Raw genomic sequence first — 72,089 nt, forward strand, 5'->3', positions numbered from 1 at the left:
TGGTGGTCACTGCACAATTGGAGGCCAAGAAATTGAGTTTTCAGCTGCTGATGTGAATACAACCCTGGGATTGCCAACTGAGAACTATGGAGAGATGCCAACTGCAGATGAGCTGAGTGAATTCATGGACTTCATCAACTACAGTGGCTCAATCAACTTGACAAGCCTGAACATGACAAACTTTAGGAAGGAATGATCCTTTGTGTTTGATTCTGTAGTGAGGGCTTTCACCTACAGAATAACTGGCTTTGACAACATCTCAAGTATGGTGCAGAAGTTGGTGTTCTCAATAGCTCACAACAGGCATATGAATGTTGGAGCTCTAATTCTGAGGAGCTGGCTACCAGGCTTACTATGCCTTTGAAGAATATAGGTAAAGAAATCTTTTTGCCAAGGTTTATTATGTCTACTTTAGCTCATAAAGTAAATGACATACATTTGTTAGCTGGTATTGATAGTAGTAGAATTGGCAATTGTAAGCAAGTGTCCAAAATAATATTTGGCTCACTTACTATAAAGAATAAGGTGAGTGTAAGTCTTAGAATCACTCCATTTATGTTGGAGAGATTCAGGACTTATCCTTACCCTATGCCAGACATGAGGGCTCCTCAATTTCCTAGTTCAGCTATGGTTCCTGAGCCTGTGGAAGTAAAAATACAGGCACACCAACAGGGACCTTCCAAAGCTGCAACCCCTTCTTCTAAACCACTAGATGTTAGCAAACCAACCACTTTAGTCTCTCAAAAGACTGAAGTGAGTAAAAAGAAGAGAAAGGAACCAACCCTTGCTGTTGTAAATGAGAGTGAAACAGTTCAAACTGAATCAGAGTCACCCTTGGTTAAGAGACCAAAGAAGAGTAAGATACCTGAGTTGACCACTCAAAACACCTCTGTGTCCTCCCAAAAGGGCACAGTTGAACAAATGGGGAGTAAACAGTTACTAGATGCATCCTCTCAACAGGGTGTATCTATTGAAAGGAGCATTCACCCCAGTGCATCATGTACTGAGTCAGCACAACCTGCACCTAGAGTGTATGGTAGAAGAAATAAGGATGGCACACACATTAAGGGCACATTATTTGAAGCTCCCTCGTCCATTCAAGGGGAGCTGCCAACACTCATAACTGAGCAAACCTCTCTAATCTCTCAAATTTCTTCATCATACAGAGCACTTGAATCTGATTCTCAAGTGCACCAACACTCAAGTGACATGGTTCATGAAACTGTGCTCACCACCCAGAACCAACATCTAGATGGTGAGAGGCTACTAGCTGGGGTAGACCTTGATGACACCATAAAAATATGGGGGTTTCATCAGTTTTTACTAAGACCCCATGGTCACTCTTGCACCTTCATGTGCACAATCATCTTTACAGATGAATAGGTTTGAGGGTAGTATTCTTGAGAGAGAGCTATCTAAATCCTCTCCAATTCAATTGGAGGTTCCTCTAGAAGGAATAACTCCCCTCAAAACCCTAGCTGAAATTGCCTTGGGAGTTGAAGGTAGGAGTACAATTGCCAATAACCTTGTTATGGGAGAGGCAAGTTCATCACATTTATGTAACAGTGCTCTGCAAGGTGCACAAATGTTTGAGGCTGGTGTACATGACAGTAACCCAGTCAAATCCTCTCCAATTCCAGTGGAGGTTCCCATTACATGTGGTGAACAACAAACTTTCAAAACCACAGATTTATCTGTGAGTCAAACTGTGACTTTAGTCACAGGTGGTAATCTGGACATTTCTCAACAGTCATCCACATCTCAATCCAGCCAACCACATGTCATGGCTCAATGGCTACAAGATATAGAAGCTCAGCCTTCTACAGTTGATGACATGTTGGTAGATTAAATCTCAGGCTTGGCCAATCTCTCTCAGCAATTGCTCACTTCAGACATGGGGAACCAGGACTATCAAACTATATTACTATGCTTCAATGAAGAGGTTGAACAATAGAAGGAGAAGATAGTAGATGAGGCTGAAGAGGATGGCAATATAGATGCCTGGTTGTCTGATGACCATGTGGCATAAATGGATGAAGTTTTGGCTAGATTCAGGAGGGAGTACATAACTATCATAGGAAGCAATGTTAAATCTCTCACTCCTCCTGAAGTCTATGATGCCATCATGGATGTGCACAAAGCTCAACTCAAGGCTTTCCATCTCTTTGAAAAGGCCCTTGAAGTAAAATTGACTGGACATGAAGATAAAATCAGGAAGCTGATCAAGGAAAAGATGGATGACATTGCGCCTTCTCAAAAGGACATTAAGGATAAATTCCAGTTTTTCACTGAGCAAATGTCAAGGATGAATCTGGCCTCCATAGAGAAGGAAGTGTCAAATATGAAGAGTTCTTTCAAGGCCCTGTTTGATCAAGTTCAAGCTCATATCATAAATTCAAATGATACCATGGTCAAGCTAAATCAGATGCATACTGCTAGGTATGAGCCTTCATTTCTTCTCATGGAGAATGTCAGAAAAGCTGTTGATGAACACTTTGGGTCCTTCTCAACCAAAACCTCTACTCCTAAAATAAAGGACTTCAAGATCAAATTTCTTCACTTCAAGCTTCCAACTCAGATTTATCTTCACAAGTCAGAGCTCTAACCACATTGGTTGAGAGTCAACAACATGATATTCAGGCCCTAGTGGAGTCCCATAAGCATTTACAAATGCAGAATACAGTTGATGTGGGAGCCATTATGGGAAAACTCAACATACCACTGCCAGCATTGCCTGAAGATGTAAGACCTGAGATTCCTACTCCCTTATTCATGCATGTCACCAAGACTAAGGGGGAGATAGATGCAAGGCTAGCACAATCAAAACTCAAAAGTCAAGTACAAGGTCTAGAATAAGATAGGCTCCTTATGGCTGCCCAAGGTCCAGGAATGACACAAGAGTTTGACAATTTGCTCACTGGACTAAGGAACTCTCTCAACAACAACTTCTTCACTTACAAAAAGACCTTGGAAAAGACTATCAATTACATTAGGGTGCTGCAGATCCCAGTCAAGGACCAGTTTTTGGAGAAAAGGATAGTGATCAATCTTAATGATTCTGGTGTAGACAAATGTATGCTAGTCAATTTCAATTATCTAATTTCTAGAAGAGCATCTGAGGTGGATATTTTGATTAAAAATGTCAGGATAATCACCAATGAAGAGAAAATGCTACAAGCAGAGTTGAAGAAGGCTCAATAAGCTGCATTCCCAGAAGCCTATCTACATCCAAGCAAAGGGGTGCACTATATCTGCTCTACAACCAAGTAACTGAAACATTTCCAAGTACCTAAAAATTGTGTCATGGCTAACAGAAGACTGATAATGGTGCTTGAGTTTGAGCTGAAAAGTAAAAAATGAAGACTAGTGAAGATGAAGCTATGATCAAGATTCATAGGAGATACATTGATAACCCTGAAGCCATTTTGCCTAAAACTCAAATCAACACAGATGACTTGGGTGATGATGCGCAGAAGAAAGATGGTCAAAACCCTTCTTGCTCAAACTCAAGTCAATCTAGCAAGGCAATTGGTGGAAAAAGTGATAGTGAGAAAGAGAAGGAGAAGAAAAGTGGATCAGAGACTCAAATGAGGGGTGGAAGGAGACAAAGACAAAAGAATGATACCTCACAACCCCTCCAAACCCTAAATATCCAAATACCAATTGCTAAACCTTCACATTCAACCTCATCAAAAACTGCTCAACCTCAAACCTCTAAGTCTAAATATTTCTACAAGCTCACTGCAAACTCTCTCATCAAAACTCAAATCACTCACAGCCATACTTCTCTAAAAAGACTCAAAACTGTACCTTCATTCAAGCCACCCCATAAAATACACTTCAAAACAGTTGAAATAGGTCCAAAAGAAGCCAAGGTCAATAGAAGACTCAGAAGATAAAGAAGACAAAGAAGAAGACAACTGATAGCTGAATTTCTCAATGATCATGGATTTGGTGAAAAGGCCATATGGAACAGATATGATCAAGATGATTTCCATCCTCTAAATGTTGTAGATTCAGATGAAGACTACTTTCAACAGCTAGCTGAAAGAATTGTCAGAGTTTGGGTTGTTAACATCAAAGAAGTTAGAATCTACTACAGTGATGGGTCCTTTGAACAACTTGGAAATAGACTAATGGATTCTCTCTCAATTGTTGAACTGAAAAGGGTGATAAGCTTGATGAATGGTAAAGATTCAGCCACTAAGGCATGGAGAACAGTATTGTCAGTGTTTGTGGTTAACAGAGAGGAGATGAGAGATGAGCATAGAGTTTTGCTAGCTGAAAAGAGGAGAAAGTATGAGCATGATATTGATGAGTATATTAGAAGATCAGAAGAGTTGAAGACAACAGGCAAGAACAGAATATCAAAGGATGGAAAATTTCTGAATGTAAAAGCTGGCTCTTTGTCAAGATACACGATACGGATGTTAGCCAGTTATCCTAAGCCAGATTTGCTGAAACTAATAGAGGCTCTAACTGACACCCCCATCCTAGAAGAATTGGAAATACTTGTACAGATTAAGAACATAATTGAGAAAGGATCAGAAAGCTCAGTCTTTACTTAATTATTGTAAACTGTCAAATGTTCAATGTACAAGTGTTGTATCGGCTTTTGTATTGTTTTATTTTCATTCTTTAACTTGGGGTTAGTCTTGTTAACAGGCATGAATTTGTGATAAGCAATCTTCTCACAAATTGGGGGAAATTGTTGTTCAAGACATGCCTGTATCATAACAAGACTAAGTCATATTGACAACCCTAAGATTAGTTGTATTGTAATCTTAATATGTAATTTATACTTATAACACTTAATGTCTGTAAAACGTAAATGGAGTAGACTGGAGCATTTTCCCTAAACAGTGTCAAGCCTAAGAATTCTATCTGGAAGAAGATCAAGAAGGTCATGCCTCAGAAGAATTATAAAGAAGCTTGGAGTTGAATAATTCTGTTTGGTGAAAAACATTCTAAGTCAAGATCTCTACAAGTCACATAATTAGTGTTATAAAGAAGTCATTTGAGAACTCAGAAAGACCTATCGAGAACTCAGGAATTGTCTATCGAGAACTCAGGAAATGCTATTGGAGATATCGATAAGTCAGATACCCATTTGAGAACTCAGAGATATCGACAAGTATACATTTATTAGAGAACTCTGAGTTATCGATAAGCCAAAGTCCATTAGAGAACTCTGAGTTATCGATAAACCAAAATTCACTAGAGAACTCAGAGTTGTTGATAAGTCAAGTCAACAATGAAGTTTCAGAGATATCGACAAGCCAACATGCCTATCGAGATGTCGAGTTCTCTACAGCTTAATTGGAGATCTCGAAGTGAAGAAATTTCTCTAAGTACAGAATTGCATAACAGTTCAATTGTTATTCCCAGTGAACTAACAATGAGATTTACAGAAGGGGGGTTGAATGTAAATCTCAAAACTTTTTCAAGTTTTGAGTAGTTTCTAAGGCTAAGTGTTTTAATGAAAAAATGTGTGTGAATTGCTTTAAGCTAATACAGACAGATATATATTCAAACACAAATGTAAAGAACACAAGGAACTTAAAAACTTTTCTGGTGGATTTGTTGTTCCACCAGAGATGTGTTATTTCAGAAAATCTGTGATTCAAAGAATTAAATCACAGCTGCGTCCTAGTAAAAACTAGATGATTTTCTCTCTGGATTTTTCTAAACAGCTCTGGAAAATTCACCATCTAATTACTAGCTTCTACTTGGTTTATATATCACCAAGTTTACAAGTGAAGACAAAACTGTAAAATACAATTAAAAGATTCTTCACATGTTTCTTCTTCATTTCTCTATCCAATGCAATTTAGGTTTAGCTGTGAATCTTTGAATACTTCCTTGTTTGTACCAGAATGGAAATGCTGTTTTTTCTTGATTCCTCCAAGAGGCTACCACATTCCAGTTTATCTCTGTCAACCCATGTGCCTCTGTCAGCTTATGAATTGTCACTATCAACTGCTATTGAGCTTAGCATCCGTTGAAGCTTTTATCCGTTGATGGCTTTATCCGTTGAAGCTTTATCCGTTGAAGCCTTATCTATTGATGCATTAGCATTTGAAGCTTTATCCGTTGATGCACTCATCCGTTGATGGATGTTATCTGTTGAAGCTTTAAAGACATCCGTTAAAGCTTTATTTCTCATCCGTTGAAGGCCTTTAATATCAGTTGATACTACTTCACTTATACAAAATTACAAGGCATGAAATATTTACAATTAGCCCTCCTATTTGCATATCCACTAGTAGTCAACATGACTTATAATTTCCCACAACATCTAAGAATTACAACTTAAATACAGAGAATGAAATATGCTACAATACTAAACTTATTTCTAAGTAAAGCTACTCCTTCAACGGATAGCCAGACTGGTCTTATCCGTTGAGGCTACAAACACCAGATTTCAACTTAAGTGTTTTGTTGAACTTATCATCAAACTAATACACATATTTCTAACATCAATATCCAAGGTTGCAAATCAACAAACAATTCACACAGCTGAATTGACAAGTCTACAAAAAGCAGCTTGAGAGATGTGCAAGATTAATCATGAAGATTAACTGACAAAGGAGGATCAACCAATACACAGTGGATGAAGATATGCTAATCTAGATATGAAAATCTCACTTTTTCTTTAAATAGAAGTGATTAGTGACATGTTAGAAAACTGATTAGCACTTCTTATTGTTCAATGTGTAAACCAAAGTTAACTATCATATAAAGTTAACTGAGGTCCTTTGTTTGAGATAAGACTAAACAGATTAGAAATTGAATTCTCTCTAAAAAAAAGAAGCTAAGTTCTAAACCAAGAAGTTAGAGATTTTGTAGCAAAACACTGCTTGATTTTTAATATAAAATTAAGTGAGTTTTGAAGATCTTTGTTTTACATATTTGCATTGTTATTTATGTTTAACATCTATTCTACAAAATCATTGATAACAACTAACTGCTAAACCCAAAGTCGATCAAAAAGTAAACATTTAAGCCAAAACACATTCACCCCCCCTGTGTTGTATTCATATATAACATTATATATTTGTCTTGAGAATACAATATCTAAAATTTCATGCACAATAAATATTAATTCTCATTATGAGTGTATTTAATAATATCAATTTCGGGGGACAATAAATTTTGTATATTATTTTCCAATTAAAATACTATTTTACATATCTTATGCTTATACACACATAAAATAAGAGTTTTTTTTGAAATTTTTCTTCATTTGAATGAAGAAAAAGTTGTATTATATCATTTCATATCGTGATCTCCCTCCGGGGCTGAGTCTCGGAGTCTCATACTATGACTTAAGCTGGACATATGCTTGGTTCTATTTAATTTATAGTATTTTACGCGATATAAGAGCAAATTCAACTCAACATTATAACAATGTAAGTTTTGTTGGAAAATTAATTGCAAACTCATACATTATAATATTGTGATACCAAATTTGATGTCAAAAGTATATTTAATGTAATTTTTACACAAATTTGATATAATTCATAATTTCTACTATGAGCTTGCCTTTATTAACAAAATCAAATTTATTCTCACAATATCCCATTTATATCCTGCTATATCTGAACAAATTATTTACTTTTGAAAAAATAGGAATATCATATCCTTATTTGAACATTTAGAGTAAAATATAGTGTAAATGAATTAAAGTTAACTAGTTCTATAGCTCGTGCAATGCACGAACATACTCAAGATTGTACTAATTGAAACGAATTTCGGTGTAATTATTGACGATATATTTATGTTGTTACCTAATGGATGAATAATTTATTTGTTTATGCATATAAGCACGAATGATTGAGGTATGTTTGCAATGGTGCATTCTCCAGAAGTAATAAATTACATTAGTATACATTTTTTGCCATTTAATAATTAAATGGTATTTGTAATGTGTTAATACTTCAAAAGTAAATTAAATACAAGTGATTATGTGTGCTTAATGTATATCAATCACTCTAAATTTAAAATAATTATTAATTTATTTTTTAATTATTTAATGTGTTTATGTGTTATAAATGTGATTGATGAGTTATACTATATAGGCAATTGGCGTCAGTATTATAAGTTTATTCATTGAATGACATATGATACTTTCTGTCTCAATAGCTTTCTATTTTGGGATGTTCCAACAGATTGTTAACATTTCCTAAAATAACATATTATCTTTATAATGACTCCAAAATTTACCCCCGTTTACTTATTATTTCTTCAACATTATTCATTTTTTAATCTATATGCTTAACAATGATGTTAACAACCTATTGGACGATGTGAGTATGTGATATTAGTATGTCATAGAATGATTAATAGTGAAGTATAAATCGTACATATCTGTATAAATAGTTTACTTTAGTTTTTATTTCATTGAAGTTAATATAATATTTTGTCATTTCATTATGTTGGAGTACGAGGTTGGATTGATGACAAGTAAGAATGTACGAGTATGTATGTGTGTGTGTATGTTCATGTATTAATTTATATATATGTATATATTTATTGTATGTATGTATGCACATATTAATTATACAACAACTGATAATTTTTAATAAATGAATGACGAGCTGAATTAAATATTATATATTAATGTAGAGGTATAATTGTCACATGAATTAATTTTCTCCCCAAACCCCCCAAACGATGTTAACAACCTATGAGACAGTGAAAGTATATGATATATGTTATATAATTATTAATAGTGAAGTATAAATCGTACATATGTGTATAAATAGTTGATTTTATTTTTTATCTCATATAATATCTGGCCATTTCATTGTGTTGGAGGACGATGTTAAATTGATGACAAATAAGAATATATGAGTATGTATATATATATGTGTGTATGTGTGCATGTACGTATGTATATATGTATGTGTGTGTATGTATGTATGTATGTATGTAAGCATGCATTTATTATTATTATATATATATGTATATATTTATTATATGTATGTACACATGTATGTATCCACATATTAATTATAAAACAATTAATATTTTTTAATAAATGAATTGATGAGGTAAAATAAATATTATATCGATATTAATATAGGGATATAATTGTCATATTAATTAAATTGCTCATCAAACCTTCCAGTTGTTGTATTATATATTATATACATATAATAGATTTTATGAAATGAAATTTTAACATAAATTTATTTTTGAAAGAGTAATTTTAACACTAAAATAGCCTTATATTATTTACTAGACACCCCATCTAGCAAAAAACCGAATTACAACCGAAACCGAACCGAAACCGGAAAAAACCGGTAAAAACCGAAACCGGAAAATAAAAAACCGAACCGATTTCAGTGATTTGATTTCGGTTATAGATCCGGAAAAACCGAACCGAACCGATTATTAATGTAAATAAATATATAGTTTATAGTATATAAATTATGTAACTTATATAAATTATAAAATTAATAAATATACTCAAATCTTGCAAGAAAATTGGATCAATTTGATTCTGGACAAGTGAGCCTATTACAGGGAGTTTGTTTCATTCTCCCCTGCCTCACCCAACAAAATCACTACACGCCCTACACAAGCTGTCACTCGAACCGGGTCACCCAAACCGTCCAGCAAAAGTGGGCCTCACGTGTACTTCCCCCCAATCCAATCCAAACTCAAACACCAAAAGCCCAACCATCATTACACCAACTTGTAAAGTCACATGACTCTCTCATCCTACGACACCGTTTAACATCCAAACTAAAAGTACCCAAACACAACACTTTAAACTGAATCCCTCAGACACACAAACACAACATAAGCTCCCTGTCTGAACAAAATTGAGGGTTTGATCAAATGGCGGAGGAACAACAAAAGAACAGATGGAATTGGAATGTCTCGGGATTCGAACCTCGGAGAGCTGTAGACTCCGATGATGATCATCAAAAGCAGGCAGCGTTGGTTAAAAGATACTCGTTTACATCATCTTCTTCACTTCCCCCTAATTCTCATCTCTCTAGTAACGCAATTGTTAAAGCTAAGCTCCATAATTTATCTCGCAAAGTCCAGGTCTGTATTTTTACTTGTTTTACGCAATTATTCCGCATTTCGTTTCTCTGCAATGTAATTTTGGCTGTACACTGTTTACTTACATTTTGAAGAATTTTTATTCTTCTATCGAGGTTAAAAATATTGCTTGCCCTATTAGGTCCACTTCTTCATGGTTTTGAAGTGGAAGAGTGAAACAAATTCGCCTTAACAACACTTACACAATAATGTTAAGAAGTGGTCCTTAAAAAGCCCGGTTTGACTTGTGCTCTTTTAATACTTTCAGCACCAATGGATTACATGTAATATATTAAAAAAGATGTTTCAGGGCCATGTAACACATTTTTATTTATAAATAAATAGCCCGTTTTGTCGAAGTCAGAAGTTATGCTATGATTAATTTATGAGAGTTATTAACTTTTATCTCCATTGTGGAAAATGCAGTGTTTTTTCATAGAGAATCTAATAGAAATAAAATGTACTTCATATCAAATTATATTGTACAATATTAAGTAGTTTTTATGTTTATTGTTACCCACGAAATTAATTATTATTTAGGTTTATGCCATAAAACAAATTAGGTTAATGTATTATTGGCCAGGTGAGAGATCGTTATATCAATTAATGCTATTACCTTAGAGGCCTAATTTAATAAAAATGAGAGAGCCGTTGCAGTTAATCAAAAGAATAAATATTACAAATTTCAATTTTTATAGCTGTTTATATGTCCAATGTCCATCCTTCAAATAAAATATCTACAGTGATTAATAATACTTTATCGTCTGTATTTTAAATGTTTAATGGTAAAGTTTTTAATTTTATATAATCAAAACTAATTATCATTTTTGGGTCTTTTGATTTTTAATCTGTTATTTAGTCCACTTTATCCTCAGAAGTTAGAACAGTGCCTCTACCTTAATTCTTTCAGCACCGTAGAAGTAAACTTTTATGGTACATATTCAAAGCAACTACATTATATCATCATTCTAATAACGTGTAAGAAGTTATAGTAAGTTAAGATATCCTATCCTCAGAAGTCAGAACAGTGCCTCCCCCTTAAATCTTTCCATTTATAAAATATAAACAATCTATTCGTACCATGAACCTTAATTCATTAAAAGGGTAGAAAGGACCTATAGAGTTCATGTGGTGCTTTTGCATTTGCTTGGTAGACTGAGAATGTAAACTATGAAGAACAGTTGATTAAGGATTGTTTCTGCACACGTGCTGTCTAATAGTCTATTCCTCTATTCTTATTTTTTACTGGTATATATATTATGTAGTCTGCGTATTATTTATTTCACCTGTTAAGGCCGACTGAATGACTAGTGACGTATTTTGGGCAGCATGCAAGGGAAGATTACTTTGAGTTGAGACAAGAAGCTTGTGATTTTCAAGAATATTCTAATGCAAAACTTGATAGAGTGACACGGTACCTTCATGTTCTTGCTGCGAAGGCCCGTAAGCTAGGTACGAAATAAGCTGAATACTTTTTGAGCTGTTATGTTAAAAAAAACGAAGAGAAGGGAGTATAGGTGGTACGCATCTGCAGACTTGATCTCATATTACATAGTAGGCAATACCACAGTATGATCTCAAATAAACGAGTCTTTGTAGATTAAGGGCAATGAAAAATATAACTATGATTTGCTTTAATAAATTTTCCTCAATGTTCACCTGTACTACTTATTTGAAGAGTTCATTTGTTGTGACCATGTATAACATTATTAATTTTTTAGCGATCTTATGGTTTATGTGCCTATTTACTCTCAGTAGTGCGATTCTTTCTTAGACAGGTTACTAAATTTGTTAATACCTATATGTTATATTAATGCTTTTGTATCCAGATCAGGCTGCTCTTGAAAACGAAGCTAAAATCGTGCCACTGATAAATGAGAAGAAAAGATTGTTTAACGAACTATTGACTACCAAAGGTACTCGTCATAATTTCTTACTCTACCCATTTTCTGTCCCTCAAGACACAGAGAGATAATGCTTATTCATGTAGAGACTAAAATAAAAACTACTCATCACGTTGTCCTTTTTTCAACTGAGATTCCAAATCAATACTGATTTTAAGAAAAGTCGTGCTGATTTTCTGACAAATTGTGATTTTTTCAGGAAATATCAAGGTTTTTTGTCGTACAAGGCCATTGTTTGAATACGAAGGTCCATCCTTAGTTGAATTTCCTGATGATTGCACAATCCGCATCAGTGTTGATGATGATAACATCACCAACCCGAAAAAAGATTTTGAATTTGACAGGGTATTTGGACCTCATGTTGGACAAGGTGGATCTTATAATACTCACTTTGAAATGATGACATCATTTACAATTTACATGTGTCTTGTTGATCTTGATTATTTTGTTCATGTAGCTGCTTATTTTCTAAGAGCAAAGTGTGACGTTGTTTGCAGCGGAACTTTTTATTGAGGTTCAGCCATTTGTGCAGTCAGCACTAGATGGGTTTAATGTGTCTATATTTGCATATGGACAAACCCATTCGGGAAAGACACACACCATGGTTTGTCTCTCTCTCTTATTCACCACCTCTATATTCTACATGCGTGTTTGTAGTTTGATTTATTTTTTAGGAGCATGAGATAGGTTGTACGTTTACCCAAGTTTCTTGTAGCTGAATGAGCTCAAATCTGGGAAATATTGATTGTAAATTTATTACTTAAACAAGACCATAGAACATGTTTGATTTTGATTTTTTTATGGATTTGCCTGGAATGTTATGTTATTGTCTGCAGGAAGGATCAAGCCATGAGCGTGGTTTATATGCTCGATGCTTTGAAGAGCTCTTTGATATATCGAACTCAGATACAACTTCAGCTTCTCGATTTGATTTCTTTATCAGTGTCTGTGAGCTTTATAATGAACAGGTTGTCTGTCTTGTACATCTTTCCGGTCCCTCTGAAATTGATTTATTATGAAGGCAACCAATTATCTCTATGTGATTTAATTTATCCTAACTAGTCGTTAATTATTGCAATGTTCATTTTTTTTTGTTGATATATGTCTATGTTTTGCAGATAAGAGATTTGCTCCCAGTATACGAAAATAGTTTGCCAAAGGTTAAATCAAGCTCGCCAGATTCTTTTGAAACTCTTTTGCAGGAAAAGGTAGATAGTCCAATAGGTTTCTCCAAAATTCTCAATTTGGCTTTCAGGAATCGAGGAAGTGATGCTTCAAAGTTCAATGTTTCTCATCTGTATGATTCTGCACATAACAAATTTCTAATTATGCGTCTCTTATTTGTCAGCCCTTCTTTATCTGTTGATTTTCTTTATTTTGTTTTCCATTTTATGTGTTAAAACTTTATGAATCACAATGTGGTAGGACTACAAGAATTTTGATATAAGGATTATTCGTTGGTACACCAAGTTACTGTTAGACATCCTATAAAGCTTCTAAAGGGACCCTTGACAAATCACCCGTTAGTTCTGGCCATCCATTCAACTAACTAATGTTAGCATGTTGTGATTTCTGAGTTTTGACAACTTCAGCTCTATGTTCGATTTCAGTATAAAATATTGTTTTCCCATATCAAGATGCAAATGGTTGCACTATATTAGTATATCTATCTATTAATAAATTCTTCACAAGGTTTTGTCAAATTTGGAAGAAATCTGTATTGATAAATCATATATCATTCCTGGTACATACAGATATTGTAGCTTTATTCTTGTGATTAGCTCCATGTATAATCAAGAACAAGTACGTCATAAAGAATTCTACTATTATTAAACCATTGACTAAAACTCCGGAATATTTGCAAAAGAGAATATGTTTTAACATTCACCTAGCATGCTTTACAAATGAATCATAGGCACTCTTGACGTGGAACAAGAAGCGAAATATTTAAATGCTAAGGGAAGATAAAATTTTAGGTTTGGGTGATTAAACTGCAGAAGATTCCCTATCGAAAGTGATGCAGGACAAGGTCTAGGTTAAAAATTTGGGAAGGCTTCCTGGCTTGACAACATTTTCAAATAGATACCACAAAGAATTTATTAATCAATTGTTCAAGTTTGATTAAAATGATCATTACAAGAGTTTCTATAGAAACCTTAACTTGGCGGATGTAGTAAAGCCTAAAGGCTAGATAATAGGAAACAAATCCTTTTATGACAATTCTAATATGATCTAGAATCTTCTTAATAGTCTATTGGACATATGTAATTAAACTTTATAATGAATTACAATTAATTTTAGCCGTACACAATACAAATTATGACTGCCTTGTCCCGCACCACAAGTTTTAAAACCAAGAGAAAATGTATCGATACCTGACAGAGAAGTTGAAATCTGAATTACCAGTCATCTGTAATTATCAAGTGTATAAGCTGTCCTCATACGTGAGTAATTACCTGACTTATGGAGGACCTAAAGCCTAGTAGAATTAGCCATAGATTAAGACTCACAAACTCTTGGATGTATTCCAAATAATTTTAAAGAACGTATGATAAATATCTAAATCGAAACTAGTAACCTACTTTAATGATAAATTTTATGTAGACAGCTAGAACACTCGTAGAAAGTGAATATGTTAACAATTTAACATTGTATTTCTCTATACCAAACTTACCTTTTTTTGGTCAGGTATACCGAACGTACTTTAATTTTTTCATAAATAGCACTTTTTATCTATCTTTAGTTGCGTTCCTTATCAACTGCCCAGTCATCTAATAATCAAGGTTATCAAGGGCTATGGCATTAATACATGTCTCTGGTGTTAAGCTGATGAAGTGCGAGTTACTATACAAAAGACTGAACCTTTGGAGGAACATTTGCCTTCTGAAAATGTAACGCTAGTGGGAAAGTGTAAAGTAGAAGATTTCCATTTTCTATAAACTAAAAAGTGTGTGTGTGTGTGTATATATATAGGAGCATAAAATTCCACTTTCTTGCTATTAAATAAGTTCCGGAAATGAGGAAATTTACAAATATTGTTGTATCACATGATCGTACCAGATATAATAGCTACAAAAGAGGAATTTTTCTCTAATAAGAAACAATAAGACACACAAAACTTTGAAGAGAGAGAATCCATATCATTATATTCTCCCCAAAAGTATAGCATAATTTGATACATGCCTTATAGTGCTTGTATTGATATATTCGTTTCATTTTCTTTCTTGGATGAGGTAGATGGCGACAAATTTGTTTAAAGCGGATAGATTTGTTATGGGTTGGGCCTAAATTCTTTAACTTGGTGGCTGAAATGGATCAAGGGGTTAACTGATTCTTATATTGATGAACAAAAATGACTTAATTACTTAAACCAGAATGCTTTAAGTGTATCTGTCTATATTTTATTACCAAATTAATTGCTACAAGCAAACTGATTCCACTGATATGTATTTATCCCTACTTACTTTTATGCGATTATAATGTAGATAAACACGTGTTCGTATATCAACTACGTATGTTAGCTGTGCAGGATTTCCAGAGTTTTGGCTGACAAAGGCTTTTTCCTTGCTCTTTGCAGGATAGTCACTATACATATTTATAATCACAATCTTATAACCGAAGAAAATAGCAATAGCAAACTATCTCTTATCGACTTAGCAGGAGAGGTAAGTCCAAACCTTCAAGAGGATGGCGGAGAGCATGCGACAGAAGTGCTACATGTTATGAAATCACTTTCGGCGTAAGTGCTAGACCTAATAACTAATTCTATCATCGTGCGTATTACATTATTAGCTGCATGTGTATTAATTAATTGACTGCATTTCCTGTCTCCACATTATCCTGTTATCATTCTTCAACCTAGCTTATCTTCCCATGTAATAGTAGTGTCTGTCACTGACATACTCTATCTAATAACCAATTCTATCATCGCGCGTATTATTATTAGCTGCATGTGTTAATTAATTGACTGCATTTCCTGCCTCCACATTATCCTGTTATCATTCTTCAACCTAGCTTATCTTCCCATGTAATAGTAGTGCCTGTCACTGACATACTCTATTATGGAATGAGATCTACTATGGATGTTTTAATAGTTTGTTACTTACTATTGATATATAATATCAAATTTTGTGTACTTGACATAGGTTAGTATGTGTCAGCTGTCATTTTACTTAGAATAAGTTTTAAGTTTCAAATCGTTCTAAATAGGCTTCAGTTTGTTAGTGCAAGCTGCAAGGTGTGCTGATGGCTTTCTGAGTTGCATCTGCTAGAAATTACTCCATCCAGAAATACACATTTAAGACTTGCAGTAGAACTTTGACTCATTTCAAGACTCAACATTATATAGATAACAAATATCCCAGTCTTAATTCATCTTAATTTATATTGTACATTTTATTTTGGCCAATATTAGAAGTACATATAATGTCTGGCCATCTGGGTGGATAAAATCGAGTTATATTGACTCATTATAGATAATTTATGTTAAAACTTTCTTCTGGTTCTTGGATGAAGATTCTGTAAGTCGTGTGCGTATATATAAACACAAGGAGCGTTGTCTCAATGACAAATATTCCTTTGCTTCCATTAGGTTTTTGATTCTTTGTAATTCAAAATGACACATTTAAATTACTGAAGGTGACCAAGCATATTTTTGCCATACTTTATGCAGGCTAGGGGATGTTTTAAATTGCTTGACCTCAAATAAGGATGAAGTTCCCTACGAGAACTCAATACTCACAAAAATTCTTGCAGATTCCCTAGGTACTCAGCTTCACTTTTTGTATATATGTACTTAAGTTACATTTTATTACGGGGCTGAGTGAAATAAAAAAGACATTGTTCACATCTTAAGTTAAAACTAATGTGTTGTGTCCACTATCTGGCTTATACGACCCAAGTGTAACAATTTCAGTAGTAATTTAATAAATAAGAGGACTGTGTGCTAGGGATGTATAGTTTTGGACCTTATTAACTTGCCAAAAGTTCGTTTTGTTTGGCCGAAGTGAGTTTTTTTTAGTAAAATAGTTTTTCTAATCAATGAGGGCAATTCTTACAGCGTGACGCTACATCTATAAGGGTCTGAGGTTTAATCATATCAACTAGAGCTTTAATATTCGTATTTTTTTCTTTTGTATTAGTTGAATTGCAGTGTAAAAATAATCTTCTACTCTTCCTCATACTTGCGCCAGGTGGAAGCTCAAAATCCCTGATGATTGTTAATGTTTATCCAAACAAGTCAAATTTGGCTGAGACTGTATCATCCCTCAACTTTTCTGCTAGAGCTCGAAATTCTACACTAAGCTTGGGAAGCAGAGATACAATAAAGAAATGGAGAGATGTTGTATGTTCCTCCAAATCTCTTTTTCCGTCACTGAATGTATTGTGAATAAATCCTGTCTCACTTAGAAACTACAGTCATATATTTATCAAAACTATGATTGAAACTTGACCTCACTGCTTGTGTTCTGCTTCATTACTGTGCCTTCAAGGAATGATTTGATACTCACTGTACCTGCAAACTATATAATCCTTATATTTAAGAATCCTATTTTAAAATCACACAAATCATCACATTAAGGAAACTATATATTATGCTGCACTCATTTCTCATGCTAGATTGGTGTTAATATGTTTTGTTCTAGGCAAATGACTCGCGAAAAGAACTGTATGAGAAAGACAGGGAAATTGATGATCTGAAGCAAGAAGTTATGGTACTCAAACAAGCACTTAAACACGCAAATGATCAATGTGTTTTACTTTTTAATGAAGTTCAGAAGGCCTGGAAAGTTTCTTTCACCATACAGTCAGATTTAAAGGTATTATATTAACGTCACTTGCTTTCTTTCCTTAAGTATAAAACCGCCCTTTAAAAATTTCTTGGTGCTTTCTTTGAACACCAACCGTCTTTGTTAAGTCATCTTTTGTGTTCCTGATAAGCTTGGACAAATTGCAGAGGTCAGCCTTACTGATGTTCACAGTGTGATGATGTGACTCAACTTAAACCCTTTTTATGTCATTTGTAATGTAGAGTAAATAGGGTATTTTTTGCGCCGAGGATCAAGGACTCAATTCTTTTTTATTCTGCTAATTATGTCAAAGATGGATTTGGTTATTTTTAATCTAACAACTAAACTAACAAATTAAACAAGAAAAGTGTTTGTTTGTAAACAATTAAATAAATGTTGGAAATCATGTAAATCCAATGTAAATCCACAATGACACAATTCTAAAATTCTTCCGATACGTTCCGAAAGATACCTATAGAGAACCTTCCATGACAACTTAGAAACAAGTTTTGTTACCCATATAATCCCATGACCACATAGGAAGGTTAAAACGAATTACACACTTATACAACTAATCCCATGACCATATAGAAAGATTAATTGCTTTTAAAGAGATAAAAATCACAAAATATATTTGGATGACCATATACCATAGTTAATTCATGCATCTTTATAAGCATTGGCGTATATATAGACACAATCAAGAACACATCTCAGAAAATCAAAACTGTAAAATTGTCATAAATTTCAGGGCTTCAAAACAGCCATCCAACAATAAAAATCTAGCCAACCATAATCATAGTAAAGTGATAAGGTTTATGAGAAGATTAGAATACAATACAAAGTGTAGAGAATGAAAAATTATCCCTATGTTGTCGACGTTGAAATCTCCAAGCATAAAGTCCTTCTTCTCCTCTTCTTGGCTTCTCCTCGTGGTAGCTATGAATACATATATTCTATCTCTAATAATATAAACCTATTAATTATAAGTTTTTTTAATGTTTCTAGGGTAACACAAGAATTTCCAAAATTGAATGAGATTCTAAAGTCAGAATTAGTAGTTGACTTTTCTCATCTGATCCTGGGCTTATTAAAGTGGATTTCGATATCTGGGCTTGTCTAGAACGAAAGAAAATCTCGTTATCTTCGCGTGGGCTGTTGAATCTCCCAAATCTGATATACAGAACTCAAGATACGGCCCAGACAATAAGTCTTGCGCGTTTAGCCCAATAAATCCGATTTTTCTTCTAATTTAGCTCCAATCCTTTACAATTTAGAATTCCTTACTTCCTACAATAAATATCAAAGTCTAATTAATAAAGATCCAATTAAATGTAAAATATAGCTAATACGGGAACAAAAATCATCTAAAATACACATAAATATATATTCTATCATGTGCACATATATTTAATGTGATAAAATTGTTTATATATTACTTTTTCGAAGTGGAGTCTGTCCACAAGCTTCCTCTTGAAATGTGATCAATATTATTCTTATATTTGTCATTAAACCATTTGTGAAGAACTATGTTACCTGAACTCAGGTATGGGTGTCGGACACGGGTTCGTATCCAAGTGTCGGATTCGGCAATATTCTGAAAAATTTACATGTTTTTGGCCTAAAATAAGTGTCCAAGTGTCCATACCCATGTCCGAGTGTCGAGTGTCCGACACCGGTACTCGAAGCAAAATGAAGAGTCGGGGTAACTAAGATGAAGAATAAGATAATCTAAGATATGTCTTCAATCGTCACTCTTTCTTATGACTAAAAGTGAGCAGTGGCACATTTCTGCTTATTTCAATTATTTGTTTGTATTTTTGGATGGGAAGTTAGAAACAGCTCTGTGATGATGATTTTACAACTAGCAACCTTCAGTTTCATGTGCATTTGACAAATTTTCAACCTCTTAAAGGTCTGAAAATGTTTGCAACGGATCTGTTTGGCACAATCTTGTGCATGACTGAAATTTATCATGCGCAATAGCCAACAGCATATTAGGACCCTCTTTTTTTTTTCTTCTTTTCTGTGCGTCTTTTGACATTATCCTTATGGGTTTTGCTGCAGTACCCCATATTTCTTTAAATTACTAAATTTGGACCCGAGTATGGGGACTGGGATTTGATATGAAGTTTGTGTATCAACAGTCATGTCAGTCCTCCCTCCTCCGTGAGGTTTTATTAATCTTTCCTTCTTTCCTAATGTGGATATATCTTGCTAAAGGTGCTTAATTTTGTTTATTTTGATAGTCAGACAATATCATGCTGGCCGAGAAGCTCAAGTTGGAGAAGGATCAAAATACACAGCTTAGACATCAACTTGCTCAACTAGTGCAGTTGGAACAAGATCAGAAGTTACAGATGCAACAACGAAATTCAACAATTGAAACCTTGCAGGTTAGTTGGTGCTCCTATGTTGACATTTCATTTACAATCTCCTAGTCAGGACTGTAATGTATGCCAATATATAATTGCAGTAGTTTTTTTTGTTTCACATCTGTATCGTTTGTGCTACAATATAATTGGATGGAGTGAGTTGAAGTTTGTACCATGTTATTATTCCTTTCTCTAACTCATAGTCTTCGCATACCTAGATTTATGCTCATTTGCTTTCCATTTTCCTCTGATTTTCTTCCTACCTGCCAATTTCTTCACATTTTTCATTCCATTCTCTCTTTTTTCTTTCCTTCCAATCAAATAGAGCTTTAGTGTCTTCAGAGCTGTTTTTAGCCTATTATATCGTGCCTAATAAGTTATAGTAAAGAAACCCTGGGTTGTTGTACCATATGCCAGTACATATTTTAAATATGCATTAGTTGCTAGTAAAAAATGTTCCATGTTAAGGAACTTTTTATTACGAAAATTAAACCGGAAAAGCTTGACTATATTTGATTTTCAAAGATATTTATAAACTCACATGGTAATACGTAACAACCCACATCATTAATAAGGGAGTGTGAAGCCTTTATAAGGAAAAGTCAACAACTGATTTATGCCAAAGTTGCTAGCTCTTTTGAACCGACTTGTGGTGGATTGTTGAGTCCAGTATGCATTGGGTTGTGAGCTTGGATGCCATAAATGGTGTCAGAGCCCTCTTTGACTTTGTAAATGATGGACAACCCTACAACTGTTTCTGGTTAATATGGAACTAAAAATGAATTGTTCAAATATTGCAATTTGTAATTTCAATACTTCCTCATTATTCCTTTCATTATTTACCATTATTGTCACTTTCTTATCTAGGCGGAACTGAAGAGCATCGAGTCACGGCTGAGTGAAGCCCTTCATACTAAGGATGCGAGGCCCACGGTTAGCATGGAATCAGGGACTGTGGTTCAATCAACCTCTGATCAGACTGGAGAAGACATGGATTCCGTGTCTGTTACTAAGAAACTGGAGGAAGAACTCTTAAAACGCGATGCTTTGATTGAGGTTTGCCATTTCAATGCATATAGTGGTTAATTTGCTCCTGTTTTACGGAGTCATGGTATATGAAAGGTGAAGCTGTATTCGGTTGATTAGAAAGTCAGAAACTTGCTGTGGTATTAATACAATTAAACTACCTAGAGTCTACACCCTTCAACCTGCTCTTATTCTATGCCTCTTTTAGATCTGTTTTATATCTTATGTAAGGATCAAGTCATTTCTTTTACTCTAAACAGCTTATATGCTTAATGTAGAAGAATGGACATATGGAGGCCTGCAGCGGCGGCATATGTAACCAGTTTAAAGTGACTATATATTTAAAATAGTTTTGATATTAGCTTTATGATCCCAAGTATTGCTTGGAAGGTATGCTAGATGAATAATTCATCAAGTTTTTTCAAAATAGATGAAAATCATCTTACCTTAATAAAAAGTTAAGAATGTTTGTATTTATTTACTATCAAAAATGTTTAGAAGGACCTGGTTCTGAATATAATGCATTTATCTATTTGCCTCCTGGAATGTCAATAACCACCGATAAATGAAGAATACATTCTGCTTTTTACAAGATGATTTTATTTTTTGTCATTTGTTTCTTTGATCAACTGGTAACCTGGAGCTTGGTTAACAAAAACTATTGGTTTAAGTGTGGAGATGCTGCAATTAAGTAATTTTTACTTAATTGTATATTGACTTGTTTATTAAAACACACACACAACTGACAACACTGTATCTATTAATTGACTTATCTACTGCATTGTCATGTCTTGCTGCTTTCTTTTGGTAATTTCTTTTACTCTTTGTGTGTTTATGGTATCTGAAATACAAAATAAGTTACACTGGTGATAATTGTTGATTTCCTCCCGGCATTTGGTAAAATGTCGAATATAATAGAAGAGGCTTTCTTTATTTATCTCATATGATGCAAGTGACAATGATCCCCCATTAGACACATTTAAAACATTTTTCTATTTCTACTAGGCAAAGATTTTTTTTCCAGCATATTTTCATGTACAGTAATTATTCACCGTCAATTTGATTTTGATTTTAATTTAAATATGTATGCTTTTCTTTTGCAGAGGTTGCATGAAGAAAATGAGAAGTTGTTTGAAAGACTGACACAGAAAACAACTTTAGCAGGAACAACACAGGTTTATTCTTTTGCCTCTTTCTCAGGAATCTATGAGTCAGAATTTCTTCTTCATTTAAAAGTTCAAGATCAACTAGACACTGTATTGGATCGTTACTGCATTCTAAATTTGTTACTTGATTGCATACTAGATTATGTAGTATCATATATGTTCTATGATTGAATTTGAAGCCATTTTGACTAGGAACACAGAACAAGCTACGATGTTAATAATTATTTCACGTGTCAGTTGCATACGTTTTACAAATATGTATGATTTCAAGTATATGGATATGCTTTCTAACAGTATTAGAGTATCAATCTTCTAAAGTTTTTGGTTTTTTAGAGTATTAATCTTTCATTCTTTTAATATATATCTTTCAGGTCACATCTCCAGCATCCAAACTATTAGCTAATGTTCGGGATGCAAATCAGGGGAGGTATCAGATCAGAGTGCTCTTTTTTTTGGTGTTTCTAGTCCCTTTATCAATTTTACAGTCTATCCCCTTATCTTTATATGTTACCAGGAGTGATGGTAATAGTATGGGGCGTTCTGTGGATGTCAGCTCCCTGCCCCTAGCCAATGAGAAAAGTGAGGGTACTATTGCTTTGATAAAGTCAGGCGGTGAGAAGGTCAAGACAACCCCTGCTGGAGAGTATCTTACTGCTGCTCTGAATAACTTTGATCCTGAAAAATATGACAGTCTTGCAACCATGTCAGATGGCGCAAACAAGCTTTTAATGCTGGTATGGTATATGATCAGTTTCTACTTGCATATATATTTTTTAATTTTGGTAAATTTCTACATGCATTCATGAATGATATGTTTTTATGTGTACCTTATTGAGGATCAAGTTCTTGCATTCTCTACTACAGTGACATACATATGTTAGTATATTTTTATCTATAAGTAATCTAATTCTAATAGCAGATGAATAACTCTTTAAGGGAGACATCTCCAAGAATATATTTGTAGTGTTTTATGTGCTTATGTCTATCCACTGAAGAGATTATTGTTTCTGATTCTTCAATCTAAGAGGTGGTTCCTGATTACAGGTTTTAGCTGCCGTAATTAAAGCAGGCGCTTCTAGAGAACATGAGATACTTTCTGAAATAAGAGATGCCGTCATCCCATTTATTCGAAAGATGGAGCCAAAGAGGGTAATGGATACTGTGCTTGTTTCCCGTGTACGGATTTTGTATCTAAGATCTTTGCTTTCTAGGTCGCCAGAGCTCCAATCTATCAAGGTGATGAGCTATTTATGTACCTCTTGTGTCTTTAGTAACAATTTGTTTGAGGTTAAGATGTATAACATATCCCTTAGCCAAAAAAAGATGTATAACACATCTTGAATTTTTAGGTTCCCCCTGCTGAGTATTTTCTAGAGAAGGTCAACGTTGGACATAGTAGGAGCTCTAGCAGGGGTAGCAGTCCTAGAAGATCTCCTTCACATCATGATTCCAGCATGAGAAATGCACTGATTGATCAACATACTCAACGCTTTAAAATAAATATAAAGCCGGAGAAAAAGTCAAAATTATCAGCAGTGGTCCTTAAGATACGTGGTATTGATCAGGTGGGTTTTATATGCAAGAGTTACACATTTCTTGTGAAGTTCCCCCTTTCATTATACCGTGTCCCTTCCTAATCCTGAAGCTAACATCAGATGTCAACTATAAAGGTTCTCAACTTTTTTTTTTGTCAAGTAAGGTTCTCAACTTTTACAGTGTGAAGATGCCAATATGAGAAGATGAGGATGAACTATTCACTATAGCTCTAATTAATAATTGCACTGACATTTTCCATTATAGCTGTAACACTCCTTTGAGGTTGAAACATATATATACCAATAGCTTGCAGCTTTTTACATGATCTCAAAACTCTGAAGATAAATAAAACTTACAACTCCCATCACTAGGACTGAACAATCAACATTGTTCTAGACTGTTAATCGTGAAAAAAGCTGCAACTATCTTTTACTGTGGAGGTTACTGATAATATTTAGTAGGTGAGCAGCCCTTTGGTTAGTCACAGTGCTATATGACTACACCTCTCAGTTATAATTAGTTGATATAGTTAAAATGCGATATGAAATTTCTTTCCTGCTTGTAGTACTATGTATCATTAACTCATCAAAGACCATGAAATCAAATTCACAGGAAACATGGAGACATCATATGACTGGTGGAAAGCTTAGGGAAATCACTGAAGAAGGCAAAAATTACGCAATTGGAAACAGAGATCTTGCTGCATTGGTTGTTCATACTCCTACCGGCGAGTTGCTACGTCAAATCAGATCTTGGCTTGCAGAAAGTTTTGACTTTCTCACAGTCGCTGCTGATGATACTTTAGGGGGATCAACCAGTCAATTAGAGCTCCTGTCTACTGCAATTATGGATGGTTGGATGGCTGGGCTTGGTGCTGCTATACCTCCCAGTACTGATGCACTTGGCCAGCTACTTGGAGAGTATGCTAAGCGTGTCTATAGTTCTCAATTGCAGCATTTAAAGGTATTTGATACAAACCTTAACAATAAAGTGTTCATGGGGCCTGCCTTTTTATTTCGTCGTTGTCACTGATTTAGTTCAAAATTCCTATCTATCTTAATAAACTAGCAAATCTATGTCAAGTTTTGTTCAGATGAGTTACTTTTTAACATCTTAACACCAGTGGGGAAGAGTACTGGCCTTTACTCTCTGCTGTTATGTAGCCCAGACAGGAGTTCGTACGAGTTCTAGCCTTGTGTTGCAGTATATTTTCAGTTTTTCTCAAGTAGATAGCCTTTTTTTAATAGTGGTGAATGATTTAAGCCGCTGGTCTTTGTTGCACGTTTTAGTTTCATCCAATTCTTTTGTTAAATGTCGAACTTTTGATTTGGTATTATAGATGAAGGTTTAGCGTTATGTCACAAGCTAGAAGAAACTTAGAAACTAAAGGAACAAAAGAGAATGAGCATCACAATGCTGTGCCGCTAATCAGAATTTGGCACATAATATATGTAAGGGTCTGTTCAATTAATGCAGGATGGGGTTTACGAAGGTTGGAAAATGTGCGCAGAATGGAAAATGTAAGAGGATATGACCTGTTTCTTCAGAGAACTAGAGAATTGTTAAAACTCAAATAAATCCTCAAATATTACTTCAAATTACTGAACTCCGCAGATAGTGAAAATTACAGCTCTTAACCATCAAAGTATCCTCCCAAAATAAAAAATAGTACTAGTTGCTATCTACTTCCTGGTTATGAAACACTTACTAAATAAGACAAACATCAAACCCTAATATAATTAAACTACTAAACTAAAATAAATAATTTTTTTATACAATTGTTCAAATAATTGGCGATTTCTATACAACAATTTATAGTTCTTTTAAGAGGTATAGTATCGATTTGTGTCGCCCAAAAGAATTGCATTACGCAGGAAAACAGGCTGGCCTTTGATACCCACTTACTCTATCGTGAAAGAAAACCTTCAGGACTTGGCCAATCATAGAGTGGAAACATAGTGACAGATTAAAATATATGTGTACACATATATTGCAACAACATATATCATATTTACTTGTTCATTGAAGTAATTTAATAGTATATCTAATTGGGAGTTCTTGTCATTATCTGTTCTGCATGAGTTACACGGGAAGAAAATAGAACTCCCCTCTTTGAAAAAGGAATCCGTCTCCTCTCTAGACCTTAATATGTGCGTCTCCTGGTGTCTTATAAGTGGTAAATTGAGTCTAATATATGAATTGGCATATAACAGGACATTGCTGGGACATTGGCAACAGAGATACCCGAGGACTCTTCACATGTAGCAAAATTACGTTCAGCTTTGGAATCTGTCGATCATAAGAGAAGAAAGGTTATCATTTAGCTTAGCAGCTTCTTTATTTTGTTGTGTTTGATTTCAGAACATGGTCATTTCCAACCTTCTCTTTAATAAAAACTGAAGTTTTTAGTTTCTATATAGTGTCTGTTACAAATAATAGATACACATACACCTTCAACCTTGATAAAGGCAGGCAACACATCTATGACCTCTCACCCCCTAGCCCCCCCCCCCTCTATCTCTCTCCATGTGGTAGGTCAAAAACTGTAAGAACTAGTTTCATGGAGAAGTGTTCTTGTAGTTTCTGGGGAATTTATTGTATACCCCGCTGCAGTATTAATCCGCTTACTCCTGAGTAGAAGGACCTGCCAATGGTTTAATATTAAGAATGGATCAATTTCATTTGTTACACATGTTTTTGAAATTAGAAGATAGCCGTTCTCGCTTTATTTCAGTCCAATGATTTTGTATGTTTAGCTTTCAATGTGTTGCACTGTTGTCAGTTTGTTTTATTTTTTGTATGTCTTTCCCAATTGGGTGTTGCTACAGCCTTTAATTTCCCATTTCTCCTTTGTTATTGGAGTATAAATCTTTCTGAAAACAGTTTCATGTATTAATATTTAGCTAGTGCAACAAATGAGAAGTGATGGAGCATTTCTGACGTTACAAGATGGTGGTTCACCGATTCGCAACCCATCCACTGCAGCTGAGGATGCACGCCTATCATCTTTGATATCCCTTGATGGCATATTGAAGCAAGTCAAGGTTGTTTGCTTTTCTGGTGTTCTGTTTTCTCACTGTTGACATTGGGCTTTGAAGAAAAAGCTTTATTTTGACATGGATGTTTGTAAAATTACAGGATATCTCAAGGCAATCGCGTGTGAGCAAAATAGTTAGAAGTAAGAAAAAAGTAATGCTTGCATCTTTAGATGAGCTTGCGGACAGGATGCCTTCCCTGCTTGACATAGATCACTCATGTGCCCGAAAACACATTGCAGAAGCTCGTCAAACAGTCGAGGTAAATTCATCGTTAATCCACAACCAGATATAGGGAATCTTAGTTTCTCCCTTATTTTTATTCTGACGGAGAGCTAAAGGTGACTTGAAATGAGTAACTTTTACAAATAAAGGAAGGAGTAGTTAAAAATAAAGGAAATGATTCAAGTATTCCCCTCTATGGCTCTACCAATATTTTGGGGGGTTTTGGAAAGTTTGTAGGTTAAAATAGCTTCAGAGTGCATAAAGACTTTCTCATCGTAGGTATAATATTTAGTAAATAATTTAGAATAAATTTTATGAGTTTTAGTGGATATCCCAGTATTTGTTAGTTGTGGAAATAAAATTGAGTGTTTCCAATTGTTATATAGTTGATTCCCGAAGACGATGAAGTTCAAGATACATCAGTTGTTCCCCGAGTGTCCACTGATATGGGTTCTAGTGTGGAAATTGATGTCACCCAGTGGAATGTCCTTCAGTTTAATACAGGATCCACAACTTCATTCATCATCAAGTGTGGTGCCAACTCAAATTCTGAGTTGGTCATTAAAGCGGATGCCCGAGTTCAAGAACCTAAAGGTGGTGAGATTGTTAGGGTTGTTCCCAGACCCAATATTTTAGAAAACATGACTTTAGAAGAATTAAAAGAGATATTTACTCAACTCCCTGAGGCTCTGAGCTTGCTTGCCCTAGCCAGAACAGCTGATGGAACCCGAGCTCGGTATTCAAGATTGTACAGCACTCTAGCCATGAAGGTTCCCGCACTGAGAAACCTTGCTGGCCAATTGGAAAAGGGGGGAGAATTCAAGAATGTTAAGTCATGATCACAAATGTACGTGAGATGAGGTGCTCCGTAGTGTTACAAAGTTTTTGTGTCTGATTGCTGTTAAAAAGTTATCTCGAGATAGCAGTGGTGCTTCCACATTGCTCAACTTGAAATGCTTTTGTTTTGTTGTTAAATATCAAAATGAAGAATTTGAAGTCATGTTCTGAAATGTATATGGTAGTGCTGTCGGAGATCGTTATATTTACAAATGGCTTGTGTTTTGTAAAGAGGAATATCACAATTTTTGTTAGGGTCTGAACTGAAGTTCTGAATATGGGAATTTGTTGAATGGTTATGGTGCTTTGCAGTTTAGGTGAAGAACTGTTGCCCTCTTTTGTAATAGTTTTTCAGATTATAACTTAAACTTTTAAGAAAGTTTAAGATTTTAACTCTTTATAATGACTTTCAAGATTTAAAAATAATTACAGAGTTATGCGTTCAAATTGCTTTAAAATAAGTGCAAAAGTTAAGACAGCTAATTTATCATGTAATTTACATCCTTTATTTCAGACTTCCTCGTGCTTACTGAAGTTGCTGACGCTACACAGGGCATGTGAGGTGTATGAGCTGAAAAGAGATATTTAAAATTTTGTTTATGGTCTGAAATGTGTCACAAAAGTTTGTATTAAAAAGGGTTTTTTTTTTGAAAAATTCCCAATTTCACGTACATTTTTTCGATAAAAATAGGAAAAATACTATATTTCAATTTTTTTATAAAAATACATTTTTTCTGTAATTTGATGGAACCTCGTAGAATTTAAGAAAAATACACCATTACAGTAGAATTATGATAAATAATAATCTCGTCAAACAAATATTCTTTTCGATCCTAAAATAATAAAGATAGTATATTTTTGACATCAATAAATGAATGATCTCAATTAACCGAATAAAATATTTTGATATCAAGAATATTTATTTGTCGAGATTTAACTCTATTACCATTTTTGTAATACAGTATCTCAAAAGAAAATTAATTCATTTATCGATTCATCTTTCGAGTATTAAATAACTGCCGTACTGCACACCATATATATCATTTAAATCTGTGACACACCCACAAACAAAAACACCCACACAACCCGAAAATGAACGGACCTGCACCCGACCCATTACTCGAAGCGGCCGTACACTACCTCTCTCACCGGAACTTCCAACGTTGCCGGAGCTACGCCGTAAAAGCGCAATCAGTCCCCCCTCTAAACACCGACGCCACCAAGATTCTGGCAATCTCCGACGTTCTCGCCGCCGGCGAGACCCGCATTTCAGAAACCCTAATTGACTGGTACGCAATTTTACATGTTTATAAGTATTCCCAAGATACCCATTTGATTAATGAGCAATTCAAGAAGCTTAGTTTACTATTATACCCTCAAGAAAATAAATACCCTTTTGCTAAAGAAGCTTTTAAGCTTGTTTGTGAAGCTGGTTCTGTGCTTACTAATGAGGCTAAAAAGAGTGAATTTGATAAAGATTTGCAAGCTTATGAGATGAGATTGGATGAGAGTTTTTGGACTATTTGTCCGTATTGTTATGTTATGTATGAGTATGTTAGGGTTTATCAGGATTGTTGTTTGCGCTGTCAGAACGTAAAGTGTGGTAGAGGGTTTCATGGGTTTGAAGTAGAGGCACCTCCGTTGGATGTTGTGGAAAATGGGGTTTATAAGTGCATGGGGTTTTTTCCGTTAGGGTTTGATGGGGGGAAGAGTGGGGGGAAGTGGAATCCTTTTTCGCCGTTGGTTGGGGTTAAGAAGGAGGATAATGGGGAGGATAACGGTGATGGGAGTGGTGGAGGGAATGCAAATGCGGGTGATTGTATTGACATATCGGATGAGAGTGATGGGTTGGAGGACGGGGACGGGGACGGGAACGGGGGTGGGGGGAAGGATGGGGATGGGGATGATCGAGTGGGGAAAAGAAGGGAGGTTGGGGGAGATGATGGTTTTGGTGGGAGTGTGATGAAGAGGAGGAAGAAGTCAGTGCCTATAAATGCGAAGAAGTTGATGGGGAAAGGACCGAGAGCTAGGAGAATGGAGAATGTTGGTCAGGAAGGATTGGATTTGAATGCAAGAGCTGGGGAAGATAATGCTGGTGGGAATAGTAATGGTAATGAGGTTCCGGGTGTTGGTGGAGTGGAGATGGGGAATGGTGCTGATTTCGATGCTGGAGTTGAACTTCTTGCTGGGGATGATGATATCTTCGTGAGTTTTCCGGATTGCTTCTGATGTCATAAGTTAAAAAATATTAAGGCTTTTGAGGTATGTAGCTGGTAGTTTTTTGTGCATAATTCGAAGAATGAATGGTACTTTAGACGGCAACTTCACTTTTGTAGTTCTGTTTCAGAAGTTGTTTTGTTATGTTAGAACTTAAATGCACATGCAGATACTGTAGGCTGTTGACTTTGCCCCAAAACTGGGGCTGTGCCTAAATTTAATCTTGTTCCACATTATGAGTTTCATCTTCTTGAAGTTTAGAGTCTATACTTTTCAGTGCTTATCTTCTTAAATTTTCCCCTTTGGTATGTCTTATTGTTGAGAAATTTCATATCATCTGTGCCCTTTTTGAATTTTGGAGGGAAGCAGAAGCATTTTCGTAAATTGATATTGTTACGTATGTTGTTTTATAATACTTACGTAGAGCTATGCCACACCTACGATCAGCTTTCTTTCCGACCAGGTTGTGTTTAAGTATGTCAAACTTGGTGACCCTAGCAAAACAGCTAGGCTTGTTTCCTTCAGATATCCATTTTTTATGCCATACAGACTAAATATAACTGTTTATTGTAGTCTAATTTGAATATATGTGCTGGTTTAATACGTTGTTCTTTATTAGTACACATGATATACATCAGTATCAGAAATGCCATATGTTATGAAGCATTCACCCATCATTTTAAGTTAATTTTTATACAGAGACAAATGTGAGTACCATATGGACATTACTGTTCACCTCATGCAGCATTGTCTTTAATTTGTATCTTTAGCAATCCAACATTTATATAATATCTGCAAAACCTATTGAATTTCAGTGTGATCTCTGTACTTTATTGTGACCTTATATCAATCTGCTATAATTCTACCAGACCAGTGGTCCGATTAACGCTTCAACTCTATTAAGTGTTATTGCATGCTGCTAGGTAGTTTAGTAAAATAATTGATGTCATGTATGTGTTGCCTTCACTTTGCTGCTTAAAGGTTTCTAAGCCTTTATTCGAAAGATTTTAGCTGCCGATCTAATCGTGTTTTTAGAAAGGAGTGGTAGACATTTTCGTTGTTACTCTATTCACTTCGGCAAGATATATCAGGCCACCTGTACTCCAACCCCCAAGCAGTTACAATGAGTCGACCATGTTGCCAGGTATCTAAAGTTTGCCCTGCTGGAGAGTCAGAATTGAGATGAAGATAGAAGTTCACATATTTATATTGTGTAATATTAGGCTGATATTAATCTTGCTGAACAAACAATTTGGAACACTTTGGTATTTTGACCAAGTGGTAGTAGAAATGAGAGGACAGAGTACATACTTGATGCTTGAAATGGCTAGTTGGTCTAGAAAACAGTGAGAACCAGCAAAAGTATCACTTCATGTTAGTTTTCTGGGGTCATGATCTGTGTTCTTTTTACTGTTTTAGCTGGGTGCTTGGGCGAACTTTCAGAGGAGATGTGTTGTGTTGCATATACGGCCACTCTGTTGACACCGGCCTTTTTCCTATTTTCTAAAATAATATAAACATAGAAAGGCTGTACGCTAAGTCGCTAACTGATCTTCTGCCGGATATCCATTTGTTGGCTAACTGATCTTCTGCCAATATCCATTTGTTCGAACAGAAGACCACGTAAAAGAACTAGACAAACTCGCTAACCATTCTGTAGTAGCCCTAAAATTTGCAATTGACGGAATAGAAGTATTCTCGGCTTAGGCTCCGGAGAAGCTGAGAGAATCCATCTCCACCACCGACCTTTTAAGGCCTTCTTCAATAGCTGACTCAGTCGCAAACAAAACACATTGTGCCTCTGCTAAAAAGATTGAAGCAACCATTGACAGGTTTTACAGCTGCCAATAAACTTTTCTTTTCGAATCCTGACAAGGCAAAGCCCCTCTTCAGAATTTTGACTTATCATCATCTGTGATGCATGTTCGAAGGCGGTTTCCAGGACGATACAGAAGATGAAAAAACGTAACTCATGTTTCCCATCGAATTTGGCTGTACTCAAGCTTAGGGCTGTAAACGAACCGAGTCGAGTCAAGTTTTTCCTTAACGAGTTTGAGTTTGAGTTTTTTTAACGAGTCGAGTTGAGTTCGAAAAATTTAACGATTAGATTTTAATGTTCGAACTCGAGTTCGTTAACAACCGAGTCTTCAAGTTGTTCACGAAATTTTCGAGTCGAGTTCGAGTTGGTCATTAATTTGGTCATTAATTTTTTAATTTTTTTGGTCTTTTTTCACAGTTAGAGTTCGAGTTTGAGTTTTTTCTTAGTTAGAGTTCGAGTTTTTTTCTTACTTCTTGCTTTCAAAATTGAGTTATGCAGATTTATGATTTCATTTTAGTTTATAAATTGACACTTTGTTGTGTTGATTGAATCTACCTATCAAACATTTCAGATTTAGAATAGAACATGCTCATATATATATTTAGAATTTTTTATACGTATCGCTTATCGAGTCGAGTTTAACGAGTTAAGTCAATCTTGACTCGAGCCGAGTTTGAGTCGACCACTTATAAAATTTGGATAGACTCGATAAACTTAACGAGCATATTTTCTTGTTCGAATTCGAGCTCGATTACTTAACGAGTCGAGTCGAATTAAACGTGTCGAGTCAAGTCACACTTATCTGCATAACCGTAAATTGTTAAAATTGTGTTCCATAACTATAACATGAAATTCATGTCCAATGGATTATGTATGGGAACATGAAGTTATTAATCGTGCTTGTCATTCAAATTTCCATATTTACCCGTTATTCAATTTCCAACTTTTTTTGTTAAGACATATTTATTCGATCAACTCCAAAATTTCAAATAAATTTTGAATTCTGAAACAGACCGTAAAATAATTTAACTACATGATTTAAACTATTGTAACATTTATAGATCAGCCCCCCGTGATTTACATTTCAGTTATTTATTATTTTAGTCATAATTCTTTAAGCTTGGTAATTAATATTTCGCTCTTGATAGAGCATTTTGAACAGGCAGCATAAAAAAAATTCAGTGAAACGGAGTATAGACTACTGTATTTATAGATACGAAGGTCAATTTCGGGTTACTCGATACTTACCGGACCGAGTTCGTATCATAATTTTTGAATCTGTTTCGGGGATCGGGTCAAACTAAAAAAATTCATGTACATCCAACTCGACATAAACTCGACCCAAAATCCGAAATTACCATCCCGGTCACAATGAACAGGAGAAACAAAATTTTCATTTTATGAAAAGTCAGATGAAATTCAATCTCAATTCTTTTGTGAAGAAAAAAAATTATACATTAATTGTCTTTTTTAAAAAATGATTTGCGGCATAAATGTTTTCTATTAATTGCTAATATAAAAAAACTTATGAAAAATGATGAGAAACTGTTTATTTTGAAAAGGATCCCCCTTTGAAAAAGTGTCATTTTTCAAAAATTTATGACTAATGATGCTTCAAAAATTAATCTATTTTCCTTAAAATCAAATAAATACATAAAAGTAATTTAATAAAGCACTATCCATATTTTAAAACCAGTCAGAAAATTCTTTAGAAAATTCTTTTTTTTAGAAAGAAACCCACTGTGAAAAGCGGGAATCAAAATTAATCGGTGTAGCCACCGTCCAGGATTAATCGGGGATTAATCAAAATGATTAATCGGGTCATTAATCGGAACTAATTTAATATTATTTTTATTTACTACTAATAATACATGTAATTATTTTACTATTTTGATTATACATATAATTTTTATAAATATTTATACAAATAAAGTCAAAATATGGAATATTGTTAAATTAAATATAATTTTTAAGATCTAACTTATGAATCGAGATTAATTAGAGATAAAAAATTTAAAAAGTTTATTTTTCAACTATTTAAAATAGTAAATACGTATACGAGATTATTAATTTTCTTATTTTTTTTACAATTTTTTATTTTTTTAATTTTTCCAATTTTTTTTTCAAAATTTTATCAATGAGCCCGATTTTTGACCGATTAACCCCATTTTTGACCAATTAATCCGATTTTTGTGAAAAAACAATTTTTGACCCGATTTTCGTTTAATCAGTTCAATTTGATACCCAAAAACGATTATAACTCACCAACCAAGTAAATCAGAATTTAACATTTTTTTGATTATACAAATACCGGGTCGGGTAATTTGGATTGAAGGTGATAACAAGATCTGTCCGTTTCTTCAGGCGTTTTATGTTTAGTTTATGTATCAATTGATAAACCCTAACTGACCCTCTCTCCCCCAGCTAAAACAGGTGAACAAAAATGGTAGTGTGCACAAGCATTTCTAGTATTCCCCACCTAGGCCTTGGGTTCCTCACTCCAAATCATAACAATAATAATCTCTGTTTTCAAACACATCTTCCTCTCAATCGAATACGTCCCTCCTTTAAACGCACCTATTCAGGTCTCTCTCTCTCTCTCTCTCTCTCTCTCTCTCCTCTCTCTCCCTCTCTCCCTCTCTCCCCTCCCTCTCTCCCCCTAATTTTAAGTGTTATAAACTGTTTATGATGTGTATATGATTATATGATGTAGTTACCGTGTACTCCCAGTTTTGATTTATGTACATAGATGATTTGGTTACTGAGTGCTGTTCCGGACCTTCAGTTTTTTTCTCTAATACTTATGTTAGACTGTTGTTGGTATCATCACATTGCGGTTTTAAGTTGTTATGCGCCGGTTTTGTGATTTATTGGTTAAAAATGAAAATGAGTTTGGATTGAATTTTTGATTAAGAAGTTTGAGGTTATCAGGAAGATTAAAATTATATATGTACATGTATGATTAGACGGAGTACCTGAAATGAGTTGAGAGCAAGCTTAATATATGCAGTTTGAATTTGTGAGATTGTGAGATAATATTAGTTGGAGTAAGGAGTTGACGTTATACCAGACAAGAATTTAAGTACCTATGGCCTATTAATTAAATATTGTAATTCGTTTGTTTTGCATTTAGTTTGTACATATTAGTAGTTCTTATTTGCTGTTAATTTCCGTTGGATACTATTTCATGATATTAAAAATGTGTAATTTGGAGGACAATGAATATGTGAGGGACGATTTGTTTGTGCTACCCGGTTTTAATTATTTGTTAAGTATCATGGAAGAAGGATATATTTTTATTACACAACTCAAGAGTTTTATGTTTCTGGTTAGGTTGGCATTATGTTATTAATTCATCTTTAAAGTCAACAACTTCAGAGGAAGCTTCTAGTGGGGCTAGCCAGTATAATAAAGAAGAAGCTGATGGTGTAGTAATGATCGAGGATGTTCAGAGGGATGAGAAGGTGTCATATGGAGCTGAGGCTGTTCAAACAGTTGAAAAGAACGATTCGAATGGAGCTGAAGGACCTAGTGAAGAATCTTTGGAAGATGAGCAGTTTCAGCCATTCGAATTTTTAAATAAGCTTAACATGGAGGTATAACTCTAATTCCTATTACAAAACTATTCTGTCCATTATATTCAGTTTTCTTTAGTAATTTTTTAAATGCTGCACTTCTCTACTCCCTTTTTATGATAACTGTGCTTTCTTTTTGATATGCTTTCCCTCATTTAATCTGTCGTTGGTACGTTAAACAAGTTCAAGTCTATAATTGCTTGGAACAATAGAATCTAATGTTCAGTTAGGAAGTTTCTTTTTATTAGTTTAGTATGTACTACATTGATTTTATAATAAACAATTTAGATGAACTTTTACGTAATGCATACTATATGATGTAAAGACAGAGGATGATAAATGTGTTTTCTGTAGAAAAGAACGAATATTAACGCGTGCATTCGTGCAGAGGGACTTTCATTTAAATTTGTAAATGAGGTCTATATGTTTGTAACTATGTGGTTGTGATGTGAACCCGGAAAAAAGTTGTCAAGTGAACTTAAAATCTCCATGCCCTATATAATATCTATACCCGCGCTGTTTAATAATGCTGTTTTTTGTCAATATGTATCTAAAATAGAGGCAGGATACTTCATAATTTGTCTATCTAGGTTCTTTTTTTCCCTCAAGCAACTAATAAAGGAAAATGCTTTCAACTCCCAAGGAGTTTTAAACTGGGTGGTATGACAAAACCTCATCTTACAAGCACAGCAGTGTGGCATTTGTAAAGCTCTTTTTATTAAACTTCTCTATACCATTAGCAAAAATGCTCTGTGCTCAGTTATATAAATATATTGCATGGCCAAGTACTTTAGTATTATGTCAATCGTCAACGGCATAATGGTTCGGTTGCTATGATGAATGTTACTTATTGAAAGTACTTGATGAGAATTGACAATAATGTCAAATCTGAGCGGTTACCTGAGCAACCTATTTATCGTGCTCTATTAGCTTTTTTTTCAGCATTTTTTTCCCAGTTTATTACATGGAGATATTAGATCATTTTAATTTCTTAAAAATTGATATCATGTACATTTGCGAGCTTCCCAGTCATTGGCTCTATTCTACTTCAGTTGTGAATCTAAAGATTCAGGTTATCTTTATAGTGAATGCCTGATAAATGTTGAGGGTGCAGGGCATGATAAAATACCGGCAACAATATTCTTCCCGAGGGGATAGGCATCCTGATACATGTTTCCAATTTTACTTTAGAACCATGTGCAAATCGTTGTTGCAAAGATAAATATTTTAAATATTTGTCTTCTCTTTTGAAATGTTTATCTGGGTTGGTACTTGGTACTGCGTGAGTGATAAATTTTTTAAAGTCATCAATAATCTATTTTATTGTTGATATCAAAAAAGTGATTCTTCATGGTCTAACAAATTGTACTCTTCTATCTATCTGGCTTTCTTTTGCTGTACGGAAATATATATATATATATATGTATATATATCTGAAGCCACTTCAACTGAATTACATTTTTTCCTGTCACCTCTATTGTCCGGATATTATGCTTGTCTACACTCTACACACATATGATGGGGACTGATAAAGTTTGAGTAATTTAGTTATTTTTTGGAGTTAATTGACACTGCAAGTATTCCTGTAACTTCTGCTGAGTGTTTTGCAAATGCTAAATGAAGTGCTGACTGCTGACAATTATGTCCATTGTGGGGGTAAATTTAATTACCCAATTTTATTACTAGTCAATAGTTAATTACTGCTTCATGCTTTGTTTGTGATTTCCATTTTAGTTGATTGTCTCAATTTTAAGAAATATCTGCTGATTGTAGTGCTTTTTTGTTTTAATAATCTTAAGAGAAGATAAGGAGACTTTTCTCATCTTCTGTGGATGTCATATAATTTCAGATGTAAATTAATTTTCATAAGTGAAACCTTCATAGACATATCTAAAGGGTAACATTAAAAGTATTAAACAGCTATGCCTTCTATCTATAAACTCCTGCAGAGAAAAGCGAAATGCATCCATTTTAAAGACCCAAGCTCATGCCCACTATAATATTGACTTATGGTTCTGTTTTCTGTTAAAACCATTATTTACTCTCGTAGTTACACAATGCCCTGCTGTCACTATGCTACATAAGATTGTGGTGTCACCACTTTTGGTTCCCTCAAACAACAAAAAGAAAGGAGACGTTCACAGATATAAATATATGTGTTCAGACAACGAAAAGTATGGAGACACACACAGTTATAAATACATGTGTGAACTTGCCTTTCTGTTGATCCACTCCCACGCAGACACATATAATATTCCCTTGGCCTTCATTTGAGACTTGAAAGTTACAGTGTTGCAGTTGTGATATTCCTTGTACTCGCCATTTTTGGTATGCATGGCAGAATGTAAATGTGTTACTGAAGTAAAATATTGTATTGGGAGTCTGGTGTACTGTCCTATCTGGCTAGTGTATATCACACATGGTATAAGCTATATAATATCATTTTAGTTGATTACTTTTTTATGCGTCATGATGTATATGAGTGGAAAATGGAGTAGGTATATGTGTCGATAATGTTGATTTATGGTGTAATTAGCTTAAGATTGCGTGTAATTTACCTCTCATTGGCTTTTTAACTTCGTGTCTTGCAGTTAGATTCAGATAGTCCATACCCACTGCTGGTATATGGTGGCAGTAGCCTAATTACACTCTGGCTTGCCTCTGCTGTTGTTGGATCCATTGATTCTATCCCTGTGGTAAGTATATATTATTTCTGTTTGACGAGACTAAATTTCATCTAGTGGAGGTGGTGTTTTGTTTCAATTTATACAATTAATTTGGTGCTGCATTTTAACAAATTCAGTTTCCTAAGTTGATGGAAGTTGTGGGTCTTGGGTACTCAGTCTGGTTTGCCACCCGTTACTTACTCTTTAAGGTAAGAATTTGACTCTTTTAATAACCTCTTCCATATTTTTTTTTGTTTATGCTGACAAGTAATATGTACATTTTGCAGAAAAACAGAGATGAATTGACTGCAAAAATTGAAGAGATAAAGCAAGAGGTCTTAGGTTCAAGTGACGATTAAAATGTGTTGCGAGTTATGTTTAGGTTTCAGAACTGCGATGGTTAAATCTAAAGCTTTACTGTATGATTGGAATTCCAATAGTCTGACATTGTAGAAGTTTCTGTAGCCAACTATGTATGATGATCAGACGGAGGAAGATGTATACAGTTCTTTGTTGAGGCAAAGAAAAGGCCAGTTTTGGTCAATGTTTAACTTTGGTGGTTGTATATGAGGATAATCTGTAATCATTTTTAAGGTTTTGTGGTAGCATTACTCTTGAACATCCCATGCATTGTTGTTTACTTGCAAAACCATCTGAACTATCAAATTCCCAGGGTGGAGGGGAGGACTAGGTTTTATTACTGGGTTTAATTTGTTCTTTTTGAAGTTACAGAGTAACAAAATTTGTTCTAGTTTAATCATCTTATAAAAAGTAGAAATAATTATTTTATAAAAAGTAGAAATAATTTAACAATGTACACTTAAAGTTTACTAAAGTCATATTCATCTTCATGTCAAATGTATATATTTTAACAATTGTTTTTTTAAGTACATAATAAAATTAAGCTTCTTAAACTTAAATAAATCTTTCCTGGGACAAATGACTCTCCCTTTTATCATTTTTCTGCGCTCTCCCTTTTTAATTGTTTTTTATCTTTTCATTCATTTGTTTTTCCGCATATTTTGACTACATACAAAGATATCAAAATTAGTCACAAATTTTGATCCATCATCTTTTTAATTAATATTTAAATTATTGATAGCCAAAAAATATAGTTAAATAAATTTATATTAATAAAAAATAGAAAAAACCGGTTTTATTATATTTAAAAATATATTATATACAAAAATTCAAAATTACTTACATAACCTTATAAAAAATACATGGTTCGACTCGATTTTTATCGAAAACCGTAACCCAGCCGTGCAATTGAATTATATGTGTAAACTCCCTGGAAAAGAAAGCATGAAGTATGAACCCCGGCCCCAGGAAAGCAGCTATCATTAATCCAAATGAAAGCTGCAATATTTCCCTACGCACCAATCCTCAAGACTACTACTACTAGCTTTGTTATTCATCGAATCAGTCTCTTAAGTTTTATCCTCCTTTCTAACAACAATAAAAAGAGATCAATGATGACTTGTTCCTCCTCATCAAACAGAGCTCCAGGAGAATTCACAACGCTTAAAGAAGAATACAGATGCGACAAGGAGATTAAGAAGAGTAAATTCATAGCCATTGCTGCCCCTCTTTTCGATGAATCTTCTGCTCAGTCTTTTCTCTCCCGGGTTAAAGAGTCTCGCGCCACTCATAATTGTTGGGCTTATAAGGTTCTCACTGCCCTTTTAATCCACCCCTTTTGTTTTTTTAATTGGAATTTTGCGTATTTGTAGAGATTTATATGATTGTGCATTTCATGTATTTAGGGTGAGCCTTAATTTCTTGATTTCTTGGTATCAAGTGGAAATGGGTATTCGATACGAGATATCATAAGTTAATTTCACTAGCAAAAATCACTTGATTAAAGAGTAGTTAGGGTCTTGTTCAGTTTATCAAGATTATTTTTTTATCTTGCGAGGTTTGCATGCCTAAATGATTTTTTTTTTGATCAAATTACAAATGTACTTGTTTTTGTATAGTTTGGAATTAATATGATGTGATGAAGTCTGAGTAGAGTTTTTAAAAATCGAGCTCAGGTCAAGTTGGATGTGATGTATTGTTTAATTAATTCGGGTTTCTGAGTGCTGGTTACATGTATTGAGTTTTAGTAGAGTTAAGTTTTAAGCTAAAAAGTCATAATACCTTTGTCGTCGAACTCTAGCTTTAAACTTTTTGGTTGACCCGAGCTGGAGCCCCACGGTTTTTGGCTTGGCTCTGTTACACCCTAGCATCTGCTAATTATAAGGCAATGATAGGTAGTATAATGTAGTATTTCAAATTTATACATACAGTATATGGCTATTTCCTTGAAATATATATCTATGACTTCTTTCCTCGAATTTCATATTTTATACACATATGTTTTTTCTGTTGAATAAGTTGGAACTTTACTAATGGGAATAATTTGATTATTTGGGTAATTGTCTACATTTCCATCACTTAGTTGGTGTGTGTAGTAAATTGCGATTACTTGATTTTGTGCAAATGTTGAAAATTATTTCTTTAATAAGTGATATAGCAATCTTTGTCTATTTAATATCAGGTTGGAGATCAATACCGAAGCAATGATGATGGGGAACCATCAGGTACAGCTGGAAAACCCATTTATTCTGCTATTGAATCGTCAGGATTAGATAGAGTAATGGTGGTTGTCATCAGGTATATGGTCAGCTCCATTTGATTTGCGACTTTTCGAGTTTTTCTAATACATGTCAGTACAAATTGACAACACGAACTACCAATTCAAAGGTTGCCTAACATTAAGATGCTTGTGAACTTAAGGAGTTGCTTCCTTCCATCTGAATGATAATTTGAATTCTAATTTTGTAATGTAGAATCCTATGTTAACCAGACCTGGGTACGGATCCGAGGGTCTTATTTTTAGTTTTTAAAATTTAGGATTTGCGTATATGGTTAATTTAGACATAGGTACGGGGATTCGGCATATATATATATATATATATTTTAACATAACTGAAATTATCTGCAAATCCTAAATTGGACGCGAGTGTGGTGATTCGGCATATAAGTTTATCATAAGTGTAATTATACATATGTTTTTGTTTATTTTAGTTCTTTAAAAAATCGTGCTTTCTACCAATAAAACATAGACGTAGATTGTGTATGTCAAATTTATAACATGATTCAAAAAATAACTTAGAAATAGTCATCTATGAACATTATCTTTATAATCAAGATGTTGTAAGGTCTTGTAAATCATTTTGAACTAATTTCCTACAGTAAGTTTACATTACATGAAAAAACCCTATTTAAATCCCATACCCACACACCCATGTCAAATGTTCGAAACGAGAATGAGGGAAAAATTGAAGAGTCTGGGTAATGGAGGTAAAGCCCCATGTGTTGTTTTATTCAAACTGTAGCAAACAGTCATAACTCTTTTGTAACAAATGGTAGAAAGTTCGAGTCTGAGTGGAGACAAATCTAAATCAGACTTCCCATCTTGCAAATATTTGGATTATGACATAGGCACACACCGGTTATATATAAGAGTTAAGAGGGCATTGGTTAGACAAATGACAGAAATTTTGAAGTATTTTATTTGTTCAGCGGATCTTGTGTGGCATAAAGCTAAGTTTTTGGGGCTACTTGGTATCGCTTTAAAGGTTTAATTTTGTTTGTTTTGTTTCTAGACCTATCTAGAACCCTAAGCTTTATCTTGTATGATGATTAGTTTCTGTACTTTTCTTGTATCCTTGGCTTTCTTTCGCCTAAAATGAGGGGTCTCAATAAATTGATTAGATTTCATCTGTTTCTTTTCCAAAAATAAATAAATAAATTCCTTTTTTATTTTGTGTTCAGATATTTTGGAGGTATTAAACTCGGCACCGGAGGATTAGTTAGGGCCTATGGAGGAGTAGCATCAGAATGCTTGAAAAATGCCCCTACTTGCCTTGTCAAATCTAAAGTAACGTACTGATCATGACTTTGCTTTTTAAGCTTATTAACTTTACCAGTCTAGTTAATGATTTAATTACTTTCTGCAGTCTTCCAGAACTTCTATTTGAGTAAATGTTGCATGATTGAGATTAACCCTGACATATTGTTATTATATTGTAGATTCCAATGGGTTTGGAGGTTACGTATGACCTTTTGGGGATTTTGTATCATCAGGTACCGTGTTCATCCACAGTTGGAACTATTATATTCGCTGCTTTAAATTAACCTGTATTACGCAATGGTGTCAGTAAATAGCCCCCAACCCAAAAAAAAAAAACTATCACAAGCAGAGTGCACGACTATGGGTACCTATAAGTCTATAACCTTTAGCTTTAGAATGTTATGTAATGATGTACTGTTTCTTATTGTTAGAGTTTCTCCAGGTTATTGTCACTTTCAATGGTTTTTTCATCTAGTCTTAGGTTTAAGTTTTTCCCCTTTTGAAACAAATGAATGGTCGAAAGCTTTAAGTTTTAAAAGATTTCTTTTCGCTTGATTTGATGTTTTATTAGATAAATCTGCATACATAAAATATGATAAAAGATTACTATTCCCCCTTTAAGATTCTTTACCACCTGAGAGAAAAACAATTAGTAGCACAGTTCTTGAATTCAATGATAAAACCACGAAGTTGCTTGAATTAATTAATTCTATAATCTTCCAAGATCATATTCAAATTACTTTCAATAAGTTATTTAGCTGGATCTTAATATCACCATTATAAATTGGAGAGCACAACTTTATGCCGTTCTTGTGTATCTGCAGCTGCAACATTTTCAAGTCGAGGACATAGAGCAGGACTATGATACAGGAAAAGATGATACTACAATGGTGACTTTCAAAGTTGACTTCGACCGGGCTGAGGATTTGGAAGAAGCTGTCAGAACCAATTGTAGTCGAGATGTTGTGTTTTACAAGCGCTGATACAACTTCAAGCTGCTAACTTGGTAATCCTTGACCTTGGCGAGAGATGGACACAGCTACTGCTATTATTTTCACATATTTTTGGGTGCTTGCCTAAATAACATTAGAACAGCAGTACTTACCATACGATAGCATTAGTTGGTTGTTTCCATCTTTTCTCATTTATGATAGCTATCAGCCTTTTTTTTCATTCAAGGAAGATGACATTATTTTGCCCATATGCATTAGTGACAAGAATGGTTCAAAGATATCTTATACTGTACAGAAAGCTACCTAAATTAAATAACATTTCACTTTTCTATTATTGCATATGTATTGTGCTACAATTATTAGATTGCAAAACATATGTTTCTCCATTGCAATTAGGAGTTTGCTGCTATCATTCATCAAAGAAACTTGTTTATTGGGTGCATAGTGATCAATCACAAGCTGAAGTACTTATTCTGGAATTTGTTTAAGCTCCACGAAACTTGGTGGATTTCTACGCACTTCCCAAATTTGAGTTGTCTAGTGAATTCTTGCTTTTATTTAACTTTGAACATGTTATCACTGTTAGGAGCTTAGACATGTAATAGAATTATCCATTGCCTGAACTCACTTAGACATGTTATCATTTGTTTAAGTTCACCGGATGTAATTCTGTCAGGTACATTTTGTTAGGCTTAAAGGCATGCACGTGACATCTTATAACAAGCATACACTGATGTCATACCATTACTTGCATGACTTGGGTTGATTCTTTCATTGGCGTAATAATAACTTGAACCTTGCAATATGATATGTGTACACATAAATTCTTGAAGTAAAAAATCATACACTTCATTCCTTCATGTATGAAATGTGTATATTTTCACCCTTGCTATTTCAAAAACTCATGAATTGTTAACTATGCATATAACAGGTGGAGGGGGTTGTAATCAAAAACTAAATTGATATTTTCCTTTCAAAGTTGCTTCCCCATCTCCCTGTGAAACACTTTAACCCTTCTATTATATATAATAAGTAGTATATGCCATATGGTATACATATTACACTCATAGGCGGATTCCAAAGGGGCAAAAGGATTCATCCGACCCCCTTTAATTTTTTACTTTATTTTTATGTATATTTATAAGATATATGATGCGGAACGAAAGATTAGAATATTGATTTGTATTTATTTTGTATTTTTTGTTAGAAATAGATTTAATTGTGATTTGATATATAGTGTCATATATACAAGTATTAGTATGAATATTCTACTCCCTCAGTCCCTTCCAATTGTTTACATTTCTGAGGAAGTGTCCGGCACGCATTTTAAGGTGCATAAAAAGTATAGTTATGTAACTTATTTTTACAATTTTCTTTTTCTGAATAAAAGTTGAATGTTTTAATTTTTATTCAGAAAAACAAAATTTTTTAAAAAATTTACAGAACTATAGTTTATATGCACCTTAAAATGCGTGTCGGACACTCTCTTAAAAATGTAAACAATTGAAACGGACGGAGGGAGTATATTATAATAGAGAATAAGAAAAGGATTTATTTCCTTTATTAGGAAGATTTTACTTGGTGGTCAAGTTTTAGCAGTTTATATAAACAATTGTTATCTGATTTATTATATAGAATTGATTGATTATTGAAATTGAGAATTGTTTCTCTCTTGTTATGGGTTGCGATCCTAACAAACTTCTCTTCTGCGGTTGAGAAACCCTAGGGTAGTGATTCTTCTTCGGTTGGATCACCTTATGCGTGGGTTTTCTACGGTTAATCCACAAATATCTATCCTTTTTTACCCGTTTTAATACCTGTCCTGCATCAAAGTGGTATCAGAGCCACCGTTCCTTCACAAATCTTTTATCAAACACCTTCCCTACAAAAAAAAGGAAAAAGAAAAAAACTACCAACAGTCCAAGCAACTACCAGAACCTGGTCAGCAGCCTCCGACGACCACCAGCAGCCTCCGGCGGCCACCACCAGCCGCCGACAGCCACCAGACAGCCTCCGCCAGCCACAAAAAAGCTTCCAACAACCACTTTCAAGCCACCAGTAGCCTCCTACAAGCTGTCATCAGCCACCAGAAGCCCCTGAATATTTTAGAACATGCAAAACAACCTCAATCCTGATTTTGATAGAATGGATACTGCTAGCAAAGTAAACAACCGTCTTGATAAATTTATGGATAAAAACAATCTAGGGCTACAAAAATCGGAGAATAATCTTGAAGATTTGAGTTTGCAAATGCAAGATGTGCGAGCAACACTGAAAATAACTAGGAACAACTTGGTGTGCAACATAATCCTCCTCCTCCACCTGTAAAACCTCCATCTCCAGGTGAAAAAACCAATATTCTTGAAACTTCTAAAGTTTGGTGCATCAACATGGAAAAACAAGAGGTTGAGAAGTCGTCTATTCAGTGTTTTAACATTGAAGAAGAGGTAGTTAAAAGTGAAGAATCTGTAAACCACAAGAACAACATCGTCAAGGTGAAATATGTTGATTTTATAGGCCTTGACAAGATATTGGCAACGACTAACACATCAAAATTTCTTATTTTGTGTGTGTTGTTTCCAAAGATCTGGCTTATGGAGTTGGAATTAGACATCTTCAAGTGCTATGACAAGTCATCACTTTGTTCATTGATTCTAAAATATTATAAAACTCGTGGACGAGTTTTTTTCAAAGGCGAGGAGAATGATGCGGAACGAAAGATTAGAATATTGATTTGTATTTATTTTGTATTTTTTGTTAGAAATAGATTTAATTGTGATTTGATATATAGTGTTATATATATAAGTATTAGTATAAATATTCTATATTATAATAGAGAATAAGAAAATGATTTGTTTCCTTTATTAGGAAGATTTTACTTGGTGGTCAAGTTTTAGCAGTTTATATAAATAATTGTAATCTGTATATTATATAGAATTGATTGATTATTGAAATTGAGAATTGTTTCTCTCTTGTTATGGGTTGCGATCATAACAAACTTCTCTTCTGCGGTTGAGAAACCCTAGGGTAGTGATTCTTCCTCGATTGGATCACCTTAGATCTGGGTTTTCTGCAGTTAATCCATAAATATCTATCATTTTTACCCGTTTTAATACCTGTCCTACATCAATGTATATTTTAAAATGACCCCTTGATATTTATTTTTATAGTAATAAATTGTAAATCGGGGAAAAATATAGCTAGGGGCAAAATTAATAAGTGATGCACTTTTCTGATAAATAGTAGTCTTTTTTTGATTAGATATTGGGCAAAAATCTCAAACTATTAGTATTCTACGTAATGTTACCAAATGTGAAGAATTAGAAAGTAGAAAAATAAGATTTCAACATATTCGAGTCTGATAAATTACCATCTAATGATTAATGGTCGATTTTTAAAAACTTTTTACAACTCCCTTGGTGTTGGAGCTGGATCCACTGATTACGCTATAATTAATATTCAAAATTAATATGCAAGGACAGAAAGATAAACATATGCAAAATACAATACTCTTCGATCATGGGAGGTTACCGGTACCTGGAGGAGTTGGGTCACCTACGAAAATACACTTTATTCTCAAAACTAAATTTTGTTCTTAATAGTCAATCTTTACCTTTTTAAGCTCCGATACAGTTTTGAGGATTACAGTGTTTTTTGTTATCTTAAATACTGACATTTATTAAATTGTACAATCATGGGATAATATGTATCGGCTACATTTTTCTCCCGAGGTTATCCTCATCAGTTATGTGCACAGTCAATGATTCACGAGTTTTTGAAGAGGCAAAGACAAAGGCAGGAATATATATGATATATATGTTTTTTTTTTCTTCAAGGGCTTATTTGTAAAAATGATCATACTTTAAGGTACAAGTTATAATTAAGGCTTCTTTTGCTTAGGTAAACTTTTCTCTTATATGTTTTAAACTTTTAATTGTAATTTCATTTACTTAAATAAATTCATTATCAGTCACAAAGTTGTCTCTTATAGTGTTTTTTTTGGATTTGATTTCAAATAATAGCAATACAATCGAGTTTCACATATATTGGACTTGCTCTATAAAGACTTGTAAATTATTCTTTTATATCTTATAAAATTATGTTTTATTTTGATATAAAATTCATTGATATCAATTTCTCTCATTGATTGTTAGTATGTTGTTTTTCCGTCAGAATTATGATTGATCTTTTCGCTTCAACAATGTTGTCAGTTGTCACCGTGAACTTATAAATCATAGGATTGTATGACATTACAAGAGAAAAGGCCAACTGTGACAAATTTTTAGAAACTTTCCGTCGAAAGTTCATTTTATGACGCAAAAATAACAGGTTGTCGCAAGATAAATTGTGACAGACGATTTCCATTGCAAGTTTATTTTTATTAATATATTTGCCGCTCAAGTAAAAATTTGTTATTTCACTTTCCCGCTATTAATTTTGGCGCTGTTATTCGTTCCTGTTAAGATACCTTGTGACAGAAATAATAAATTTCCGTCATAATGTAAAACTTGCAACATAATCTTTTGTTTTTCATAATTTATATTGCGACGAAGCTTCCGTCGTAAATTACTTTACGACTTATTTGTTGTAAGTATAATTCTGCGACAGACTCTGTCACAAGTTTACCTGTCCACATTTAGTGTTCAACGGTTGTCATTTAATAATCTGACTCAAGAAATATTGTTTTAATCCAGTGCGACAGGATCAAAGTTCTGTCGCAAAGTTAATCAGTTTTTTCAAAAAAAGAAGAAGCAGTAACCTCTCATTTCTTTCCTCAGCTCCTCCTCACAAACTCACCACCGTTTTTAACATCTTGGAGCTAAAAAATTAACCAAGTTTATTATTCTACTTCATATTCTGATGCATATGCAAGTGTTTACTTTAATTATTTGCACATTATGTTTTTATTTTTTCAATATTTAGTCTATTTGTATGCAAACGTGATGGATGCCATGTTATATATATATATATGTATTTTTAGATTTCTTCTAATCGTAGTTGGATTCACCATCATAATCAAAGAGGTTAAAAGGGTCTTAGTCAAGATTTTCTAAAAGGGATTGAAGAATTTATAAGTTTTATGGAGCGTAATTGCAAGGAAGAGGATAAAATGATTAGATGCCCATGTTGTAATTGTCGTAATTTTACTTTGAAAAATGTTGATGAAGTAATATTGGGTATTGTTGTTGTGTAAGACATGCTTGCACTTTAACAAGGCTAAGTTAAAATTGACAGCCCTAAGTAAGTTGTATGATAATCTAAGTTTGCATTTTGTATTATAGCACTTAAGTCTGTAAAAGTGTAAATAGGTTAGACTGAAGTATTTTTCTGTAAAACAGTCTCAAGCCTAAGAATAAACTCTGGAAGAAGATCATTAAGATCATGCCTTAGAGACATTGTGAAGAAGCTTGTAGTTGAATAAATCTGTTTTGGGAAAAACATTCAAAGTCAAAAAATCTACAAGAGATTAAATGTTATAGAGAAGTCATTTGAGAACTCCAGAATGACTTATCGAGAAGTCAAGAAAAGCTTATAGAGAAGTCTCAGAGATATTGACAAGCCAAATTGAAGACATGTAGATTGGAGATATCGACAAGTCATTTCTTTACTAGAGAACTCTGAGATATCGACAAGTCAAAATATCACTAGAGAACTCAGAGACATCGATAAGTTAATTCTACATGCAAAGAAATGGAGACCTCAATAAGTCAAGTTCATTCGAGGACTCACTCGAGAACTCAGAGACCTCGATAAGTCAAGATGATACTCGAGAACTCAGAGATCTCGACAAGTCAATTTCACATTCGAGAACTCAGAGACTTCGATAAGTCATAACAACTATAGATTAATAAGAGATCTCAATAAGCCATTATACCTATCGAGATTTCTAGTTCTCTATATACCAAACTGAAGATCTCGAGATAAAACTCAAAGTACAAAGTGCAGACCAGTTAAATATCCAAGATTATCAATCAACAAACAAATCAATCACTGATTTGAAAAGTCTACAAAAGCAGCTTGAAGAGTACAAGATCAAAGGCCAAGATTAACTGACAAAGTTGAAGTCACATACATGCACGATTTACAAAGATACACTAAGCTAGAAATATAAAGCTTTAGTTAACTTATAGTAGGGTTTAGTACATGCTATTGCATGCTGTGTAAAACCAGTAGTTACTATTCTATAAAGTAAACACTGGATGCTTTATTTCAGTAGTAACAAAATAGATCTAAATTATTGTAACTCTCAAGAGAGAAACTGAGTTCTTAACATATCAAGAACCCAGAAATTTGTAGCAAAACACTAGCGTGATTCTTAAATAAAATTAAGTGAGTTTTGAAATATAGTGTGTTTATGTGCATGTTTTACCATTTCTGTTAAAGCATATTATCTCTACAATACAGATTACTTTGTTCATCATTCATAACAGTTTAAAAAGTCATTAAAATTGTCCAAAACACATTCACCCCCCATCTGTGTTGTATTCATTACCTAACAAGTGGTATCAGAGCAAAATCTGAAAGCAGACAGATTAAAGATCTTGGAAGAATGAATACACAGAAGTCGAGCAGTATCAAAATCCTCACATTTGACAGATTTGACTATACACTATGGAAAAAGAAAGTGTTGCTTTTCATCAGGATGGCCAATCCCTTATACATTCAGATCCTCAAGAATGGGTCATTCACCCCCATGGTAATAGTTAAGGAATCTACAGATGGAGACATGGTCATTCTAGCATATTATGCTCCTAAAGATCCTTTAGAATATAATGAAACTGAAAAAGAAAAAGTCTCTTTGGATAGTGGCTTAAAGCTTATCTTAATAGAGTCAATTGACAATGTAATGTACAACAACATTGTCAACCGTGACACAACCGAACAGATCTGAGAGAAAATAGAGATTTTATGTGAAGGAACAGATGAGGGTTGTTATTCCCAAAAAATCTAAACAAGAATTATAGAAGGGGGTTGAATGTAATTCTGGCTACCTTTTGATTTTAAGAACAGTTCTATTAAGAATATATAACTGTGTTTGATTTAGCTAAGGTGTAGAATGAAAATATTGAAAAAAATCAAAACATAAAGTAATCAAATACAAGTATTTAAAAACTTTCAGGTGGATTAAATTTTTCCACCAGAGATATATATTAATTAGAGAACTCTGTGTTACAATATTGTACACAGCTGCTTATAAGTTGAACTCACAAAGATCAGAGAAATTCTTTATAGATGTAGCGTTATCTATTTCTCTGGTAATTGCTTACTAACATCTATATTTTTCTACTTGCTACACTTGGTTTATATATCACCAAGTTACATGATAAAAAGACAAACAAATAAGATAAAATGTTTCTAGTCTAATTTCATGCTTCTTCATTTCTCTATCCAGCATCTTTGAATATCTTCAGTTTAGCATGGAAATGAAAATGCTTCTTTGTTCTCTAAATCCCGCAAATAGGCTGCCACATTCCATTTGCATACAATCAATGCATGTGACTGTCAAGTCACTATCAACTGCTCTTTTAAATTTGATCATCCGTTGAAACTTCATTGGATCATCTGTTGAGACTATGGTTGATCATCCGTTGGAACTTTGGTTAATTATCCATTGGAACTTTGTGGAACATCCGTTGAAGCTTTAGTTGATCATCTGTTGAAGCCTTGTGAAACATCCGTTGAGACTATGTTCAAATCAGTTAACTCCATTTCATTTACACAAGATTACAAGACATCTAATATTTACAATTAGCCAACCTATCTTGCATATCAATCTAGTAGTCAATATTACTTAAACATTCTACAACATCTAATTCACCAAGGCATTATAATATGCAGAAATGTGCTACTGATCTTATTATTATATAAGCTACTCTTTCAACGGATGTTGAAGTGATCATCCTTTGAAAGCTACAATTTCACTAAATGATATCTACTAAGTGTTTTATTTAACTTATCATCAAGTTCACAACATATTCCTAACAAGGGTAGGTCAAACTAAAGGGGGATTCTAGTTTCTCAGTATGAAGGGTTTATGGCTAAACCAAAAGAAGGAATCACTGAAGTTTTTGAAATGTTTAATAAACTGATAAATGACTTGCAGCTACATGATAAGTATTATGAAGCTGAGGAGGTTAACCTAAAGTTTTTGCTAGCTCTTTCTGATCATCTTGAACATAAAATATCAGCCATTATAGAAGGAAGAGATTTAAGCATAATAACTTTGGAAGTTTTATATGGAATCTTGAAAACTTATGAACTTGAAATGATGCAAAGAAAGTCATTGAAAGCACACCATGGTCATATTATTGATGGTTCAAGTGCTTTGATTGTGAATGACAGAGAAGAAAGTGAAGATGAGCAAGATGATCAAGTTCCAATTACTCAAGCTATGAAACAAAAGAACAAATGACCTCAGAAGCAAGTTGTATTGGAGCTAGAGGAAGATGAATATTATACCTTGGATGAGCTAGATGAAATAGACCAATCCATGGCTTAGCTGGCTAGGAAATTTTCCAACATAAGAGTCAAGAAGCCAAGGTTTTTCAAAGGCAAAGGACAATCTTCCAACATCAACAATTGAAAACCAAAAACTCAGTACAATTCAGCTAGCAAAGGTGGCTACAAAACATGATATGTGGACAGATCAAAGATAAGGTGCTTCAACTGTGATGAGTTGGGTCACTTTACTACTGAATGCAGAAAGCCTAAAAAGGTGAAGAAAGAAAAAGCCTATCTTGAACTGGAAGCAACGTATGAAGCTCTCTTGAAGAAGTAGTCTGGAAATGCTTATATTGCAGAAGGAAAGGGTTGGGATGATACTGATGTTGATGATGAGGATGAAGAGGTTGGAAACTATGAACTCATGGCTTTTGAGCATGGAGACGCATCCACTTTAAAATCAAAGGTACCAGCTCTAACCATTATTGATTTAAATGCTAGTCAATATAAGGAGACTGTGGAAAAGATGAGTGTGGAGATGTTTCATATACACACTTGCTTAGTGGCAGCTACTGAGGAAGTCAGTAGGCTAAAAAAAGCAAATGAGAAGCTTGAGAGTGACTACTTGTGGAGCTTGAGTCAATCAAGCAAGAAAATGAGTATTTGAAAAATAAGCTGAAGTGTGCAAATGAGATTGAAAATGTGTTAAGAGAAAAGATTGAGAAGAATGAGGTGAAGCTAAAATCATTCAAAAATGCATCTGAGTTGATTGGTCAGTACCATGAGAAGAACAATCCATGTGCTAACATAGCCATTGGTCTTGATTATGATGCTTTGAACAACAACAAGAAAGCTGTAGGTGATAAAGGAAAAGCAACAGAAAATGAAGATGTCCCAGCTATGCTGAGAAAGGTTGGATCACCAATGTTTAAAGCATGTGAAGTAGATTTCAGTGAAGAAGAATTGATCATAAAGCAAGAAATTGCTGATGAAGACAATGAGAAGAAAAATGCAGAAACAATTCTAATTTCCAAAGCTGAAAAGAAGCCCATGGTCAGCCAAAATTCCAAGACACCTGTCAATGAAAAGAAAACTGAAGATGCAAGGAAGAAGAAGAAGAATAGAAATGGAAAGATTGGGATAAATAAGAACAACAATTTTGCTTATTTTGCAGATGCTCCAAGAAAACAATGTCAAAAATGTGGCTTTTTGAATCATCTAACTCACCTTTGCAAAAAGGTTGTTAGTAAGCTAGAAGTAGGAGCATGCAAGTACAATGAAGCAAAAGCTGAAGATCCCTACTCATTCTGTGACAAGTTTGATTGCATATCTTGCAACATGAAAGTAATGACAAGTTGCCACAAGCTGAGAGTTGATCTTAAGGAAATCAATTTTGAGTCTTCAGCTAAAAAGGACAATGCACATCATTCTATAAACTCTATTCTTTCTGAATCATCAAACTCTATCTCTATCAAATCTGTTAACAAGAAGAAAGTACCCAACACTGCTTGGGTTGCTAAACAAACTTGAACTCATTGTGTGCAGGAAAAAAAAAGTCATATGGATCATAGACAGTGGATGCTCAAGATATATGACAGGTGATATGGTCCTGTTATCACAATTTGAGGAGAAGGCTGGCCCATTAGTGACTTTTGGAGACAACAACAAAGGTTTAACAATGGGATATGTCAAATTGATTTCTGGAAATATTGTCATTGAAGATGTAACACTGGTAGCAAGTCTTGAAGTGAATCTTCTCAGTGTCAGCCAATTTGCAGACAAAGGTTTCAAGGTTTTATTTAGCAAAGAAGAATGCACTTTTATCAGCAAGAAAACTGATGAAGTTTCTCTGAAAGGAGCAAGGAAAGGAAGCTTATTTGTTGCAGACTTGGACTCAGCAAATGAGGATGAAATTTGTTGCTTCTACACCAAGGCATTTGTAGAGCAAAGCAATCTATGACATAAGAAACTGTCTCACTTGAATTTCAAGGCAATCAATACTCTAGTAAAAAAGGAGTTGGTGAGAGACATGCCTAATTTGGAGTTTGCTCAAGATGAAGTCTGTGATGTTTGTCAAAAAGGAAAAATGAAAAGATTAAGTCACAAAGGTAAAACTGTAAATTCTATAAGTGCACCTTTGCAAATTATTCACATGGATTTGTTTGGACCAATTAATGTCCAGTTAATATCAAGAAAAAGATATGCACTTGTGATGGTGGATGACTACACAAGGTACACATGGGTAGAATTTATGCACTCTAAAGATGAAACTCCACACATCATAATTGAGCACATTAAGAAGATTGAGAAGCAGACTGAAGATCAGAATTGTGTGAAAAGATTGAGGAATGACAATGGAACAGAATTCAGGAATACAACCTTAACTGAATTCTGCAAAGACAAGGGCGTTGTTCAAGAATTCTCAGCTGCTAGAACACCTCAACAAAATGGAGTAGTTGAGAGAAAGAATAGAACACTAGTAGAGGCTACTAGAACAATACTGCAAGATGCAAAATGGCCAACTAGTTTTTGGTAAGAAGCTGTGAACACTGCATGCTATACTCAAAATAGATATCTCATTAAGAAGAAATATGGCAAGTCACCCTAATAAATCTTGTCTACAAGAAAGTCCACTGTAAAGCATCTTCATGTGTTTGGAAGCAAGTGCTATGTGTTGAAAGACAACTCTGAATATGTGGGAAAATTTGACTCTAAAGTTTTTGAGGTAATTTTTCTGGGATATTCATTGGAAAGAACTGCTTACAAAGTCTATGTGATTGAAAAATATAAGATCATGGAAAGCACATATGTTACTTTTGATGATGACAAATGTCCAGGCTTGGAATGCCTTGATGAAAATGAAGCTGAAGCCCTAAAGTTTGAAAATCTTAATATTGATAGTGATTCTGATGATGAAGCTGAAATCAACACAAAGCACTGAATTGATGAAGAGTCTACTGGACACGTGAATCATGAGAATGGAAGCTCATCTCAAACACTTGAATTTGATAGCACAAACTCAGGGGGAGAAAGAGGAGAAAATTCTGGAAGTCATGCCAGTGATGAAGAAGAAGCAGAAAATAAAAGTCAACAAACTCACACAAGGAAGTGGGATAGAAGTCACACTAGAGAAGCAATTATTGGTGATCCAACTGCTGAAGTGATGACTAGAAGTGCAACTGCAAATGAATGCCTTCATACATGTTTTCTATCACAAGTTGAGCCAAAGAAAACTGAGGAAGCCCTTCTTGATCCTGATTGGATATCTGCCATGCAAGAAGAACTAAATCAGTTTGAAAGAAATAAAGTTTGGAAATTGGTTCCTGCACCAAAGAACAGAAGTATAATTGGAACAAAGTGGGTGTGTAGGAACAAAATGGATGAAAGTGGAATTGTCACTAGAAACAAAGCAAGGTTGGTTGCAAAAGGCTACTCACAGGAAGAAGGAATTGATTATGATGAAACTTTTGCTCCAGTTGCAAGACTTGAAGAAATAAGATTTTTTCTTGCATTTGCTGCATATTCAAATTTCAAGGTATATCAAATGGATGTAAAAAGTGCATTCCTTAATGGTGAGTTGAAAGAAAAGGTTTATATGCAACAGCCACCTGACTTTAAAGATCCAAAATTTCCAGATTTTGTGTACAGGCTACTAAAGGCTCTATATGGACTAAAGTAGGCACCTAGAGCTTGGTATGATACCATGTCAGAATTCTTACTTAAACATGGTTTTACTAGAGGTACTATAGAAAAGACTCTATTCTACAAGAAGCATGGTGATGACATGATCCTAGTTCAGATCTATGTGGATGATATTATCTTTGGTTCCACAAATGAAAAGCTTTTCCAAAGATTCTCCAAGCTTATGCACAGTGAATATGAAATGAGCATGATTATGAATTGAAAAGCTTTGGCAAAGATTCTCCAAGCTTATGAAGAGAGAATATGAAATGAGTATGATGGGAGAATTAAGTTACTTTATTGGACTTCAAGTTAGTCGAAGAAGTGATGGAATCTTCATCAGCCAAACTAAGTATGTCAAAGATTAATTGAAAAAGTTTGGTATGGTTGATTGTTCACCTGCATCTACACCTATGTCTACAACTATAAAGTTGGATGAAAATAAAAAGGGAAAGTGTGTAGATATCATAAGCTATAGAGGAATGATTGGATCTTTGCTTTACTTAACTGCAAGTAGACCAGGCATCATGTTTGCAACATATCTATGTGCAATATTTCTAGCCAATCCAAAATAATAACATTTGATGGCTGTGAAGAGGATTTTCAAATACTTGAAGGGAACTCCAAACTTGGGATTATGGTATTCTAAGGGAACTGGTTTTGAAGCTGTTGGATACACAGATGCAGATTTTGCTGGATGCAGGGTTGACATAAAGAGTACTAGTGGAAGCTGTCAGTTTCTTGGACAAAGACTTGTATCCTGGTATAGCAAGAAGCAACAATCTGTGTCAACTTCCACAGTTGAGGCTGAATACATAGCTTCTGGAAGTTGCTGTGCTCAAGTGATTTGGATTCTATGGCCCAGTGTTACACAAAATTCCAATTATGTGTGACAATACTAGTACTATTTATTGTGGCTAATCCAGTTAATCATTCTAGAACAAAGCACAAGAGAACATGCTATAAATGGCACCATTGAGCTTATTTTTGTTTCAACAGAAAAATAATTAGCTGACATTTTTACTAAACCTTTGGATGAAATGCTTAATTCTTCTTCCTAAGGCAAGAACTCAGCTAATGTTTTGCAGTAGATTTATTTCTGATTAATCAAAATTCATTTGATTAATTGGAAATTAACTGAAATATGAATTATAAATATTTCAGAAATCTCTACATATTTATCTTTCAAAATTCAAAATTTAGATTGGAATTTTTTAATTCTAAAAAAACTGTCTAAATGTTAATTTATATTGTCAATGTGTAAAATTAGCACAAGGCAGAATCAAAGTGATCAAAAGTATATAGAGAACTGAGTTCTCGATAAGTCTAATTGACTTATCGACAAGTCATTTTAAGACTTCTCAAGTGAGCTCTCGATAAGTCAATTTTCTGACGTCTCGAGGGACTTCTCGATAAGCTTTATTATGACTTATCGATAAGTCATTATAGAGTTCTCTATAAATGTTAACTCACAGAGTTCTCTACAAGTATAAGTTTAGACTTATAAATAATTCAGAACTGAAATAATTTAATTAAATAAATTATTTTAGTAAAATACTTATGGCAAAATTATTCTGATTTTATTTGAATTTATTCAAATGAAAAATTAAAAATAATTCAGTCCATTTTGGACAAACTAAGTATTTATTTGACATCTCGACAAGTCAGTTTAGTTCTCTAAAAGAGTAAATTAAAATGACTTCTCGATATGTAATTCTTCTTTCAAAATGACTTCTCGATAAGCAAATTCTAAATGTTTATTTTTGATTTCTCGATAAGTCATTTGCTTTTACTATAAATACTCAGACATCTCGACATACACATACTTACGCCTTCGAGAACTCTAAGTGACCTAGAATTTTTAATTCCAAACCGATTTCTCTCTCGTTTCGAACTCTTTCTCTTCAATTTCTTTTACCCAGTAAACTTCATAGTCTTCTCAATGGCATCAAACACTATTGTACCCTTTATCCCAAAAGAGACCAACTTTCTTGCATTTCTGGATGCAAATCAAGCTCTTGAAGCTTTCAAGAGCTTTGTGAAGTTTTTGTCTGAAATATTCTTTGTGGGGGCTCTTATTGCTAATCCTGTGCTTTACTTGGACGTGCTAGGGGATTTATGGAACACAACAGTAACAAGAACAGTTGTGTATGAGAACCATACTGCATCAATTGTGATAAACTGTACAATCAAGGGCCAACATGTGGAGATTTTTGAGAATGATGTCAACCTGACATTAGGCATTCCTACTGAAAAACTGGTGGAAGCTCTAACTCAGGATGAGCTTTATGAATTCATGAACTTCATCAATTACCCTGAGAAGATTATTCTGTCAATCATGAACAAAAAGAACCTGAGGAGAAAATGGTCCTTTCTTTTTGATTCAGAGATAAGGGTTTTCACTTACAGAAAGTCAGGGTTTGACAACATCTCTAGTGTTGTCCAGAAACTGTCCTACTCAATGGCTCATAGCAAGCAAATAAATATAGGACACTGCATATTGGAGGAGTTGAGCATCAGGCTAACAATGCCATTAGAGTCAAGAGGTAAGGAAATTTTTCTTCCTAGATTCATTATATCTACTTTAAACTCTAAAGTTAATGACATACATATGATAAATGGTGTAGATAGATCATTAAAAGGAAATTATAAGCAGGTGTCCAAAATTCTATTTGGATCACTATTTACAAAGAATAAGGTACAAGTGGGTCTTAAATTAACTCCATTCATGTTGGAGAAATTTAGGACTTATCCTTACCCCATGCCTGACATGAGGACAAATGCTCAATCTAGTATAGCAATGGTCCCTGAACCAGTGGAAGTACAAACGCAGGAATACCAACAGGGACCTTTCAATGCTGAGACCCTTTCTTTTATACCAATAGTAGCTAGGAAGCCAACCACTTCATCCTCTCAAAAGGGTGAAGTGAGGAAAATAAAGAGAAAGCAGGAACCTTTACCAATCATAAATGAGAGTGGTGAGGAACAAACACCAACAGATTCACCCTTGGTCATAAAACCAAAGAAGGCCAAACATCAAAGGATGTAGTTGTAAACAAGGGAAAAAAGCAGATTCTAGAGACACCCTCTCAAAAGGATGTCTCTATTGAAAAGAGCATTAGCCCAAATGCACCCTGTATAGAGTCTGCACAACCATCACTTGAACAAATTCAAGTATATGGGAAGAGAAATAAGGATGGCACACACAAGGAGAGCACATCTATTGAAGCTCCCTCATCTATTCAGGGGGAGCTGCCAACACTCAACACTGAAATTCAAAATCTTATCTCTAAAATTTCTTCTTCCTACACAACACCTGAATCCAATTCTCAGGTACAATCCCTCTCAAGTGACTTGGTTCAAGAAACCTTGCTCACTATCCAGACACCAAATTTAGATGGTGAGAGACTACTAACTGAGGTAGACCTTGATGACACCATCACAAACATGGGGGATTCATCAGTTTTTTTAAGATGCCATGGTGGTTATAGATGCACCTTCACGTGTAAATCAGCCTTCATAGGCTGTAAGGTTTGAGGGTAGTACTTCTGAGGGGGAGCTATCTAAATCATCTCCAATTCTATTCGAGGTTCATGTCACAGGAACAACTCCCCTAAAAACCCTAGCTGAAATTGCTCTAACAATTGAAGCTGGGAGTACAATTGCCAATGACCCTGCTATGGGAGAGGTGAGATCATCACATTCGTATGACAGTACTTTGCAAGAAGCATAAGGGTTTGAGACTGTTGTACATGACAGTAACCCAGTTAAATCCCCTCTAATTCAATTGGAGGTTCACACCACAAGTGGTCAACAACAACCTGTCATAACCACAGAGCAATCTATGAGTCAAACTGTGACTCCTGTCACAGGTGGTTCTATCACCCTACTTCCTTCTCACCCAACCAATCAACCTTCCACCTCTCAACCACAAGAACCCAACCTCATATCCCAATGGATACAAGAAGCTGCATCTCAACCTTCCACAATTGATGATCTTATAGTAGACCAAATTGGTGGCCTTGCTCAAATTTCACAGCAGCTTCTCACATCCAACATGTCTAATCAAGACTATCAAGCCATCATGCTATCCTACCAGACAGATGTTGAGGAATAATAGGTCAAAATTGTTGATGAAGCTGGTCAAGATGCAAACTGTGATGCTTGGCTGGACAAAGAATTCACAATTGAAATGGATGCTGTATTAGACAAGTTCAGGGATGAATATCTAACCATATTGGGGATCAATGCTAGATCCTTATCTCCTCAGGAAGTATATGATGTAGTGAATGAAGTATATAAAGCTCAAATCAAAGCTTTCCACAACTTTGGAAAAGTACTTTAAATCACTTTAACTGGGTATCAGGATAAGATTATGAGGATGGTCAGGGAAAAGATGGACCAAATCATTCCCTCACAGACAGAGATCAAGAACAAATTTACAACCTTTGTTGATCAAATGTCTAGATATGATCTAAGTGGGGTGGAAACTAGTGTCAAGAATCTGAGAACCTCATTTGTAGCCCTGCATGACCAAGTTCAAAATCACATCACAAACTCCAATGACTCAAGACTGAAGCTGGATCAAATGTATTCAAGCAGATACACTCCTTCAGCCTTGCTCATGGAAGAAAGTAAGGAGGCTATGCAGGGGACTTTTGGGGTCTCTACTTCCTCCACATCTCACTCCTCATCAAACATGCACATTCAAGAACTTCAACAACAAGTCTCTTCTCTCCAAACCTCAAATGACTCACTCAATGCACAAGTACAAGCTCTCACATCTTTGGTGGAGAGTCAACAAACAGACATCAAAACCCTGGTGGACTCTCACATGCATCTCCAAATGCAGAATTCTGTTGCTTTGGGAGCCATCATGGGGAAGCTCAACATTCCATTGCCTTCATTACCTGAAGATGTAAGGCCAAAATTACCAACTACCCTCCTCATGCCTGTCACCAACACTAAGGGGGAGATTGAAGTTAGGATTCAACAATCCAAGGATGCTGGTATACCTAAATCTAAAGAGCCTATCACATCAGTTCAACTTGGTCAAAGTTCTTCACAAACTCAACAATTTCAAGATGTGGAAAAAGAAAGACTCATCAAGGCTGCAGAAGGACCAAATCAAGATCAAGAATTCAGTGAACTTTTGCAGTCCTGAGGATGTCTCTTCAAAACAACTACATCACATATAAAAGAGCATTGGCCAAGACTATCAACTAAATCAGGGCAGTAGTTGTGAATATTGAAAACTACTTGCAGAAGAGGATTTTTGTCAATATTAATGATGGTGGTGTGGACAGATGTCTTCAGGTGTCTATTTCAAATCCCAGAACTCTAAGAGCATCTGAACTGGATGTTGTGATTGACAAAGTACATGTAGTCATCACAGAGGACACCCAACTTCTTCATGAGCTCAAAAGTGCACAGATAGAAGCTTTTTCTGAAGCCTATATATTTCCAAATAAAGGGGTGGCCTACATCTGTCCAAGAACCAAATAATGCAAACAACTTACTGTTCCCAAAAACTGTGTAAGATCAAACATGAGGCTGATCATGACTATTCAGTCTGATCTAAAGTACAAAAAGAACAAGAAGGATGAAGATGTGGAAATGATAAGGATCTTGGATAGGTATATACTGAATGTTGACACCATGTTGCCAACCACTCAATTCAATTTAAAAGATGACAAGGATGATGATGAGCAGAAGCATGATGAGCAAAAATCTTCTGGCTCAAATCCAAGTCAATCTTCTAGAGAAACTGGCAGCAAGGATAAGAAAAAGGATGAGAGTAAAGGCAATGACAAGAAAAGAGGAGAAGAAAGAAGGAGAAAGAAAAGGCAAGATGGCTCAGAACCACAAAAACAATCCCTACTAATCCAAATCAACCAAGCTCAACCCACTAAACCTTTTTAGCTTAAACACTCAACCATCCTTCACCTCAAAGCCAAAATTCTTATATAAGCCAACTGCAAACTCTCTTCTCAAAATCCCAATCACTACCAGTCAAACCAGTTTAAAGAAAGTCACAACCCTACCTTCATTTAAACCTCAAACTAAATCTCACTTTAAATCTGTTGGGAGAAAAACAAAGCAACTGCAAGTTAAAGAAAGATCTCTCTGGAATTTATATGATCAATCTGACTTTCTGCCACTAAATTAGTGCTTCACAGATAAGAATATTTTCAACAGCTAGCTGAAGAAATAGTCAGAGTCTGGGTGGTATCATATACAGAAGTCAAAATTTATTATGATAATGGTTCTTTCACTTTACTTGGCAGTAACCTTATGGTCACACTTTCAACCACAAAATTTAAAAGAGTGATCAGTTTGATGAAGGATAAGGATACAATCACAAGGTTTTGGAAAGCTGTATATTGTGTATGGGTGAAAGAAAGAGATGAGAAAATTGGAAGGGCAAAGGCTGAAAAGGAAAAAAGAGATAGGAAGTATGAAGAAGAACTTGCAAGAATTGAGAAAAGATCAAATGAGCTTAAAGCAAAAGGGATGAGCCGACTCTCCAAAGATGGACATTTTCTGAACATAAAAGTTGGCAAATTCTCCAGATTTAGAGCTGGTTACTTAAATGGTTATTCATTAGATGAATGGCTGAAGCTTGTGGAAGCTTTAAGAGGAGCTGTAATTTTAGAAGAAATGGAAGTGTTAGTAACTCTTAAGGATCTCATTAGAAAGGAGCCAGGCTATGAAGATTTTATGTAATGAATGCCTTGTTAAAACTTTTATAAACACTCAATGTTAAAGATTGTAATTCTGTCAATTTTTGTGTTGTAAAGTTTTATTTTTCATTATAGCTTAGGGTTAGTCTCCTTAACAAGCATGAATTTGTGATAAGCAATCTTCTCACAAATTGGGGGAGATTGTTGTGCAAGACATGCCTGTACTTTAACAAGACTAAGTTAAAATTGACAGCCCTAAGTAAGTTGAATGATAATCTAAGTTTGCATTTTGTATTATAGCACTTAAGTCTGTAAAAGTGTAAATAGGTTAGACTGGAGTATTCTTCTGTAAAACATCTCAAGCCTAAGAATAAACTCTGGAAGAAGATCATGAAGATCATGCCTCAGAGACATTGTGAAGAAGCTTGGAGTTGAATAAATCTGTTTTGGAAAAAACATTCTAAGTCAAGAAATATACAAGTCACAAATTAAGTGTTATAGAGAATTCATTCGAGAACTCCAGAATGAGTTATCGAGAAGTCAAGAAAAGCTTATAGAGAAGTCTCAGAGATATCGACAAGCCAAATTGAAGACATGAAGATTGGAGATATCGACAAGTCATTTCTTTACTAGAGAACTCTGAGATATCGACAAGTCAAAATATCACTAGAGAACTCAGAGACATCGATAAGTTAAATTCTACATGCAAAGAAATGGAGACCTCGATAAGTCAAGTTCATTCGAGGACTCACTCGAGAACTCAGAGACCACGATAAGTCAAGATGATACTCGATAACTCAGAGATATCGACAAGTCAGTTTCACATTCGAGAACTCAGAGACTTCGATAAGTCATAACAACTATAGAGTAATAAGAGATCTCGATAAGCCATTATACCTATCGAGATGTTTTGTTCTCTATATACCAAATTGAAGATCTCAAGGTAAAACTCAAAGTACAAAGTGCAGACCAGTTAAATATCCAAGATTATCAATCAACAAACAAATCAATCACTGATTTGAAAAGTCTACAAAGCAGCTTGAAGAGTACAATATCAAATGCCAAGATTAACTAACAAAGTTGAAGTCAAAGACATGCACGATTTGCAAAGATGGACTAAGCCAGAAATAGAAAGTTTTAGTTAACATAAAGTAGGGTTTAGTACATGATATTGCATGTTGTGTAAACCGGTGGTTACTATTCTATAAAATAAGCATTGTATGCTTTATTTCAGTAGTAACAAAATAGATCTAAATTCTTGTAACTCTCAAGAGAGAAGCTGAGTTCTTAACATGTCAAGAACCCAGAAATTTGTAGCAAAACACTAGCTTGATTTTTCCATAAAATTAAGTGAGTTTTGAAAGATAGTGTGTTCATGTCCAGGTTTTATCATTTTTGTTAAAGCATATTATCTCTACAATACAGATTACTTTGTTCACCATTTATAAAAGTTCAAAACTCATTAAAATTGTCCAAAACACATTCATCCCCCCTCTGTGTTGTATTCATTACCTAACAATTATGTTCAATGGATTTCTTCAAAATTACACATATTGAAATTATTACGGGAAATGTGATGAAGTTTTGCATTCTAGCGAAGATGATGAAGATTCACATTCTAGCGGCTTAAGTGAAGAAATTGATAACAAAATGATGTATTTGACCCCTACGAGATGTTAAGGGATGCGGGCGGATTTAGTGATTGGGACGACATAGATTTGGACCATGAATCTCCGAGATTTCGTGATTTGGAAAATGATGTCGGGGTCCCATTATATCCCGGGAACACCAAGCATACGAAGTTGTCTTTTGTGATAAAATTGTTACATTTTAAAAGTTCTCATGGATGTAGTAAAATAGGATTCAATGAGCTTTTGGGTCTTATCGGGGATGTTTTTGCTAAAAGATCATAACTTACCTTCTGGTTACCGGCAGATCAAGAAGATGGTTAAGAACTTGAACTTGGGATTTCAAAAAATTCATGTGTGTGAGAATGATTGCATGTTATTTTATGGCGATGACCGTGATAGGCAAAAGTGAAATATTTGTGGCACAAGTCGCTATAAAATGGCTAGACAGGGAAGTAAAAATGCATTCTGAGGAAGATTTTAAGATATTTCCCACTTACATCGCGGTTGCAGCGATTGTACATGTCATCTCGCATTGCTGAGGGTATGAGGTGGCACAAGAATAGAGAGGTGACTAAGGGGATTATGATACACCCAGCAGACGTGGAAGAGTGGAAAATATTTTACATGAATCATCCAGATTTTTTGCATGATATTCAAAATATTAGACTTGGGCTTGCTGCAGATGGATTCTCTCCCTATAGCAACAAATCTGCTAGGACTTACTCAGTATGGCTCGTTATTATGGTTGTGTACAATCTCCCGCCTTCTATGTGCATGAAGGATCCATTCATGTTCATGACACTACTCATACCCGGGGATAAAGATCCCACGAAAGACATCAATGTCTACTTGAGACCACTTATTGATGAGCTGAGACAGTTGTGGAGTATTGGCGTACAATATATGATGCTTTTACACAAACTAATTTTAATTTGAGAGCAACACTGTTGTGGCCAATCAATGACTTCCCGACATTGGCAATATCGAGTGGTTGGTCAACCAAAGGAAAACTAGCTTGTCCAGTTCATATGGGGAGTGACAGGGCCTCACAACTTCCTCATAGACGGGAGTCTAGTTTCTGGGGCATAGTAAAGAAATTTAGAATACCGGGCCATCATTATACGAGACAAACAGGATGGCAAGTTCGTAATAAATATGTGCAAACTGTTTTTCCACCACATGGGAAATGTTATGCTAAGTCTAGGGCTGATGGATTTGGCGTGACTCATAATTTTACACATTTCTCCATTTTCTTTGAGCTTTCATATTGGGACTTGCTACGTCTACGTCATTGCATTGATGTCATGCATACTGAGAAGAATGTATTTGATAATTTTTTTCACACAGTAATGGGTAGTAAAAAATCCAAGGATACTAATAATGCAAGAAAAGATTTCAAAGCATTTGGTATTAGAGAAGAGTTATGGATGCGAGGAAAAACAAAACCCCAAGCACCATATACACTTTCTCAAGAGCAGCAACTTCAAGTTTATACATGGATTAGTAATCTAAAAGAACCATATGGTCGTGCTTCAAATATTACAAGATGTAGCCGGTTAGAGAAGAAGAAGTTGAGTGGAATGATGACATTATAAATTAATTTCATATAACAATGTATTGTTTATTAAATAATTATAAAATATTTATAATTATTGCATCTAACTTGTTTTATATCCTGTTACTATTTTATGTTTATTATCTATATGCATCTCTTATTTGCCTCTTTCGTGCAGGCCTACTCTATACTTGACCTAAAATATGAGACAAAAAATGATGCCCGTGAGGCTCTTAATAGGCATATGCGCCGAAATATGTGCAAGACTTTGTGTAATGAGCAAAAACGAATCAATAAGATTAATGCAAAGAAGGGGGGTCTTTCCTTGATCACCAACCACCTTATTTCTCAGAAGCCGTCTGGAAACCTATCTGTGATAATTGGAATTCACCCAAATTTTAGAAAAAATTAAATGCTGCTAAAAAAGTGAGAGAATGTCAAAAAATTCCTCACACTTCCGATGCCACTTCCTTTTAGCGTCGTGCTTGGGTATGACAACTTACATTTAAACTTGTTAATATAATATTACATTACGATATCAATAATGAAGTTATTTTGTATATGCTTTTATCTATCATTTGTACTCGATAGAATATAGAAGAAAAAAATGGTATGGAACCAAAATTATTTGACCTCTTCGTTCGCTTGCACTCCAAGGATAAGGAAAATAAGGAATTCACATCGGAGGCTATTCGTTTATTAGTGGTACATTTTTATATCATTTCATACTTCAGTGTCTTATATTTTTGGGTTTAAACCTCGTCCTGGCAGTTGATTTTAAAAATGTTTTTGTCCATAAATTTGTATTCATTACGTACACATGGATAATATTTGGTATTTGGCGGGTTAAAAATTCAACCTTCACGCTTTTCCAAAATCATATGTTCCTTATTTTTTTATTTAGCATTAATCTGAACTCTTTTTTTATGGTTTTATTTTTTTCATTTTAGGAATTTTGCTTACATATATACATACATATATTTTTAATGCCTTTTTATTTCCAGTTTAATTTGACTTCAAATTTTTATTGTTTGTAATTTTTAAACATGCATCTAGGATCAATATCTAGCAAAGTGTGGGGAGCACAACGAGGATCCTTGGAAGCACCAATTGATACATGGGTAGAAGTTGCGGGTGTTCGAAAAAATGCCATCATCGGTAATTCCACGTACGAGTGCTTCAGCACTTGTACGTATGTTTATTAATTATATAATACTAGTATATAACCCGTGCGATGCACTGTTGTTTTTATCATTATATATTGTTATTTCTAATTTTAATATGTTGCTGGCAAGATTTGAACCTTATACCTCTTAAAGAATACTATTTTTTTTATAATTTTAATATGTTGCTGCCAGGCTTCGAACCTTATACCTCTTAAACTAAACTAATTTTTAAGAATAAATCTAACGGTTCTTATCGATTTGATCTTACGACTCTGGATTGAGTGATCAATGACCAACAACCACCAACAACCAAACTTTTAATGTTTCATCTTTAATATAATAGTATAGATGCACTGATTTGTATTCATATCGTTCATTATGTCATTTTTTTTCTAATCTACTTATATATATTTATGTATTTATTTGTGTGTGCCCGTGTAGCTCTTACTCCTGAATCTGGTAAAAGGCATCGTCGACGATATGTTGATGATGAGTCAGGTACTTTTACTGGAAGATCTGTTACTGAGCACATGGAAGATGATCTTGTCATGCAAGCAATGGACCACACTGTTTCATTTGCTTGTGCACATCCAGATCAATTTGACCTCGCACCAGAGCAAGTCAATATATTGGAACAGTTTGTGGCAGCGGGAGTGAGTGACCTGCCATCGGACCACCCAATCACTATGACAACTATGAGGGAATTTTTGCATGCGATAATGTCAGTGTTAAATGATGTCCAGAAAAGTAACCTTGCTACTAGAAATTGCCAAAATGTATATTATGGTCCAACCATTTTGTAAGCATTATATTTTGTTTATTGTTCTAATATTATTCACAAAAAGCAAAAAAAAGGACAATCAAATGAGAGTCATTATTTTAAGTTATCAAGAAACTAGTGACTTGGGTAAGACGAGATGCACCAAACTGGGAGATAAATAAAAATCGATAATTGTGGAGTAAGAGTCACCAATTTAAGTCGTCAAGCTACTAGTGACTTACGTTTAAATATTTTGGTTTACTGAGGTACGACATAGTATGTTAGTAAACTGAAATTTGTTAAAAGAAATAAATTATACCAAAACTGGTCATGTCATATTCGGGGATCCTGGACAGCCTATAGGCTGTAGCTACTGATCACTTTCACCCTTTCTGCCATCTTGTTATTTATGGCATGTCTAGAAGCCTCAGGTATGGTTCAGACCGTATTTAGAACATTAATTACTCTATAATATGCATATATATAGGATGCCTCAAGTTAATATTTCAGTGAGGTGTATTGTGATTGAGATCTGTTATACTCTAATTCTTATTCTTAATTAAGTTGGTCTGTAATAAATTTTAGTGCTAGGTAAGTTTATTACAAATATTAGACACAAGTGAAATTGTGCAAATATATTAATGTAACTTTTCTATTTTATATCCTAACTACTATCAGAATAATATAGTTGGTAACTTCATAATAGTCTTTCACTTTATCATTTTATTATTTCACATTCTGGTCATTCTTAGTGTAAAGTCTCATTTTACTTTATGTCTAAATCCTGGGGGTTTGAGGAAATCAAATTTATATACCTTTTTATAATATTGCTGGGTAAGAGGATCGCTCGTGAGACTGAGCATCATTCTGATGAAGATTATAATGGGGATCAATCACGTTCTCCACGTCAAAGTCGTAGTCGAAGTGGTAATTCTAACAAGATTTGGATCACGGGAGATTGACATACCAGCTGGGTTCTAGTTATAGGGCTGGTTTATGTTAACTTTTGAATATATTAGTTTAGTGGCTAACTTTTGCAGCCTGGGGGCGACTTATGCTTACTTTTGGATATTAGCTGACTAATGGTTTTAGGCAGAATTATGCTTTCATTTGCTATAATTGTCTGACATATGCTTGTCTTATAACTATGCGATATATTTTTGTCTTATAGCTGTGCGGCATATGTTTGTCAGATTTGGGATGTTTCACTTTTGCCTGATGCTTAATGTAGATTTGACTATTTGGTTAATTTTTCAATATGTGTTGTAATATTTTGTATTGTTTATTAGTTTGTATGTTTGTTGAGGAATTTGTCGATGAATCACTGATTTAATTATACAATTTGAGGACAATGGAAAAAAACATAGGTTTAATATAAACTAGTCACAAAATTAGTCACAACATGTATTAAAATGACGAATTCCTTCGTAATACTGAGCTTATTTGAGAATTTTAGGACGGATTTCATCGCTACCGTAGGCATATGAGCGTACTTACTGGGCATGTTTATGACCGTTCCTGTCACAAATATGGGGAATGTATGACGAATTTCGTTATAATTTATGTGCAATTTTATGACGGATTCTGTCACAATTCTAAAAATTATGCGACGAATAATGTCGTAATTCTGGGAATAGTTATGACGAATTACGTCAAAAATTTGTAAACAATTATGGCTGATTTTCATCACACTTTATGTTTTTTCCTTTTTTTAATGATTATTTTTATTTAGCATGGGACCCACAAATAACTTACGATTGAAAAAGATATTGCGACGGAATAAGAACTTACGACACATGCATTTACGACAGTTTTTTCCGTCACAAAGTCGGTCAATTGCGATAGATTTTTTGTATTTATTCTGTCGCAAAACCCCCTTCCTGTTGTAGTGTGAACTCAAGGTTTCCATGGTTCCAACATTTAGGGATGTTTATGCATGCTAATCGCTAAAATCATTATGTATGTGCATATATAAATGTAAACATTTATTGTAAATAAATTACAATGAATCCACAATACAAATTCCAAACTTCACATATGAGATAGAGTGATACAAGAAATTCAAACAAAATGCTGATATATGTAGTACATATTTCCCGAGGAAAAAAGATCGATAAAATCTTCTCAGATGAAGCCTAGTTAATTGGATGGTGGTGGTGAGAAGAAAGGAATTGAAGGAATTGCAGGCATAGTAGTTGGTTTAGAAGTAGGGATAAAAGGAAGATGAGGTAGTGTTAGTTTTGGGAGGGTCGGCATCGTGGGGATTGGCATAGATGGAACCTGGGCGCTTGGCAAAGGTCGCAATGTGGTTCTTGGCAAAGCTGGGATTGTGGGCATCGAAACAGCGGGAAGAGGTGCAATGCGACCTTGGATAACATAGGCATGGATGGTAACGGAGGTAATGTAGTATCGAGAAGGGACAGGATTGTAATCATTAGGGGCAAGGTAGCGGAGGGACTATCTTGCAAGAGATGCCTTGCTCCTAGACTCATGTCAAGTCTATGTCAAGGTTGGTAAGTAGTAATAGTACCAAAAATAAAGGTGCCATATTTTAGAGGAAGTTATGATGAACTTTGCACTTCAGTTTTTCTGTTGTTGAGAAGTAATACCTTACATGGGTATTTATAAGAGGGGAAATGTTAATTTAATGACAAGTTGTTGAACAAACTATGAAGATTGCATGAGTTTGTTTAGCTTCCTAATTGACTGATCGATTTTTTTGACAGCATAAATTGTCAAAGACATATAAATAGGATACGGTTGACTACCTACCAACTCACACAAAGTATGCAATTATGCACACATGACCGTTAAAGGGCTTCAAATTGGGGCTGTAGATTGTAGTTTGTGTCCGGCAAGGCTCCTCGCAAGCACCGCGAACTTGCAAGTACCTCGTATTTGCGAGTACCTCGTACTCAAACTCTTTTAACTGAACTCATCTTGACTCGAACTTTTATACAAGCCGATCTACACATTCACATTTATTTATTTAAAACAAGTCGAGATGAGTATGTATCAAACGCGACTAGAACTTGACTCGAACTTGAGAATACAGCTCGATTCAAACTCGAACTCAAATTTGTGTAAAATTAATAGATAAATTATTTTGAAATTTACTTTTATTATTTATAAACTAAATTTTAGTGATGTTTAATTTTTTTAATTGTTAAGTTCACGAGAAATTCAGCTTGTTTAACTCGTAAGTAAAGTTTACTCTACCAATTTTTTAAAAAATGTTTCTGTTTCAAAAATTTGAGTTTGCTTAATTTAAACTTAAAAATACCCAAAATTCAAACTCTTTTTGACATTATCACTTAAATGGTTACAAGTATCAGAGTTTGATTTTTTATTATCGATTGTAGTAAAACTTTTTCTTTTTGGGTTGATTGTAGCTTAAAATTCTCTAAATCAGAATTTATGTTTTACTCAACTTTGTTTAACGAATGAGTTAAATTGAACTAGTTTATCGATTTTTTTGTCGACTTTGTGAACTTACCAATTCTTTTAGACAAAAAAATTTGACATCATTTCACGGAAAATTATTTAATTTTGTCATCATCATCATACCCGATAATACCGCCTATGACCGTGTCTGGGGAGAGTATAACGTACAACTTTACCCTCATTTCAAAGAATGAAGAGACTGTTTACTCAAAAGATAGGATGATGTGTTTGTGTGTATTATACAAGTGGTGATGACTTAAGACAACTACTTTTGGCCGATAATTTTTTACGTAATAGGTAAATCCCATGTGAAGAAAATCATGGGCGGAGGTAGTGTCTCACTTACTTTTACTTACTTTTATATATCATTATTTATCATTTTTTATTTAGGACACGTAGGGTTTTACACATCTCACGCCCAATAAAAAAACCATGGCTGACGAGGCACAATTCGATTCATCTACCCACAAGCGCAAGTACGGCGATGACGTCACTCAATCGCCGTCGACCGGTCGAGTCAGCAGCACAAGTTGGTTTTTACACTTTAAATAATACTAACTTTGTACCCGTGCGATGTACAAGATTATTATTATTTTTCATATAATTTTTATTAGAAGATTTTTTTTATTTAACTTAATTTTAATGTAATAATATTATTCCCTAAATAAATTTTATGTTTTTCGTAAATAATCTATTTTTCAAGAAATTGTACTTTTTGTACTTATATATTTGATTATTATTGTATTTTTATATTTTACCTTGATAACCTAAATATAAATATGTCTTATAATTTATTTTATTTATTCGTTATCTTATTTTTTTTCACATTATAAATTTGTAAAAAGAATATTTTAATCATATCACATAATATACTTATGTAATTATTTTTCTTTATTTATATATTTTCTTTTCTGAAGTTTGATCAAAGATTCAAAAGTTGTTTGAGATTTGCATCGTACTTGTAACAATATTTTACAATATTTTGTATTCCAGTAATGATTTTGAAAAAAAATAGTACTTTACAGTTAAATGTCATGGTACTTTTAAATGTATTTCATTAGATTTTATATTTTAATTTTAAATTGTAATAATTTATTATCTAAATTTTAAGTTTTATATGATTCCTGTACTCTATTTTTTTAAAAAGACAATCACTAATTTTCCTATTTTACAAAATAAAACAAAACATATGTAATATTTATAACTAAATACAATCTAAATGTGTTCCTCATTTTATTTGATAAAAATAAAATTATCTATTCAAAAATATTTTAAATCAAAATTACCCATTCTAAATTTTTTAAAGAAAATGATATCACTTCAACCCGGTTAACAAATGATTCGTTGATTGTTACTTATATTTAATTTTATTAAGATAATTGTTTTTTTTATTATTTATATAACACTTTTAACATTATTTTATATCATTTAAAAATATATAATTATAGTTCTATTTCTTAGTGAATTACCTTTTGTCTTTGTTACACATATTGTTAAATATTTTTATTAGAATAATAGAATAATTGATAGAAATATAATCTAGAATGTATTTTATTAAATTTGTATTTCAATTTTGAATTGTAATAGATTTTTTATTATTATATTTATTCCTCATTTTTATGATTAATAGTATTAATGTGGTCT

General features: G+C 34.2%; 3 protein-coding genes and 1 non-coding gene across 5 annotated transcripts; all 4 read left to right on the top strand.

Annotated features, from left to right (window-relative positions):
* The first annotated feature begins 9,761 nt into the window (after window positions 1–9,761).
* LOC141721427 (kinesin-like protein KIN-14B) lies at window positions 9,762–28,268 on the top strand. Its single transcript, XM_074524352.1, has 23 exons — window positions 9,762–10,062; window positions 11,388–11,511; window positions 11,889–11,975; window positions 12,163–12,333; window positions 12,461–12,567; window positions 12,800–12,931; window positions 13,082–13,260; window positions 15,541–15,702; window positions 16,636–16,727; window positions 17,156–17,307; window positions 17,609–17,782; window positions 20,002–20,148; window positions 20,995–21,183; window positions 22,257–22,328; window positions 22,691–22,746; window positions 22,834–23,053; window positions 23,364–23,555; window positions 23,669–23,884; window positions 24,468–24,818; window positions 26,069–26,167; window positions 26,759–26,899; window positions 26,994–27,152; window positions 27,502–28,268. Exons 1-23 carry the CDS (start codon window positions 9,850–9,852, stop codon window positions 27,952–27,954), a joined length of 3,888 nt encoding a protein of 1,295 aa, XP_074380453.1. The 5' UTR covers window positions 9,762–9,849; the 3' UTR covers window positions 27,955–28,268.
* A 6,073-nt stretch (window positions 28,269–34,341) lies between these two features.
* On the top strand, window positions 34,342–38,815 carry LOC141721428 (protein CURVATURE THYLAKOID 1D, chloroplastic). The gene is made up of 5 exons (XM_074524353.1): window positions 34,342–34,573; window positions 35,322–35,584; window positions 38,155–38,259; window positions 38,367–38,438; window positions 38,517–38,815. The coding sequence occupies exons 1-5, from the start codon at window positions 34,432–34,434 to the stop codon at window positions 38,586–38,588; spliced, it is 654 nt and encodes a 217-aa protein (XP_074380454.1). The 5' UTR covers window positions 34,342–34,431; the 3' UTR covers window positions 38,589–38,815.
* Window positions 36,392–36,471, top strand: LOC141722808 (small nucleolar RNA snoR128). The gene has a single exon (XR_012575810.1). It is a non-coding gene; the product is annotated as a small nucleolar RNA snoR128 (small nucleolar RNA).
* Window positions 38,816–39,504: 689 nt separating the features above from the next.
* Window positions 39,505–43,417, top strand: LOC141721429 (uncharacterized). 2 transcript variants are annotated; one of them, XM_074524355.1, is made up of 5 exons: window positions 39,505–39,899; window positions 40,772–40,887; window positions 42,052–42,162; window positions 42,310–42,363; window positions 42,955–43,417. In XM_074524355.1, exons 1-5 carry the CDS (start codon window positions 39,582–39,584, stop codon window positions 42,980–42,982), a joined length of 627 nt encoding a protein of 208 aa, XP_074380456.1. In that variant the 5' UTR covers window positions 39,505–39,581; the 3' UTR covers window positions 42,983–43,417. The 2 variants fall into 2 exon arrangements, with proteins under 2 accessions (XP_074380456.1, XP_074380455.1); XM_074524354.1 differs by having other exon boundaries at window positions 39,511–39,899; window positions 42,052–42,157.
* Window positions 43,418–72,089: the final 28,672 nt, after the last annotated feature.

This window comes from Apium graveolens, chromosome 4 (assembly GCF_009905375.1).
Source record: "Apium graveolens cultivar Ventura chromosome 4, ASM990537v1, whole genome shotgun sequence".
Classification (NCBI taxonomy): domain Eukaryota; kingdom Viridiplantae; phylum Streptophyta; class Magnoliopsida; order Apiales; family Apiaceae; genus Apium; species Apium graveolens.

What these genes read in the sequence shown, in the direction of transcription:
- LOC141721427 (XM_074524352.1), top strand. Translation starts at nt 9,850, where the DNA reads ATGGCGGAGGAACAACAAAAGAACAGATGGAATTGGAATGTCTCGGGA. An exon ending in GTTATGAAATCACTTTCGGC is followed by an intron (nt 15,703 to 16,635) that starts GTAAGTGCTAGA and finishes TACTTTATGCAG; the next exon opens with GCTAGGGGATGTTTTAAATT. An exon ending in CGGGATGCAAATCAGGGGAG is followed by an intron (nt 22,747 to 22,833) that starts GTATCAGATCAG and finishes ATATGTTACCAG; the next exon opens with GAGTGATGGTAATAGTATGG.
- LOC141721428 (XM_074524353.1), top strand. Translation starts at nt 34,432, where the DNA reads ATGGTAGTGTGCACAAGCATTTCTAGTATTCCCCACCTAGGCCTTGGG. An exon ending in CTTTAAACGCACCTATTCAG is followed by an intron (nt 34,574 to 35,321) that starts GTCTCTCTCTCT and finishes GTTTCTGGTTAG; the next exon opens with GTTGGCATTATGTTATTAAT. An exon ending in TAAATAAGCTTAACATGGAG is followed by an intron (nt 35,585 to 38,154) that starts GTATAACTCTAA and finishes CGTGTCTTGCAG; the next exon opens with TTAGATTCAGATAGTCCATA.
- LOC141721429 (XM_074524354.1), top strand. Translation starts at nt 39,582, where the DNA reads ATGAAAGCTGCAATATTTCCCTACGCACCAATCCTCAAGACTACTACT. An exon ending in ATAATTGTTGGGCTTATAAG is followed by an intron (nt 39,900 to 40,771) that starts GTTCTCACTGCC and finishes ATTTAATATCAG; the next exon opens with GTTGGAGATCAATACCGAAG. An exon ending in TGGGGATTTTGTATCATCAG is followed by an intron (nt 42,364 to 42,954) that starts GTACCGTGTTCA and finishes GTGTATCTGCAG; the next exon opens with CTGCAACATTTTCAAGTCGA.